Genomic DNA, 72,089 nt, shown 5'->3' on the forward strand with positions numbered 1-72,089 from the left:
CAAAGCAATTTTGAAAAAGAACAGCAAAGTTAGAGAACTCATGCTTCTTGATTTCACAACTTACAAGCTATAGTATAGAGGTTAGTGTGGTACTGGGATAGGACAGATATACGGATCAATGTGATAGAATTCAGAATTCATAAAAAATTCTCACATTTATATTCCATTGATTTTTTTTTTACAAGGATTCTAAGACAATTCAATCCCTATTGAAGAATCTCTTCAAGCTATAGGGCTGGAACAATTGGTTATCCACTTGCAAAAGAATGAATTGGGATCCCCTACCTCATACCATATACAAAAATCAACTCAAAATTAATCAAAGATCTAAATGTTAAGAGCTAAAACTATTGAATGCTTATAAGAAAACATAGAAGTCCTCATGACTTTGGATAGACAATGGTTTCTTGGTTATAACACTAAAAGTAAAACAATAGCAACAAACAGATACTCTGGACATCATCAGAATTAAAAGTATGCTTCAAATAACACCATAAACTAAAACTTGGACTGGAGGTGTAGCTCAGTGGTAGACCATGCACAAGGCCCTGAGTTTAATCTCCAGCACCAGGGAAAAAATATCAGACAGTTATAAATGTTGGGGAGAAGATGGAGAAATTGAAATTCTCCTATTACTGGCGAGAATATAAAATATAACAGCTTCTCAAAAGGTTAAACAGGGAGTTACCATCTGACCCAGCAGTTCCACTCCTAGTTATATCCCTAAAGACATACAAACATACATCCACACAAAAATTTGTCCATGAATATTCAGGGCAGCATCAGTCATACTAGACAAAGAGTGGAAACCACCCAAATGTCTATCAACCAATGAATAAATTCAATGTGCTATATCTATACAGTGAAGTATTGTTTGGCAACAAATGAGATGAAGCATTACTACAAGGATGAAATCTGAAAACATTATGCTAGTCAAAAAATTAATAAAGGGCTGGGCATGGTAGTGCATGCTTGTAATCCCAGTACTTGGGAGGCTGAGACAAGAGGATCACAGGTTCATAGCCAGCCTCAGCTGCATAGTGAGGCACTCCACAACTTAGTGAGATGCTGTTTCAAAATAAAGAGTAAATATAATAGGGCTGTGGGTATAGCTCGGAGGTAGAATGCTCCTGGGTTCAATCCTAGTACTGCAAAAAGAGAGAGAGAGAGAGAGAGAGAGAGAGAGAGAGAGAGAGAGAGAGAAAGATGATTCAGATCATTAGTGGCAAAGCTGACTCTAATCCATCCTTCATGATTGATATTTCAATTCTCTTTTTGCTATATTCCAAATGTGACTATTTGAAAGGCTAGTAAAGGTGATTAGGTTTATTTAGTTGGAAAGAGCAGAGATCTGGATCTTATCAAGAAAGGTATCTTTGACAGTATTTTATTTTGTGTATTTCTAACATTGTCAAACACAAGGGCAAGAACACTACTTTGGGTTACTTAGATGTGTTTGATTATGTGGGTGTGCCCTGGTTTCTATCCCCAGTACCACACCCCCCCAAAAAAAAAAAGTAACAAGGGACCACATTATTGCATGATTATTGGGAGCCATTAAGGCCTTTCCCTAGATTGGTGTCTCTGACTCAGCTGATTGTCCTTCGCCCAGAGTCAACAAGGTTTGGGGTTATGGAAAGTTCAAAGAGGTCTGAGAGAAGATCAGGTGGTGATGACACGAGGGTACTGATAGGCCTATCTGTAATGATGTGTTTTGTATTGGTCTGTATTGTATTCCGGTGGTGGTAGCACGAGAATATTGATTGACCTGTAGCTGTGTATAAATACCTCTGGAAAAACAAAGTTGGCGTCGGCACAATGAAGACAAGATTGACCCAGAAGTTGCGTTGGCCAGGAGTGTCCACGCGTTAGAGAATACTGACCCAGGCATAGTCGTCGGCCCGTAGGAGATATTGACCCACGAACAGGGGTCGACCAGTAGAGATAGTAGGCTGGCGGCTTCCCCACGTTAGGGTTAAAAACTCTTCATCCTCACGCCTCACTTCAGAACCCCTACTCTTGCCGGCTGGCTCCGGCAGGTGGTGGCCTGTACAGGGACAAATTCTGAAACTGAGGATCCCGTGAAGGACACCGCTGAATAAAAAAGGAGTGCACTTTTGAGTAAAAGATTTTTGATAGCGGTGAAACGTGGGAATTTTTAAATACATAATCAGTCACTAAAGTAAAGCTTTGCACGAAAGAAACTAAGCCAGCAAATGAAGAAAGAAACTAAGATAGAAAATGAAGGCGCCTAACGTGTAAATAGTAATAGAGGATAGGTCAGAAGATTAGTTTCTAACATAAGAGTTGTAAAAATCCAATGGGTCAAAAAATATACAATGGGTCAAAAAATAAGTTTTTTGTTTTTTGCATATAGGTTAGAAGATATGCTTTGTGTTAAGCTTCCTAAGGAAACTGCTGCTCAGTACCATAGAGAGGAGTTTTCTTTAATTTCACCACTTCAGCTATAAATTGTGCTGCAAAAAATGGAGAAGATACTAGGGGATTTAGAGTTTTCCCAGATACTGAAGACCCTAATGGTTAAGGAAGTGCTATTAGATTTCTTAGATGTCGACAAAACTGGGTCAAGGAGGTGTTATTACAGAACATAGACCCTTTCTTTTCAAAGAATCCAGTTACTGAAAATCCTGACAGTCAAGGAGGTGTTATTAGAGGATATAGACCCTTTCCTTTCAAACAATTAAAAGAATTAAAAACAGCTTGTGCTCAATATGGGCCAACAGCACCTTTTACTCAAGCCGTGTTAGAATCTCTCTCCATGGAGGCTTTGTGTTCTTCTGATTGGAAACAGCCCGAGCTTGTTTATCAGGGGGTGATTTTTTTATTGTGGAAGTCTGAATTTGCAGAACAATGCCAATCCACAGCAGATTTGAACATAGCTCAGGGAATACCCATAAACTTTGATATGTTAGCAGGAGAAGGACAGTTTAGGGAGACTGCTCAGCAATTGAAATTTAGTCTAGCTTCTTATGCTCAGACCAATGCTGCTGCGCGTCGAGCATGGAACAAGTTGCCTTCTTCAGGAAAACAAACAGAAGATCTTTCAAAAATAAGACAAGGACCAGATAAGCCATATCAGGAGTTTGTAGCCAGGTTATTACAAACTGCTAGTAGATTGATAGGCGATGTAGCCAGGTTATTACAAACTGCTAGTAGATTGATAGGCGACAGTGAAGCAGGGCTGTTGCTCATAAAGCAATTAGCCTTTGAGAATGCTAATACTGTTTGTCAAGCTGCCTTATGCCCTTTTAGAAAGAAAGGAGACCTGTCTGATTATATTCGACTATGTTCCGATATAGGACCTGCATATACACAGGGACTAGCTATGGCTGCGGCATTACAAGGGAAAACTGTACAAGAAATACTTTTCCAACAACATAAATCGGGACCTAAGAATAATATGGTTAAAAGCTATGAGTATAGACAATATGGTCATTTAGTTAACTGTCCACTGAGGCAGAATGCTAGTAATAGATGAGAGCCAGGCTTATGCCCTCGATGTAGAAGAGGGAAGCATTGGGCTAAGGAATGTAAATCAAGGACTGATGAGCAAGGGAATCAGTTCCTGTTGAGAAACGGGAGGGGCCCGCCTCAGGCCCCGCAGCAACAATGTTATGGGGCACTTCAGACAGTTGTACCACAGCAGGACAACTCTCAACAAAATAAACCATTCAGGACTTATTCCGAGCAATCCCAGGCAGCGCAGGATTGAACCTCTGTGCCTCCACCTACACAGTATTAACTCCCGAAATGGGAATGCAAGCCCTTCCTACTGGCATTTATGGTCCGTTACCTAAAGGGACAGTAGGATTGTTGTTAGGACGGAGTAGTGTCACCATGAAGGGAATTATAGTGTACGTTCCAGATCATCCCATACTTCATCCAGCTATTTAGGAGCAGCGGGAGATCGCTGTCTTCAGTAACAACTCGCGATTGCTCGGACTTCTTGCTTTGAATTTTGCACCCATTGCAGAAACTTTTGGTTATGCTGAACAAAGAACTGGTAAAAATGTCAGGAAGATGGGATGTCTACAGTTGACACCTGTGGTATTGCAGAAAAGTACAGAGACTGATATTTTGGACAGAGAATTGATAGTACAAAGACTGATAAAACAAGTACAGAAACTGATACTTTGGACAGAGAATTGATAGTACAAAGACTGATAGTATTATTTTGGAATTGGTACTTTTGATTATTTTGGACAAAGACTGATAAGCAATTGTGCTATTGAAGGTTTGGTCTTGTGGGGCCCTGGTTACCCAGGGAAAAAAGATGAAAATGTTAGCCCACTAATAACCTGTTTACTCTGTAAAACTGATTGAACATGTAAAAAGCATTGTGTTAATTGGAGAAAATGTCTTGCTGAAATGCCTAATACTCCCAATACCTTGTTTATTAGAGACTCAGGACAAAGTGTGGTCTCAGGACAAAGTGAGAACAGTTTTTCAGCAGAAGTGCACAATTTACCTTTGAGGGGAACCCCCATTTAAGAGGCTGGTAGTCAATGATGGGTAAGATTTCCTTGGGACAAGGAAACCTAAGACAGGATATACAGCTTAGCTCTGTATTATCCAAAGATGGGTAATCCTTGATACATGAAGGAAACAACCTAAGACAGGCACAGTCTTCTTAGAATATTGTTGGGAGCCATTAAGGCCTTTCCCTAGATTGGTGTCTCTGACTCAACTGATTGTCCTTCGCCCAGAGTCAACAAGGTTTGGGGTTATGGAAAGTTCAAAGAGGTCTGAGAGAGGATCAGGTGGTGATGACACGAGGGTACTGATAGGCCTATCTGTAATGATGTGTTTTGTATTGGTCTGTATTGTATTCCGGTGGTGGTAGCACGAGAATATTGATTGACCTGTAGCCGTGTATAAATACCTCTGGAAAAACAAAGTCGATGTCGGCACAATGAAGACGAGATTGACCCAGAAGCTGCGTTGGCCAGGAGTGTCCACGCGTTAGAGAATACTGACCCAGGCATAGTCGTCGGCCGGTAGGAAATATTGACCCACGAACAGGGGTCAACCAGTCGAGTAGGCCGGCAGCTCCCCCATGTTAGGGTTAAAAACTCTTCATCCTCACGCCTCACTTCAGAACTCCTACTCTTGCCAGCTAGCTCCGCACATGATTCCATTATTAATAGGAATTACTCAAAATGGTCAAATCTATAGAGACCAAGTAGACTAATGGTTGCCTAGGTATAGAGTGGATTGGTGGATATGGTTAATCGGGTATAATTTTCTTTTGGGTGATGTTATGTTTGGGTCTTAAATGTCCCTCAAAGGCTCATGTGATGGAGCAAGTTTCAGCAGTGGGTTATGGCTAAAAGAGGTGAATCACTAGGGATGTGGCCTTGGGACTATATATATACCTGGCCCCCTTCTCTTGCTCTTTCTGCTTCTAAACACCATGAGCTGAGAGCTACTTTTCTCTGCCACACACCCTGCTGATTTCTGCCCTGGAGCCAACCTATGGACTGAACCGTTAAAACAGTGAGCCCAAATAAACCACTCCTCCTGGGAGTTGTTCTTGTTGGGTATCCTAGTCACAGTGACAAAAAAGCTGACGAAAACTGGGGAAATAAACATGTTCTAAAATTGGCCGGGTGTGATGGTGCATGCTTGTAATCCCAGCATTCAGGTGGCTGAGACAGGAGGATCACAGTTCGTGGATAGCCTCAGCTACTTAGGCTCTTTGTAATTCAGTAAGACTCTGTTTCAAAATAAAGAAAAAAAAAATAGGGCTGGGGGTGTAGCTCGGAGGTACAATGCCTCTGGGTTCCATCCCCAGTACAGCAAAATAAATAAAATAAAATTGAATGTGATGACAGTTGTGCAATTCTGTGAATATACTACAAGTTACTAAATTGTACACATTAAATGTGTGAACTCTTATGTAAATTATCTCAACAAAGCTATATAAAACATTGGGATAACGTGTACATTTTTCCTCTTTGTAAAAAAAATCCATTAGTCTTAGCCCATTTCATGTTGCTATAAAAGAATTCCACAGACTGGGTAATTTATTAAAAAACTAAAATTTATTTTTTCACATTTCTGGAGGCTGGGAATCCAATACAGGCATATCTCAGAGATACCATAGATTCACTTGCAGTTTGCTGCAAGAAAGTAAATATTGCAATAAAATAAGTCCCACAAACCTTTTGGTTTCCATGCATATAAAATTCTGTTTACACTATATAATCTATTAAGTGTGCAAATAGCATTATGTTAAAAAACTGTATATTCTTTAATTAGAAAATATTTCTAAAAACTGCTATCTAAACTGTAGAGAAAATGGTACAAATACGCTTATTCCATGGTAAGTTTCCACAATGCTACATTTTGTAAATGACAAAGTTATCTGAGAAGCACAATAAAGCAAACCACAATAAAACCAGGCATGTCTGTATCAAGGGGCTGGCGTCCATCGAGGGCCCTCTTGCTTTGGCACCTCATGTTAAAATAAAAAGGCAGTAGGACAAGAGAACTACTCATAGCATGAGCAGGCTGAACTTGCTTTTTACCAGGAACTCAGTCCACGATAATTAACCCACTCCTGACCCAGACCCCTCTCATCAGGCCCCAGCTCCCAACACTGTCGCAGTGGAGATTAAGTTCCCAACACATGAAGTTTGGAAGACACATTCAAACCACAGCACCATTTAACAACAAGAAATTTGAAAATCAAATTGCACTCAGGGAAGTTTCCTTGAGATATATCCACAACCATGTGCTCTCAACTCAGAAAGCACTTCCAGGAAAAAGTCCCAGGTGTTCTGGGCCTGAGCAGCATTGATGCAGTAAATAAACATTTTGCAAAAGATGGGCCATCCTTGAATGCGTGTCATAGACATCAAAAGGTGCAATTGCAGTTTATCTCTGCCACATTTCAACCCATTGGCAAAAATAACCCAACAACGATCACAGGAGTTAGTAAGGCATTATACTAAGAAATAAAAAATTAAAAAATATATACGGGATTTTCCCCCCTCATCTATGTCCAGTGCTATCAGTTCTCATGATGACAGTGGTTAAAATCATTAATGCTTTCTTTGACTAAATGAATTTAAAACATCAGCTAAAGTGAATTTAAAACATCAGCTTAAAGCATAGGCAGCCCCTTTTATCTTGAAACTTTGAAAGTAAAATGTTCATTCTGTCTTAAAGAGGAAAAAAAATAATCATTCTGAGCAATCTGAAATAAAATTAAGTTTCTTGGTTGTTTGTGGGTTTGAAAAGTTGCTTGGGGATGAACTTGTTTAGTCTCAAATTCTGAAATCTAGAAGACACATGGGGAGATTCTTCTACCTGTTAGAAAAACAATAAAATAAAAGTTAATTTTACAAACACGTAGCCAGTCTACCCTACATACTTTTATGCCCTCTATGTACTTCAGAAGAAGAATTAATATATTTCTTCCAACTCTTAGAAGACTTGAGGGACAAGAACCGTCAGCTGTGAGCTCCTAAGAGGACCACATTTCACTGTGGTACCCCAGCACCCAGCTCTGAGCCCAGCATGAAAAATGACTATTGACTGAACAAGTACCTGTGCCTAATTGCTAAATGTATGGCCAGCACTCACGGTATAAGCTCAGTTCAAAATTTAAAATGAAGTCTCCTGATTCAAACATTAAGAATTTCAAGTTGACTCTGATAGGACAATAAACATCTGTGGGTCCCTCAGCACCCGGCCCTGTGGGCTGCCCAGGCTGTGTGCCCTTGAAGACAGCTCTGCACGTGGTAATGTGAGACACTGCTATACCACCATCATGATCTTCATAGTATTAGTGATTCCCAGGCACTGGTCAGTGGGCCAGTGGGATCACGGAGCTTCACCACCATTAAAAATGAGGAAAATAAACACAATCCAACCCATACGGCACAATGCTAAAGTTGCTCATTTTTAAAGTATCATGATCTTGGCTAAAGTCACAATACCCAGGTATTTAGTCACATATTATTCTAGATGTTTCTATGACAGTACGTTTTAGGTGAGGTTAATATTTAAACCAGTTAACTTCTGATAAAGCAAATTATCCTCTCTAAATGTTGGTGGGCTGCATCCAATAAGTTTATGGCCTTAATAGAAAAAAGACTGTCTGTCCCCAGGGAAGACAGAATTCTGCCAGCAACTCAAGTTGCAGCATGATCAAAATTTGATCCTGCAAATTTCAAATTTGCCATTCTCTAAAGCCGCAGGAGTCAATTCTTTAAAATAAAATTCACTATAACAGAGACACAAACATATCCATCTAGCTCTTCCTCTGGGTAACCTTCATTAATATAAGGACCGTCCAGGAATTATATAAAAATGTCCGTCATACTTTGGTTTTCTGTTAAAATGCAATTTTACTAAAATGGTTTTTTGTTTGTTTGCGGTACTAGGGATGGAACCCAGGTGCTTTCTACCTCCAGGCTACACTCCCAGACCTATTTTTTAATATTTTATTTTGAAACAGGGTCTCACTAAGCTGCTGAGAGCCTCACAAAGTAGCTGAGGCTGGCTTTGAACCTGTTCGATTGATCCTCCTGTCTCAGCCTCCCAAGTGCTGGGATTACAAGCGTGTGCCACCACGCCCGGCTTTTTTACTAAAATGCTTTTATCTATAGATTAACATTTCAGTTTTTCCTCTCCCCCTCCACTGGGGGGGGGCAGAAAAAATAGGTCAAAACTTCTTTTAGGACTTTTTTTTTTTCAGGACTCAAAGTTATGAATCCATTAAGAAACATGTAAGTTTTTATCTGGGAGGGGCTCAGTCAAAAGCAATCATTTATCCATACTGACAAACTATATATAGGATAGTGGTTCCAAAAAATTATAACAGGGCTGAAAAAATCCTATTGCCTTGTACAATGCATTACTTGTGTACATGTGGGGATGCTGGAATAAACCTCTTACACCATCAGTTCTATAACAATACAGCACATACATACATATGTAGTACAAAATACTTGATAGTGATAATAACCATGCTACTGGTTTATATGTTTTACCATACTTTCTATTATTTAGAGTGTACTTCTCCTTATTTTTTAAAGCTTACTGTGAAATTGTGTGCCCTGGTATGCCAGCACCTCCTCCTCCATCTCATGCTTTACTGAGTCTCCCGATCACATCAAGAAGCCATGTTGCACGGTTGGCCTGTACCATCTAAGCTGGTGTGAGCACACTCTATCAATGTTTGCCCAACAAAATTGCCTAATGATGCATTTCACTAAACTTCTCCCTGTAGTTAAATAAGGCACGAACGCAGGGGTAGAATTTAAACTGCTGTTTTGGCTCTGATGAAGCGGTCTGAATGTGAAGGAAGGGTGTGTGGGCGCCCCATCGCTGGATAGAATCTTTCAAAAATGACAAATCGCAGTCAGGCACGGTAGTACACAACTGTAATCCCAGCTACTCAGGAGGCCGAGGCTAGAGGATCACAGGCTCAAGGCCAGCCTGGGCAACATACAAAACCTGTCTCAAAATATAATTTTAAAAAGTGCTGGGGCTACAGCTCTGTGGTAGAGCACTTGCCATGCGGGTGCAGCAAGGCTCTGCGTTCAACCCCCAGTACAGAAAAAACAAAAAAGGATAAATCTCAATACCCCTGAATGTCTAGAGTTGTGGAAATACAGAAGGCCCTAATTTATCCGTCCTAATTTCCAGGGATTTCTGTAAATTTCACATACTTTTGGAAAACCCCGTGAGAAACACCTCCTCTTCAGTTAGAGAACCCTGCGGCCGTCATCACGCAGTGACATCAGCCAAAGCGGCACGCCTCTCCCCAACCAATGTCACTCCTGTGTTCACGGATCTGCTGTACTGGCCTCTGTCAGAGTTTAAAAGCCCTGCAGGCTCGGCACTGAATGGATGCTGCTGCTGTTTTCTCTTTGTACCACCAGACAGACTCCAATCCTTCTGTCACGTTGGTGCCAACAATAAGACCAGAAACTTTTAGAAGGCTTTCTTTGAAATTGCTTCTCTTCTGCTCATTTCTAAAGCCTTATTCTGGGGCCTTTGCAAGAGATGACACATTTACTGCAAAGGAAACCCCATATCAAAGGGATAATCTCAGTATAGAACGAGGCTTAGCATTAGTGGGGGTTCTAACATTGCCAAGAAAGAAAACTTCTTTTTCTTTTCCCCATGTCCACTTCAGTCACTTTTCCTAAAAACCCTGTCCCTCTGCCTCTTTTTTTTTTTTTTTTTTTTTTTTTTGTCCTAGTCTATGGTACCTGGATCCGTGTGCAGGCCCAGGTCATCCTCATCCAGCTGTATATAACTCATCAGTAGGTCCTACTGACTCTGCTCTTCAGCATCACTTTTCCATTCCCATTGCTAGTACCTGATGCTGAGCTAATCATTTTATCCACGCTACTGAAATAATGTTCTTTATGCTGGGAATTTGTTCCCCAGTCTCTCCCTAACCACCAACCACTAACCCACAATCAAAGTCCACCCTCCTAAACTTCAATTCACAGAGCACTTCAAACGTGCCTTACTCTTCTCCACTGTGATCAGAAGGCTGGGCCATCTCTCTAGAAGATGCTTCTGTCCTTCCTGTGTCCTTGGCTTCACACTTCTCACTTGTACCCTGTGCTTTCTGCCACTATGAAGGCTTCTCATGCTGAGCTCTTTATGAGGCAGACTCTTAGGCAACTTACTAACTGTCCCATATCTCTCTGGGGATAGAGGACAGGAGTATTCCCCCTTCAGAGCTTCCCTGGGACAGGCAGGTTACATGAGCACTTTCTTCTCTGTGCTTCCACTGTGGCCCCTATCTTGATCTCTGCCCCAGAAGCAGAAGCACTCAAGCTACCATGTCTGCTGCTGGCACATTAAGCAATTCTGAAGCCTCCGATGGGAGTGATGTCTAAGCGCACCTGAGTCCCAGCTAGCCTAAGCGCACCTGAGTCCCAGCTAGCCACAGGAGGACCCTTCACCTCCCAACAATTTCTCCTTGGGTCTTTCTCACCTTGAGAAATGGCACTGCCTTTCCCCAACTGCTTCCGCCAGAAAGCCAGGAGCCATTCTTTTGCTCCCTGGCATCTAGGCAGCAAGATATACAGAGTCCATCTTCAAAATGCCAGAGCCAAAAGGAAGAGATGAGACAAGAGCGGATGAAGACAAGAGATGAGACAAGAGCGGATGAAGACAAGAGATGAGACAAGCGTGGATGAAGGCTCTCACCTGACTGAAGCTGAAAAAAGGGGAGTGGGAAGTATAAGCATGCTGGGAAAGTGGAGAGCAAGCCCAGAAGGCCTCCAATGTCAAGCCAAATAATTTAGAGTTCATGGTGCAGGCATGGGAGCCACTGGAGGCTTTTGAGCAGTGGAAGGAGCTGAGCACCCGAGGGGCTGACGCTCTGATAACAAGTGAGGAGTGTTATTAGGAGAATTGCAACAGGCCAAGGAGGGCAGCCAGGCCACCAATCATCCCAGAAGATGAGATAAGGACCTAAATAGGATAGACCAGCTGGATGAAAGACATCCCTAAGAAAGACATTTGCGACAAAGCTCAATACCTGGGTACGGAACATGAAGGTGAGTCTAAAGTGACTCCAAGACTTTCAGCTGTGGAAGTAAGAGAAGGATGATTGAAAGGGGGGAATTGGGAGAGAGAGTAAGCTGTATCTGGACTGTGAATCCAGAAAGATCAGTCTCTAGGAATAAAGATACAGATAAGGGAATGGGTTCATTAACTGCTCCTCCTGTCTGAGCACTTCAGCGAATCACCAAGTCACTCACACAGCTGTCCTCCACTGCAGGCAATCAGGCCAAGACTGAGAACTGTCACTTTTACTTCCTTATCTTTGAGTTCCCAGGCTTAGCCGACAGTCAAAACTTTGATGAACTAATCACCAGTGCATAAGGGAGGGCTCAGACTGTGAGAATGCCATATGATCTCAAGAACAAAAGGTCAGCCCTGGGAGATCCATCCAGGCAGAGGATGAGGAGGAGAAGAGGAGAGAGAAGAAATGAAGGGAAGATATGGAAGTGGGGGAAGTGCTGGGTAAGGTACCGCTGCAACCAAGGGAAAGAGACACTGAAACAGCCGCAGAGTTAAAACCACTGCATGTCAGAGGAAATGTCAAGAAGAGCAAGACCTAAGAAAGATTTTTTTTTTTTTTTTTTTGGTGGTACTGGGGTTCCTGGAAGCCCTTCTACCTCCGGGCTACACTCCCAGACCTATTTTACATTTTTAAAATTTGGAAACAGGGTCTCTTAAGCCAGTAAGGCTGGCTCCGAACCAGAGTGATCCTCCTATCTCCGCCTCCCAAGTGCGGGGATTACAAGCATGCGTCACCACGCCCAGCAGAAAGATCTTTTTTATGTGCTTGTGTGTGTGTGTGTGTGTGTGTGTGTGTGTGTGTGTGCGTGCGCGCGCGTGTGTGTGTGTGTTATTGGAGATTGAGCCCAGGGGCATTCTACCTCCGAGCTACCCCCAGCCTTATTTTATTCTTTATTTTGAGACAGGGTCTTGCAAAGTTACAGATGGCTTCCCCAAGTTGCTGTGGCTGGCTATGAACCTGTGATTCTCCTGCCTCAGCCTTCCAAGTACTGTGATTACAAGCATGGGCTACCATGCCTGGCTTCTAAGAAAAGATCTTGCAGTTGACAAGGAAGACTGGAGCACACTGTTTCTGTGGAGTTATAGGGATGGAATAAGATTATGAGCTGCAAGGCAGGGGTGGGCAAAGAGAGGGAGACTGAAAAGGAAGACATCAGGAAAAAAGGAAAAGAGACAAAAGAGCCTTCACCAGCACATCACCCCCACCGATGGATAGAGGTTGCCTAGAATGGCAGCCTCGGGCACCAGGGAGAGAAAGTGCTAGGATTAACAGGCACAGAAAGAGGGAAATTTAACAGAGATGAGAGTCACACGATACAAAGTAACACTAACAGAAACACGTGGTCTTTGGTAAGCACACTCAGGTTAGCAATATTTAAATAAATACTGAGCACATGTGAACACAACACATACCATGCGAACTTTGCTTGGACTTTCAGAGTCATTCACACCAAAAACTCTCTTGGGCCCTCGTGACTGTGATAGATCCTCCTCTTCATCCGTTTCATCAAATGAAGACAACTGCCATCCTGCAGCCCAGGTGGATGTCCTGTCTTCTGGAGAAGAGGCCTTGCTCCTGGGGCCCTCATCTGTGACCATGTGGGCTGTGACTCTGGGGAGGGGAGATGCTGAAGGCGGTGTGCTGGGTCTTTCGCTGTCTCCGGAGCTCTTCAACTGGGAGGAAAGATCTGCTGGAGAAGCAGAGCTGATGGAGAGCTGGTTTTGCAGGAAATGTTTTAAACGGGTATTCCTAGAGACACTGTTCCTCCTGATTGCACTCTGGAGCTGTGACTCTTCTGCAATGACATACACTCTGCGGCGGCCCCGGGTCACGGCGGTATAGACGTGCTGCCAGTGCTGGCGACCCGCCCTACCCACCACGTAGACCACTGTGTCCTCCTCGGACCCCTGAGAAACAATAACAAGGCATGGGGACTTAGCACTGTGGGATGGTGCAGACAGCTCACACGGCAAAGAGAGGCGAGTCCACGGGGCACCCTCACGCACCTTCTGCCTGGCTTGGGCACTCAAATCCATTGGTCAGACCATGCTATTCACTACCTAAGACTCTCTCACGCTGGCAACATAGATTGCCACATTCAAGTCTCACAGTTCCACAACTGGCTTGTTGAAACTCAGTAGAAAACTTTAAAGACTGCATGCCAGTGCTAAATTTTCCATGGTCAAAGACTTTGAAATGATTGTATGGGCTTTATGTGTAAAACTGTTATCTTAATGTTATCTATAATGGCAAAAAGTAAATACCTAAAATATGTAGTAGTAGAATATATGAATATATGTAAATACACACATGTATACACACATACACATTTGACTCTGCAAATATAAAAAATGCTTTAAAATATAATAAAATTTTTAAAATCAGATACTATGCAAGGTGGCTACCCTATGGTAACATAATAAAATTAGTTACTCTGATCCAAAAGGATCATAAATATGTAATATGTAATGTAAATTAATCATAAAAAGGAAATTTGATCAAAATTTCAATGTCTCCAAGTAGAGGGCCTATTAATAATTTTTTCTACTACTGTATTTTCCTATTATTGAATCATTTTTATTTTTATCAAGAAAACAAGAGAGAACAATGAACTTTGGTTTTTAATTTTAGCACCTCAAGAACTGTATAAACCAGAAAAGTACCCAAAATCTCCATGTAACTGTAAGAAAACAAATTTCATGTTTGGGGCTATTCTTAGTCACTGTACTTGGGGAACAGCATATAAGTGCCAACCTAGAGGAAGAAGTGATTTGAAAAATTATCTCCTCCATGGCTGCCCCATCCTTCCCACCAAAAGAAGAGCTGTCGGAAGGCAAATGACAAGATGAGGAGCATGAAAAATTCAGATCCACCACTAAAAATATAAATAAAACAAAAGAACTGCTTTACAGCAAACTTTTATCTCCCTAGACAGAAAGGCTAGACCTGCTCCTCAGACTGAAAGTTTAATAAATATTTCTTTTCAAAGCTAAATACATTTTATAGATATATGTCACTTCTCCCCCTTAGACTTCATATCATGTATTCTATACATGTAACTGTCTACCTAAGCTTAGCTAACCTAGTTCATTTCATTTTTTGTGGTACTGGGGATAGAACCCAGGGGCATTCTACCTCTGAGCGACACCCCCAGGCCTATTTTTTATTCTTTATTTTGAATCAGGGTCTCACTGAGTTGCAAAGGGCCACACTAAGTAGCTGAGGCTATCCATGACTGAGATCCTCCTGCCTCAGTCTCCCAAATGCTGGGATTACAAGTGTGTGCCACCACACCTGGCTCACTAACCTAGTTCTTAATCGTCAATTAAACAACACTGAAAAAGCAGTAATAACAGAAAAGAAACAGCCTCATAATCAGTCTTCTTTGCACACTAGTCCTGACCTATCATCCTTACGGTGGCCATAGTGGTATTTGTACAATGCAAATCCAGCTATGCCAGACTCTGCTCACAAACCTCCAGTGGCTCCTGAGATCTCAAAGTAAACCACTGTTTCCTGAGAGTGCTCCTGAGGGTTCTCAAGACCAGGCCAGAGCTGGGCGAGGTGGCGTACACCTGCAATCCCAGTACTTGGGATGCTGAGACAGGAGGTTGGCAGGTTCGAGATCAACCTCAGTAACTTAGCAGGACTCATAGCAGGCTAGTAAGACCATTTCAAAACAAAAATTGAGGTAGGGATGTAGCTCAACAGTAGAGCACCCTTGAATTCAAACCCCAGTACAAAAAAAAAAAAAGGGCCAGCCCAGGCTTGGGCCCATTCCCTCTACCCCTTCCTCTTTCTTTCCATGAACCATGTAGCACAAGGAGCATCTTTGTGGTCCTGTCAGTGTCCTGATATCTGCAGCCTCCATCTGGTCCATCTCTTGATCAGCTTCCCCATCTATGAATTTTAGAGCTTCATGTCCCTCTTCCATCACAGACTTTTTAACCAGGACTACTCTGAGAAGTTCATCACAATTGCCTGGTTCCTTGGCCTTTCTGAAGTGCTTCACTAAACGAATGATTATAAAAATTAAGGAGTCATGTTCCAACAGCCAAAGGTTCTATTGACCTGGTATTCCACATCCCCAGATGCTACCTATCTTCTTCAGAAAGCGAAACACAACACCCAACTTAACCTCAATAACCTATGGTAAATTACTTATCCATTTCTTTAAACCTCCCCTGAATAGTAAGAATGGTCAAACTTGTTCAGCTGGAAACTTTTATATATTTAATTTTTTTTTTTTTGGTGGGTTCCTGAAAGCCCTTCTACCTCCAGGCTACACTCCCAGACCTATTTTATACTTTTTTTATTTTTGGAGACAGGATCTCTTAAGCCAGCGCGGCTGGCTTGGAACCTGCGCGATCTTCCTGTCTCCATCTCCTAAGCGCGGGGATTACAAGCGTGTGCCATCACACCCCGCTATATATTTACTTTGAATTGTGTATTTTTCTGTTCTCTATGTTTGTTCTGCAACTCAACAACATATATGACTGGTTCATGAACCAGTTCAGTGCCCCCCCATTTCACTCAGAAAATAAGCCAAAGTTTGTAAAATAGAATAGTCCTGTCCAATAGAAATATAAAGTAAGTCATATAGGCAATTTAGAATTCCCTAAGTAGGGCATGGTAGCACAAACATGTAATTCCAGTATTTGGGAGACTGAAACAGGGGGATCAAAGGTTCAAGACCAACCTTAGCAATTTAGCAAGACTCTTAGCAACCTAGTGAGACTCTAGCTCAAAACAAAAAACCAAAAGAACTGAAGAGCGGGGAGTATAGCTTGGAGGTAGAATGTCCTCTGGGTTTAATCCCCCTTATCACACATGCAAAAGAAAAAAAATTCTAGTAGTCACATTAAAAAAGAAACAAGTGAAATTAACTCAATAATATTTTTATTTAATCAGTATATTAAAAATATTCAGAACATAGCCTGGCTTGGTGGTGCATGCTTGTAATTCCCATGCTTGGGAGGCTGAGACAGGAAAATCGCACAGGTTCGAAGCCAGCCTCATCTACTAAGTGAGGCTCTCAGCAACTTAGTGAGATCCTGTTTCCAAACAAAATATAAAACAGGTCTGGGAATATAGCCTGGAGGTAGAAAGCCCCTGGGTTCCACCTCCAGTACCACCAAAAATAAATAAATAAATATAAATAAATAAATATCCAGAATATAAATCAGTATATCCAAAATATTGTTTCAACAGATAATCAACAGAGAAATGATTAATAATTTATCTGAGCATAATAGCACATCCCTATAATTTCAGTACTTGGGAGGCTGAGACAGGAGGATTACAGGTCCACTTGAGGCAGGACTCAGCAATTTAGTGAGGCCCTCAGCATTTTAATGAGATGGTTTCAAAAATTTTTTAAATAAAATTAATTAGGACAGAGGGTGTAACTCAAAGGCAGAATGCCCCGGGTTTTAATCTCCAGTACCACAACTAAGATATTATGCTCTAGATTATTTTTATTCAAACTAAGCCTTTGAAATCCTCTATTTTACATATCCAGCACAGACGCCAAATTTCCATCAGAAATACTTAACCTATATTTGGAGTTCATAATGCACACATCCAAGTTTCAAACATAGTTAAAAATTTATCCAATGACTAAACCTACCAAAAGTTTTTTAAAATTAATTAAAAATGAGTTTCTCAATCACACTAGCCACATTTCAAGTGCTCAACAGCTGAATGAGGCTAATGAGGCCCTAGAAGACGACCTGACCCTCCATCCCATACTGCTTTCCAGACATTATCTCCTGTTGCTCTCCCAGTGTCCTCCTTACAATTCTCGCTCCTAAAATATGCCAGACTAACTCCTACTTATAACCCTGGCTGTGGTTTTTCCCCTACCTAGAATGCCATTCTCCCACACTCACCTGGTTAACTCCTTTATTTCCTTCAAAACTTGGGCCAAATGCTACCCTCTCAACAAGGCCTATGCTGACCACACTGCACCCCACCTCAACCTCTTTTCCATCTCATTTACCAACTTCTAATAATACAAGCTGAAGATCCCTTATCCATAATACTTGGGACCACGCGTGTGTGAGATTTCAGAGTGTTTTTGTATTTTAGAACATCCACATGGACTTGATTGGATGAACATTCCTAAACTGAAAATGTCTGATATGTGAAGTGTTGCAAAATCCTAAGCTTTTTATTTAACCCATGCTCAAAGAGTTTCAGATTTTTTGGAGGAATTTAAATTTGGGGTTTTCAGATTAAGGATACTCAAACTATCTACAGGGAGGTTCTGTTTGTTTGCTTGTTTTTTTGTTGTTATTATTTTAAGAATGTGTCCGTTTCTATCCCCTTCCTCACCAAATGTAAGCTTCACACTGGCAGAGATCTTGGTTTCATGAACTGGCCTATTCTAAGCACCAAGAACAGAGTCTAATTCAATAAATATTTGTTGAATGAAAATGACTACTTCAACCTTAACCTGGTAATAACGAAGACCCCCTCAGTCTATTTGTCCAGAAATACAAAAGAACTATGAGAGTAGGAATTTGAGGAAATCTTTCAGAAAACAGGGCAAAAGGATAATGAGATGGAAAATAAAACAGTGTGATAAGGCATTTCGGTAACCAGTTCTGGAGGTCTACTATATACATACTAGAAATTACTTTAAAAAATAGGAAAAAAACCTGAGGACAAGAAATCTTTAAAGAAGTAATTCAAGAAAATTTCCCAAAACTGAAGGACAGAAATTCATACAATGAGAGCTCCCATAATAAAGACCCCTGGGAGAAATTTCTCTAGGAACATAGAACTAGGAATAACTAACCTTGAAACAATGAATTTTTTTTTACCCAATACACACAATTTAATAATTATTTCTCTCTTTACTTGGAGAACTTTGGTCCAAAGGAAACATAAAGACAAATCTTGAGTCTGGGGTACCAGAATCTTTAACAGCATGCCTCTCTCCCATCCAAACTCACTCCTAGAACAATGATTTTACCATCTTTTATTTGCCTCTTGATTTCATTTTAAAATGCTAGAATTTCTCTTTTTTAAAAACAAAATCATGCTGCACTCACTATTGACATTTTTTTTTACATGCCATTTCAAATTCTCTTTGGTACTGCAATGGGGTATATTAATAAATAAAACACCATCCACTTAAAAACTATGCTAATAATGTTTGTATCCTTATAGAAGATAAGGGCTAACTAAATTTTTTCTGTTTTTATAACATAGGCTATTGCAGCCTCCCTATTAAAACAACAAACAGACAGCAGAGAGGGAAGCTCAAAATAATGGGTAAATAACCGAGCCGGGACTGGCTTATGAGAATTCAAAAGTATTTTTAGAAAGCTTAAGAGCAAGTTATACTAAATGCAATGTGGTGTCCTGGATTGGATCTCAGAACAGGAAAAGGGCATTAATAGAGAACTGATGGAATCTGAATACAGTGCATACACAGTTATCAGTATTACAGCCATGGTAATATCCTAGTCCTGACAAGCATACTATGCTTATAGAAAATATGAACAGTAGAGAAGGCTGGGTGAAGGGTTCATGGGAACTCTCTGTGCTATCTTTGCCATTTTTCAGGAATCTAACGCTGTTCCCAAATAAGTTTAAAAATTCAAAAAGGGGGTTGCCTCCCAAAATCAGAGGGAAAGAATACATTTGTCAAAACTCATCCAACTTTATAATTAAAATGTGTATGTGAACTATTTTCAACTACGTTGAATAAGCCAAAAAGAGAAGCAAGTTGCAGAAATATAGACACACGATGATAGCATTTGTTTAAACCCTGGAAACAGAAAAGATTTGCATATATATTGATCCTGTATGACGAGGAATGATTCACATCAAATGCAAATGGGGGACAGAAGTCACTTTAGAGGAAGGTAGGAAGCAGGCCTGGAACTCCTCAGCTATTTAAAGAGGATGCAAAGAAAGTTAAGAGCGTGCAAAGAAGTTCAACAGTCAAAAACATTTTAATCTAGCCGGGCGTGGTGGTGCACACTTGTAATCCCAGCATTCGGGAGGCTGAGACAGGAGGATCGTGGTTCACGGACAGCCTCAGCTACTTAGTGAGGTCCTCTGCAACTCAGTGAGACCCTGTTTCAAAATAAAGAATAAAAAATTGGGCAGGGAGTGTAGCTCGGAGGTCAAATGCTCCTGGGTTCCATCCCCAGACCCGCAAAAAAAAAAAAAAAAGAAAAGAAAGAAAACAAAACATTTTAATCTAATATCTTTAAAAATAAAAAATAAGGAAAACATTCATAATGAATGAAAGATCAGCATGCCACCTTCCAAGCCATACTGGAGAGAGTTGCAGGAAGAGGAGACCAGAAGAATGAGGTATTGACTGTAATGTTGCAGTTCCTGAAAATAAAGAGAGCTCTGAAGAAAAGAGAAAAAAGCAGTGTCTGTATTTTCTATACTTTGTGCACTTTTTTCCCTAATTTTTTCCTAATTTAAAAAAAATAAAAGCAAAGGCTAGGGAAGTAGCTCAGTGGTAGAGCCCTTGCCTACCATGTGAGTTTAATTCCCCAAGACTACAAAAAAATTTATATATAATAATAAAAATAAAAATGAAAGCCAACTAAAATTAAAAAAAAAAAACAAAGCAAGGTACTCTGTGGTTTATTAAGTTATTGACTTAAATAGCTTTGTAAAAGCCCAGTCTTACCTGAAAAGTGTGAATAGTTCTTGCCCAGGCATGTCTTATGTGACAGTATTTCATTAGTTTATTAAAATCCACAGTTACTTCTAAGCCAGCCATATTGTTAATGGTCAAATATCTCCTCTTTCCAAAAGTTACATCAGTCACATCCTGTCACAAAAACAAAGAAGTGTTCCAAATGTCCTCAAATATGTGCACAGTAAAGCTATACTGTCTTTGGAGTGAACATAAAATACAGACACTGTAAGAGTAAAGTAGCATATAAATTCATTAAATTGAGAGTTTCTAGAGGTATAGTTCATTGTTCTGAATATGTGTTTAGCATGAACCAGGCATTGGGTTTGATACCCAGCAAAAAAACAAACAAACAAAAAAACAACTTTCTCTTTTCAATTTAATTGAAACAAAAACACTCATATCTACACGCTGATACAATTAATAAGCACAAACAGAAACTTTTAGTCCTTGAAACTTCACAAAGAATATTTCTTCATGGCTTTTTAAAAATACAATTTTAAGCCAGGTATGGTGGTGCATGCCAGTAATCCCAGTACTTGGGAGATAGAGACAGAAGGATCACCGGTTCGAAACCAGCCTCAGCAATGTAGCAAGACTCTCAGCAACTTAAATGAGACCGTTTCAAAATAAAAAATAAAAAAGGGATAGAGGTGTAGCTTGGAGATAGAATGCCCCTGGGTTCAATCTCCAGTGGCACAAAAATAATAATGATGATAATATAATTTGAAGAAGGTGTCTATACAAATATAACCACTTCCACAGTTTCTGTATTTAAGCTAAAATCATGCTTTGTAAAGTGCCTCACCTGTGCCTTGTTTCTGTTTGCTCAAGAACTTCACACTTATTAAAAATGCATTACCTAAGGCCGGGCGTGGTGGCGCACGCTTGTAATCCCTGCGCTTGGGAGGCTGAGACAGGAGGATCTCACAGGTTCAAAGCCAGCCTCAGCTACTTAGTGAGGCTCTCAGCAACTTAGTGAGACCCTGTTTCCAAATAAAATAGAAAATAGGTCTGGGAGTATAGCCCAGAGGTAGGAGGCCTCTGGGTTCCACCCCAGTACCACCAAAATAAATAAATAAATAAAATAAAATAAAAATGCATTACCTCACAAAGTCTTCCAGAAAAAAATATGAGGAAAAGGACCACTTTCCAAGTGCACTATTCTCGATTATTCCACCATTACTCTAGTACCTCAACTAGACATTACTAGAAAATGACAAACTAATATTCATCATGAGCACAGATGTAAAAAAAAAAAAAAAACCCTTATCAAAATCTACTTTGAGCAAGAATGTTAATTCTGATATGATTAGATCCTGAATTTCTAATTGGTAAAAAGGTATTCTTTTTCTAATACTTACTCCTGTTATGAAAAAGATTTCTCCATTACACAGTCGAATGCCACTTTCAAAGTCATGTTTCTTATTCTTAGCAAAATCCTGAGGAGTACCACGGAAGCCTTCCCCACTGGCTTCTGGATCACTGTCTGGCTGACTTTCAGAGGTATTTTCGGGGAGTAACTCTGAGAGGTAGGCATTCCTGGTACAACAAATTTTATCACCAACTCCAAATATGAGTCTCTTCTGATGATCTCTGGGTTAGAAAATGATAATATATCATCAAAATCTGGGACATTTCCATTTCATTTTGCTTCAACATTAGCTCCTACTCGGCGCCAAGTCAATTATCAAAAAGATTTCCACACTTTTACACAGCTTTCATTTTCCATTTTCCAACAATAAATTAGATTCTCACAACCTTCATCCTATTATTTACATAGGCCCTCTACATCATTTGAGACTCAGTAATTTTCTAGCAAAAGTCTTGGAAGTTAAAAATGTTGACATAAATGCTCTTTCTTCCCCTGTATTCTAAGTTACCAAAAATCTTATTGATTTCTTCTTTAAAATTCAACTCTTCAGCCAGACATGGTAATCGCAGTATTTGGGAGGCTAAGAAAGGATCACAGGTTTGACACTAGCTTCAGAAACTTAGCAACTCTTATCAATCTAGCAAGACCCTTCAAAACAAAATAAATAATAAATAAATTAAAAAGAACTTGCCGGGCATGGTGGTACACGCTTGTAATCCCAGCATTCAGAGGCTGAGACAGGAAGATCGCGGTTCGTGAACAGTCTCAGCTACTTAGTGAGGCCCTCTGCAACTTAGTCAGACCCTGTTTCAAAAATAAAGAATAAAAAATAGGGCAGGGAGGTAAGCTCAGAGGTTGAATGCCCCTGCGTTCCATCCCCAGATCTGCAAATAAATAAATAAATAAATAAATAAATAAATAAATAAGGAGTAGCACAGAAGTAGAATGCCCCTGGGGTAAATCCCCACGACAAAAAAAAAAAAAAAATTCATCTTCTCTTCTCTGCAACCTATCTCCTATGACTACTTATTACTCATTCTCTCCTATTATTCTCTCCTATTATTATCCCCATTTCAGGCCTTATACATATTTTTATTAAAACAATTACAACATTCTATCAAAAATACCAGCCTCGAACTAAATAAGTCATGGTGATATGCCAGTCACCGTGATAAATGATTCAGGTTTACAGTTCCATTCATTCTTATTCCAGCTCTGTAATGGAAACTCTGTGGGTTTTCTTTCACATATATGGAAAGGTCAAACCATCTCCAAAGATCACAATTAGTGGGACCCTGCTTATGTGGCCCCCAATTCTGTTCTTTTTAACCCTTTGTCAGGCTTCCTTATACAGTTGTTTGTGTATCTTCCCTCAGCAGACAGGCGCTCCTGTACCTTACACCTAGCAGCTCCATACTGAGTACTGAGAAGGTGCTGGGAAATGCAAGATGAGTGAGTTGATTTCCCCTAAGTACAGACAGAGTTGCTTTTCTACACCACTGTTCCTCCAACAGCCATTCACAAAGGGGCTCTCTGTAGGCATTCCCTGGTCTAGGTTCTTGGAAGCACTACACACTTTATCATTTTAGAAATTTCTTCAACTGCCCCCAACCCTGTTCATCCTGGAGAAGCAGATGGCTGTCAAACTGGAAGCCACAGGAAAATTTCATTCCTTATTTTTCTTCTTATTAGACTCACTACCCAAAAGCCAATTTCTAAGGTTATATATTATTTGTAACTGAAGAGATCATTAATGTTGTATAATGATCATAAATAAGAAAAAAAAAAGAGCTTTCTAAACTCTGTGGCTACAGGTTGACAGATGTCAAAGCAAACAAAAGAACAATGAACCCAGGTAGGCCTGTCCTTAGAAGCTCTGGCTCTTGAGATGCTCACTTGATTAGGCGGCCTGTGTAGTGCTTACAACAGCAGTCGTTGACTAGGTCACAGTCTTGCCTGAAACACACCAAAATGCAACAGTCACCACAATGGTATCATTATATGCTGACCTACACTATCAACACTTATGATATATCGGATTCTACAAGAAGTTACCAGGACTTTCCCCAGGAAAAATAATTTTGTAATTTTTATCTTCATCTAAACTTTTGTTTCATATAAATTTCCTATGAGTTTCTAAATGTATTTGATAGAAAGAGCCCTATTTAAAAAGTGCCCTCTAAAAAAATAAAAATACTCCAAAATAAAAATAAGAATTAGTACCGATGAATTATGAGTCTCCCATCCAAATAAAATCTAAGCTAATAAGTTATGAAGTTTAAAAGCTAGATGAAAAACATTAAGATGCTGTAAAGGCTTTACCTCCTAAATGCAATAAATTGTGATGTTTCTGCACGTGCAAAGTCTTTTTCTTGCAATAAAGTTTTGACTGCAGAATACAAATCTGATAATTCAAGAGAAGAAAGTTAACATAGAAAACAACAAATTGTAACACTTCCTATGAAAAAATTAATTCAGAATTCCTGAGAAGAAACATAGAAAAACATCTCACCAAATAGAACAAAAGCTCACCATGGGAATGCCCACCTCATTCCCAACGTCAACCAGAGCAACAGGAAAGAGGAGAGAAAGGTCCACCCTCAACAAAGAGTAGCCCCTGGCTGGGGAGCTCCTCACTTGAAAGAAGCTCACTGTGTATTCACTGATGATTTGTGAATGCTGAATTTAAAAAACAAACAAGAGTAGCTGAGCATGGTGGTACACACCTATAATCCCATCCTGAGACAGGAGGATCATGGGCTCGAGGTCAAGCTCAGCAACACAGTGAGACCCTGTTTCAAAATAAAATAAATAAGCCGGGCGTGGTGGCGCACGCTTGTAATCCCAGCATTTGGGAGGCTAAGACTGGAGGATCGCAGTTCACGGACAGCCTCAGCTACCTAGTGAGGCCTTCCACAACTTAGTGAGACCCTGTTTCAAAATAAAGAATAAAAAAGAAAAAATAGGGCAGGGAATGTAGCTTGGAGGTCAAATGCCCCTGGGTTCCATCCTCAGACCCGCAAAAAAATAAATAAATAAATAAATAAATAAATAAATAAATTAATTAATTAAATAAAAGAACCAGGTACAGTGGTGCATGCCTGCAATCCCAGTACTTGGGAGGCTGAGTCTCAGGAGGCTCACAGGTTCAGGGCGAGCCTCAGCAACTTAGTGAGGCCCTACTTAGTAAGACCCTGTTTCAAAATAAGGCCTGGGAGTATAGCTCAGAGGTAGAATTGAAAGACCCTAGCTCAGCTTAGCTAAAGCGAAGCCATGATTAACCTAAATCTGAACCCGGAAGATAGAGTGCTGCTGTGGAGGGTTTCAAAAGTCAGTGAGCCTGCCAAACAGGAAGAATGGGAGCATAACTGCTCGCTAGCAGTCTCCTGGCAGAACAGACCGATACCGTATGTCCTATACAATTTTCTATTAAGTAAAGGCCAAAACAACCTCATGATCGAGGTCGTCTTGTTCCCTAGTTACCGGGACCAATAGCAACTCTGTATCTAGGCTAACAATGCTTTTCTGCTTCTGTAACCCCGCTTCCGCTGCCCCTATAAAAGCCCCCTGAAAAAGACCAGGGGCGCGCAAGTCTCTGTGCAGACTCTGCCGCCCACAGGTACCTGTGTTTAATAAAATCCTCATGCTATTGCATCCTGTGGTCTCGGACTGATCTCTGGGTTCCGGGGTCTCCATTCCTAAGGGAAAGACCACTCGGGGGTCTTTCATTTGGGGGCTCGTCCGGGATCGGCGACCCCCTACCCAGGGACCACCGACTCACCACCGGGAGGTAAGTTTTAAGTTGAATGTTTTGTGTTGTCTTTAAGTTGTGTTTTTGAGACTTGATCAGGTCAATCTGTATCTGAGGGGAAGGAGGGGAGTTGACGAACTCAGAACCCTCAACCCCGCGTCCCGGGAGACGTCCCGAGGACATCTGTGTTCCAAATTGTTGGAACAATCTGTAGAGGAGAGGGGGAACTCCTCCCTTATTCCTCATCTGTAGAGGAGAGGGGGAACTTGGAATCCTCCCTTATTCCTCATCTGAAAGTCATATTGCGGCCGCAACGTTTGTTAGTCTTGTGACGAATTGTTCTGTGTGCGTGTGTGTGTGTGTCAAATTTTGTGTTTATTGTCTCTTAGAACCATGGGCCAAACCTTAATTACCCCTTTAAGTCTTTCCTTAGATCATTGGACCGACGTAAGGTGCCGAGCTGAGTCAATCTCAGTAGAAATAAAAAAAGAAAAAATGGAACGCCCTCTGTTCATCTGAATGGCCTGCCTTCGGAAAGGGATGGCCAGCAGAGGGCACATTCAACCTAGAAATCATAACTAATGTTAAAAAAATTATTTTTCAGGTGGGAAGACAGGGACACCCGGATCAAGTCCCTTATATTATCACCTGGGAAAGCCTTGTATTGGATCCCCCGGTGTGGGTCCAGCCTTTTCTTCCCCTCAAAATTTCTTCCCCTTTAGCCCCCACTTCCCTCGAACCTTCCCCCCGTTCCTCCCTTTATCCTTTAGTTCCCCGCTCTCCAAAGCCTAAACCTGTTCCTCCAGTTTATCCCCCAGATCCCAGTGCACCTTTAATAGATCTTTTAACGGAGGAACCTCCTCCCTATGCCGCTCCCCCAGCCCCGGAGCAAAATGAAGCAGCTAGAGAAAATGATCCTGCACCCAGAGACGGCACTCCCGCTACTCCTGCTCCCTCTCCCATGGCAGAGCGCTTAAGGGGAAAGCGCAAACCCCCGGCGGAATCTACATCTCAGGCGTTCCCCCTACGAGAGGGGCCGGACGGCCGATTACAGTATTGGCCTTTTACGGCCTCAGATTTATATAACTGGAAACAGCATAACCCTCCTTACTCTAAGGATCCGTCAGCCTTAACTAATCTTATTGAGTCTGTTTTAGTCACGCACCAGCCAACCTGGGATGATTGCCAACAGCTTTTACAGGTCCTATTAACCACCGAAGAAAAACAAAGGGTATTCTTGGAGGCCCGGAAGCATGTCCCAGGGGAAAACGGGCAACCTACCCAACTGCCTAACGTAATAGATGGTGCTTTTCCTTTAACCCGCCCGAATTGGAATTTCACTACGGAAGAAGGTAGGGGACACCTACGTCTTTATCGCCAGTTGCTCTTAATGGGTCTCCGGGAGGCGGCAAGACGCCCCACTAATTTGGCACAGGTGAAACAGGTAGTACAGGGCAATGAGGAAACTCCCTCAGCCTTCCTAGAACGACTAAAGGAATCATATAGAATGTATACTCCATACAACCCAGAAGACCCAGGACAGGCTACTAGTCTTTCTATGTCCTTTATCTGGCAGTCTAGCCCGGATATTAGAAATAAATTACAGAGATTAGAGGGCCTTCAAGGTTATACTGTGGCAGACTTATTGAAGGAGGCCGAGAAAGTCTACAATAAAAGGGAAACCCCTGAAGAGAAGGAAGAGCGATTGTGGTTACGCATGAAAAAAGATCAGGAGGACAGGGACAGGAGAAGAAATAAAGAACTGAGCAGAGTATTGGCCACTGTAGTGCAGGGGGGTAGGGCAGAAAGTCAAGGGAGAGCTAGAATAGATAGGAACCAATGTGCTTATTGCAAGGAAAAAGGACACTGGATCAAGGACTGCCCCAAAAAGCCGAAGAACCCCAAAAAGCCGAAACAGCCAGTGTCCCTCTTGGCTCTGGGGGACGACTAGGGAGGTCAGGGCCAGGAGCCCCCCCCCTGAGCCCAGGGTAACTCTCGAAGTTGGGGGGCAGCCAGTAACCTTTCTCGTTGATACCGGAGCCCAGCATTCGGTTCTGACCAGGGCTGCAGGGCCCTTAAGCAACCGCACTGCCTGGGTTCAAGGAGCCACAGGAGGAAAAAGATATCACTGGACCACCGATCGAAAAGTACATCTCGCCACCGGCAAGGTAACTCATTCCTTTCTACATGTGCCGGACTGTCCTTATCCCCTGTTGGGAAGAGATTTGCTTACTAAACTGAGGGCTCAAATCCATTTTGAAAAAGCAGGGGCAAAAATAACTGACCCTAAAGGAGCCCCACTTCAGATTCTAACCCTACATTTGGAGGATGAATATAAAATATACGAATATAAACAAAATCCAACTAGTGATGAAATAAAAGTATGGCTTAAAAAGTTCCCACAGGCGTGGGCAGAAACAGGAGGCATGGGAATGGCATGGCAGCAATCTCCAATTTTAGTTGCAATGAAAGCAACGGCCTCCCCCATCTCCATCAAACAATACCCGATGTCCAAGGAAGCATATGAAGGTATAAAGCCTCATATCAAAAGGTTGCTAGACCAAGGAGTTCTGACTCCTTGTCGATCGCCTTGGAATACCCCCTTGCTGCCAGTGAAAAAGCCCGGTACGGGGGATTACAGACCGGTGCAGGACCTCCGGGAGGTTAATAAAAGAATTGAAGATATACACCCTACGGTGCCAAACCCTTATAATCTGCTAAGCACGTTGCCTCCAACCCATACCTGGCATACTGTGCTTGATATTAAGGATGCCTTCTTCTGTTTACGGCTACATCCTAAAAGTCAACCCATGTTTGCCTTTGAGTGGAAGGATCCAGACCTCGGGTTGTCTGGGCAGTTAACTTGGACAAGGCTACCACAAGTTTTTAAAAACAGCCCCACCCTTTTTGATGAAGCCTTACATAGGGACTTAGCTGATTTCAGGGTACAACATCCCCAGCTCATCCTGCTCCAGTATGTCGATGACCTCCTCTTAGCTGCTACAACTGAGGGGGAGTGCACAAAAGGAACAGAAGCCCTACTACAAACCTTGGGAAACTTGGGTTATCGAGTCTCAGCGAAAAAGGCGCAGATATGCCAGCAGCAGGTAACATACTTAGGATACCAGATAAAGGAAGGCCAAAGGTGGTTGACGGAAGCCCGGAAACAGACTGTACTAAATATTCCGGCCCCCCAAAATGCCCGACAAGTAAGGGAATTTTTGGGAACGGCTGGCTTCTGCCGCCTTTGGATGCCTGGATTTGCCGAAATGGCAGCGCCCTTGTATCCCCTGACTAAGCCAGGAGTTACCTTTAAATGGGAGACCGAACATCAGATGGCCTTTGAGAACATTAAGCGGGCATTATTGAGCTCCCCGGCTTTAGGACTGCCTGACGTCACAAAACCTTTTGAACTTTATATAGATGAAAGATCAGGATATGCAAAGGGCGTCTTAACTCAAAAACTCGGCCCGTGGAGGAGGCCAGTGGCATTTTTGTCAAAGAAACTTGACCCCGTAGCTTCCGGATGGCCTCCTTGCTTGCGGATGGTTGCAGCCGTAGCTGTCCTTGTAAAGGATGCAAATAAACTAACTTTAGGGCAACCTGTAACTGTCCTGGCTTCCCATGCCCTGGAAGCCCTCGTCAGACAGCCCCCAGACAGATGGCTGTCAAATGCCCGGATGACTCATTACCAGGCAATGCTTTTGGATACAGATAGGGTGCATTTCGGACCTGTAGTGACACTTAATCCTGCAACATTGTTGCCACTACCGGAGGCAACTCAACAACATGACTGCCTTCAGATCTTGGCCGAGGCACATGGAACTAGATCAGATCTGAAGGACCAGCCTCTTAAAGATGCAGATTACACTTGGTTCACGGATGGAAGCAGTTTTGTGGACAACGGACAGAGGAGAGCAGGAGCCGCCGTAACAACCACCACTAAGGTAGTATGGGCAGAGGCTCTGCCTCCCGGAACATCTGCACAGCGGGCAGAATTAATCGCCCTGACCCAGGCTCTGAAGATGGCAAAAGGTAAGAAACTAAATGTTTATACTGATAGCCGTTATGCTTTTGCCACCGCCCATATACACGGTGAAATTTATAGACGGAGAGGGCTTCTTACCTCCGAAGGGAAAGAAATCAGAAATAAGTCTGAAATACTGGGTCTGTTGGAGGCGCTGTTTCTGCCACAACAACTAAGTATCATGCACTGTCCTGGGCATCAGAAGGGGGACTCCATGGAAGCTAAAGGAAATCGACTGGCAGATATGGCAGCTAGAGAAGCTGCCATGGCAGACACATCCAAAATTCTTTCCATAACTACGAAAGAAAAGTTTCCAGAAAAGCAAGAGCGTCTGAAATATAGTAAGGAGGACTTAAGTCTCCTAAAGAAAATGGGGGCCACTTACGATTCGGTGGAACAGTATTGGGTATACGATTCTAAGATTGTGTGGCCCACTGAGTCAACCACATGGCTGGTACAACAACTACATAAATTAACACATTTAGGGAAAAAGAAAATGAGTACCCTTCTAGAAAGATGCGAAGTGGGACTATATCTTCTTAATAAAAATAAGATACTACAACAGGTAATGGACAATTGTAAAGCTTGCGCACAGATTAATTCAGGAAAAACGCAGCTCCTGCAAGGTGTCAGAGTGCGGGGACATCGCCCCGGAATACATTGGGAAATAGATTTTACTGAAATAAAACCTGGAATGTATGGATACAAATATCTTTTAGTATTCATAGATACTTTTTCCGGATGGGTAGAGGCCTTTCCTACCAAAGGTGAAACTGCAAAAATAGTCACGAAGAAGCTTCTAGAGGAAATCTTCCCCAGGTACGGAATGCCCCAGGTCCTGGGCAGTGATAATGGACCAGCCTTTGTGTCCCAGGTAAGTCAGTTGGTGGCCAAGTTGCTGGGGGTAAATTGGAAATTACATTGTGCATACAGACCCCAGAGTTCAGGGCAGGTAGAAAGAATGAATAGAACTATTAAGGAGACTTTATCTAAATTAACGTTGGCAACTGGCTCTAAAGACTGGGTTCTCCTGATACCGTTAGTTCTATATAGAGCTAGAAATACACCAGGACCTCATGGACTTACTCCTTTTGAAATCCTATATGGGGCTCCGCCCCCGAGCATTACTTTCTTTGATGCTGATATTTCTGAATACGCTAACAGTTCCACTTTACAGGCCCATCTCAAGGCATTACAGATTGTACAGGAAGAAGTTTGGAAACCCCTTGCTGCGGCTTACAGAGATCAGCTAGATCAACCTGTTATACCGCATTCCTTTCAGATTGGAGACATTGTTTGGATCCTCCGCCACCAATCTCGGAGTCTGGAGCCGCGCTGGAAGGGCCCGTACACCGTACTGTTAACAACGCCTACTGCCATCAAAGTCGACGGCATAGCGGCATGGATCCACGTCTCGCACGCCAAGCCGGCCAGAAACGTGACAAAATCATCAACAGGTCCAGAGTGGAAAATACAGCGAGGAAACAATCCCCTAAAGATAAAACTCTTGCGTGGGGACTCTCAATCATAATTTGGGCAGGGATAAAAGGGGGAATGGCGGATAACAATCCCCATCAGATTTATGTTTTGACCTGGCAGGTACTCTCCCAGACAGGGGAAATTGTCTGGGAGAAACAAGACAAGCGGGCACTAGGAACTTGGTGGCCCACCCTTAGGCCAGATTTTTGTCAACTAGCGGCAGGACTGGACACGTGGGATATCCCATTAGCTGATCCGACTAACCCCAACTCATATCTACCCGATATGACCGTCGGTAATGGGTGGAGGTCCCACCGAGACTTTTCTGGCCAGCCCTATGGATGTGTAAGTCCTTTCGCCCGATGTAACCTTCAGATGTCTGATTTTTACATTTGCCCGGGGGACCACAGGGACAGAAGTCAGGCCCACAAATGTGGGGGATATCAAGATTACTTTTGTGGAGCATGGGGGTGCGAGACCACAGGAGATGCATATTGGAAGCCAGTCTCTGACTGGGATCTTATATCTGTCAAGGCAGGCTACGAACGCCCTACTGACTGTTGGCGCTCGCAACGTAACCCCCTCACCTTAAGAATTACCTTTACCCCCAAAGGCAGACGAGCATTAGGATGGCAATCTGGCTATGTATGGGGTCTTCGATGGTACCTATCTGGGAAAGACCATGGAATAATCTTTCGAATCCGTCTGAAGGTCAGCCCCCTGAGCACCTATATAATGGGCCCAAACTCTGTACTGCCGGACCAAAAACTACCTGATGAACCCATGCGGGCACATGTCTTGCCCAAGCCCAGCAACGTTCCCATGGTGTCTGTCCCCCCCACAAGGAATCCTCGGCCAGGTACGGGAAGTCGATTATATAACCTAATCAAAGAAGCATATGCTACCCTAAATGCTACTGAGCCTTCTAAAACTGAACAATGTTGGCTTTGCTTGGTATCAACCCCGCCGTATTATGAGGGAGTCGCGGTGTTAGGTAGCTTTACTAATCACTCTATTGTCCCTGCAGCTTGTGCCGGAACCTTGCAGCATAAATTAACTCTGTCTGAGGTAACAGGAAAGGGGGTCTGTATCGGACAAGTCCCTAAGTCCCATCAAGGGTTATGCAATCAAACACTGGATATATATCCTAGTGATACTTATTTGGCATCTGGAAAAGGCACTCATTGGGCATGCAATTCCGGCCTAACCCCTTGCGTGTCCGCCGTGGCATTACATGCTACTTCTGGTTTCTGTGTATTAATTGAATTATGGCCCAGAATAACTTATCATGAATCCAGCTATATCATTGAATGATTTGAGCATAGGGGCAGATTTGAAAGGGAGCCTGTCTCAATGACACTAGCATTATTGTTGGGAGGGTTAACAGTGGGGGGAGTGGCAGCTGGAATTGGTACAGGCACATCAGCCCTAATAGCAACTCACCAATTTAGTGCTCTGCAAGCAGCCATGCATGCTGACATAAAGGCATTGGAAGAATCTGTGAGTGCACTCGAGAAATCTCTAACCTCACTCTCAGAGGTAGTATTGCAAAATCGGAGAGGACTAGACCTGCTCTTCCTGCAGGAAGTGGGCCTATGTGCGGCATTAAAGGAGGAATGTTGCTTCTATGCTGATCACACAGGATTAGTGAGGGACAGCATGGCCAAACTCAGGGAAAGGCTAGCACAGCGACAGAAAATCTTCGATGCCCAACAAGGCTGGTTTGAGGGATGGTTTAATAAATCCCCTTGGTTCACAACCCTGATATCTTCCTTAGTGGGACCTCTCCTGATCCTCCTTCTCCTGCTCTCTTTTGGACCCTGCATCCTCAATCGGCTAGTACAATTTATCAAAGATCGACTGTCAGTAATTCAAACCCTGGTCATAACCCAGCGATACCAGCAGCTAGTGGAACGAGAAACCGAAATCTAATAAAAGAGTTAATGATTTAACTCACAATAAAGAAAATGGGGGAATGAAAGACCCTAGCTCAGCTTAGCTAAAGCGAAGCCATGATTAACCTAAATCTGAACCCGGAAGATAGAGTGCTGCTGTGGAGGGTTTCAAAAGTCAGTGAGCCTGCCAAACAGGAAGAATGGGAGCATAACTGCTCGCTAGCAGTCTCCTGGCAGAACAGACCGATACCGTATGTCCTATACAATTTTCTATTAAGTAAAGGCCAAAACAACCTCATGATCGAGGTCGTCTTGTTCCCTAGTTACCGGGACCAATAGCAACTCTGTATCTAGGCTAACAATGCTTTTCTGCTTCTGTAACCCCGCTTCCGCTGCCCCTATAAAAGCCCCCTGAAAAAGACCAGGGGCGCGCAAGTCTCTGTGCAGACTCTGCCGCCCACAGGTACCTGTGTTTAATAAAATCCTCATGCTATTGCATCCTGTGGTCTCGGACTGATCTCTGGGTTCCGGGGTCTCCATTCCTAAGGGAAAGACCACTCGGGGGTCTTTCAGAATGCCCCTGGGTTCCATCCCCAATACGACAATAAATAAATTAATTAATTTTAAAAGGCTGGGAGTATAGCTCAAAGGTAAAATGTCCCTGGGTCCCATATGGAAAGAAGGAAAGAAGGAAGAAAAAAGGGAAGGAAGGAAGGAAGGAAGGGAGGGAGGGAGGGAGGGAGGGAGGGAGGGAGGGAGGGAGAGAGAAAAGGAGGATGAAGAAAGGAGGGAGGGAAAGTGGGAAGAAACAAGCAAGAGTATAATAGGGTAACAGAATTAGTAATGTGAAACATTCTATGTCCTTGTGGTTCTAGTGCGTCCAACACGGAGGTCCTCGGCCCTCACAACATTCACACATGGCTAAGTGATGTGACAAGGGTCATATGCATAAGGAGAAGATTCTGGATCCCATGCTCTTTCTCAACCCTGCCCTATGGTCACTAATCCACACCTAGAAGCAAGGCATGTCTATTTTGCAAAACAGAACTATCAGGCACTCAAAGTGGCAACAGTTTGACAACCATAACTTTTGTTTCACAAATATACTCAAAGCATTTGCTTTCCAAATTGCTCTATAAGAAAAACTTAATTGTCCAAAACATATTTTCTCCTGAATGAACCTGTATTACGTAAGCTTTGTTTTACTTTAAACAAAACCATCAACATCTATTTATTTGTGGAACAGGTATTTACTGAATCCTGATACATGTCAAAAGCTTACTTTTCTACATACTTCTAGGGTCAGCTGCTTTTGAAGATTAAGAAACAGGTGTGTTTATTTTCAGTGCCCCATTTTTTGCTGGCAATATTTGTTTCCCATCAAATAAAATTATAACTGGTCATTTGATAACTGTATTACAAAACTGAATTTTTTATACGTAATCATATTATAAAAGTTTATACTTACGAGAGTAGTGATCACTTTTAGATGACTGAGAACTGGCATCATTTTCTGGAAGTCTGACAAAAATAAATGTCTTGTCTTGAATTGAGATAGGGAATGTAAGATTATCAGGGACATTTAGTTTTGCATCAAAATTTGGAAAATCTCGTCCTGAGATTCTTGAATAAAGATAAACACATAAACAAAAAGCATTAGCATAAAAAATGTGTCTTCATATATGGTCAGATCTCGTGCCTTTATGATAATTAAAATCTGCTAACAGATAATAAGTAGGTAGAAAAGGCTACCCAGATATGCATTATAAATAGTAAATGAGCTTTAAAATAGAAATGGAAGACCATAAAGTCATACTGCTATATTTGACAATCCATCTTCTACTTCTTTCAAATCAGAAGACTCAGAAAACACTTTATCAGCCAGGCGTGGTGGCGAACATTTGTGATCCCAGCATTCGGGAGGCTGAGACAAGAGGATTTCAGTTAGCAGACAGCCTCAGCTACTTAGTGAGGTCCTTTGCAACTCAGTGAGACCCTGTTTCAAAATAAAGAATAAAAATAGGGCTGGGGGTGTAGCTCAGAGGTAGAATACCCCCGGGTCCCATCCCCTGTACCATAAAAAAAAAAGAAAAAAATTATCAGAGGACATACTCGGTATCATTCTGAGAATCTAACCTACTTATCCCCAGACCACAGAAGAACCATGAGGTAGGTATCAGCCTCATTTAGCGGATGAGCAGCATGAGGCGACTCAGTCAAGTCTAACGGGTTGCCTAAGGCTAGTAGCAGAGGTAAAAAACAGGGGAGGCAGGAAGCAAATCTTGCCCCTCTGGGTCCATATCCTACCTAAATCAATTTAGACTAGGTGGGGCCTTCTCTTCTTCTGTGCTTTGTATATAAGGTCCTTTTTTGTCCAGTTGAAACATGTATTCATACTTATTTGCTTATATTCCCTCCTCATCCTTCTTTCATTCTTACATTTTCAAGATTAGCAAATCATGTCAGAAAATACGGTAAGGTACAGGTGCCTTGCTATCGCAGAACCTCTCCTTGGTTATTTGGAAGAAGATTGACTAAATTTTGGAACAGTCTTCACAGCATCTTACCTATCACAAGTGCAGGTGCCCCGTTGTGTCATTATTGACCTTTACCCAGTAAGAATTTAAAGAAAAGGAAGAAAAAAGATTAGGGCTCTCTTTACTAGAAATAGCTTAGATTTAATTTTGGAGATAAAGGGGATCATCATGGCCTTCTTTTGGAAGCTTTCCCTTGGAGATTATAATGGAGATGGGGATTAAGATGAAGCAATGACAGAAGCATGGGGTAGGACAAATGAAATAAAAACATTATTTAAAAGAATTCCTGAGTTTCAAATAAAATTGACTTTTAAAGAATCTGATATGTTTCAGATTCTTTCAAGTTTGGGGGACTTGAAAGTGACCCATCATCCAAAAGTGAGGTGGCTTGTAAGTAGAGGCAGAGAAGTTACTAGAATAAATTTGATGCATCGAATCCATAATTTTTCTTAATGTCTTGACACAAATTTACATCACTGACCCCATTTCTGTCAATTCCTACTCTATTCCCACCACCCTATCCAGGGTAGACAGGGGCATAGAGAAAGTGGATTTTGAATGTTCAAGTTTCTTCTGATAGCCATCCAAAGAAATATGCAAACTACAAAAACAATATTTTGTAAAAAACAGTTAAAAGCAAAAGAAATTTAGGGCCCAATGAATGAATGTTTCTTCATTTCAGGGTCCCATTACATCTATATATTTTAACATTAAAATAAATGTTATGAAATGGTAATAATTGTAATTTTCTGATATATGGATGATGGAGAAAGCAAATGCCTGAGCCCACGCCAAAGAGTTACACAAAGACGAAGGGAAGTGAAGGATATTACTCTACTTTAAGAGGAATAATAGGCCATGGGTACCACTAGGATTCATCTAGGAATAAAACATTACATTTAATTTTTCTATGTTGGGCTTTCCTCCACAAAAATTAGAAGAAATTTCTTCTCCAATTCTCTCCTAAATGTCAATAAACTCATTTCCACGTCCCTGCTTCCCTTGGGCTTGTTCTAGTCTCTAAGCTTAATGTAACTATAATTCATATACATTTATCCTTGTTATCTGTGGGGGGATTGGTTCCAGGATCCCCGATGGTTACCAAATTCTGTGGATAATTAAGTTCCTTATATAAAGTGGCATAGTATGTGCATATAATCTACACGTATCCTCCCCATTTACTTTAAATAATTTCTACTTTTACTTATAATACCTATTTTCAATGTAAATGTTATGTAAATACTTGTTATACAGTATTATTTACGGAATAATGATAAAAAGTCTGTGTTCAGTACTGATGCAATTTGTTTTTCAAATATATTTAACCCATAGTTGGTTTAATTTGTGTATATACAATTCACAAATAAAGAGACTATATATGCATTTTAAATTAGGAAAACATATTCCTTCTTAAATTCTAATTGTAATGTATGTTGGACCAGCAATAAAATATTAACTTTCTTTTTCTAACTGTGGGAAAAAGTATTTACTTTAATAAGAGGTTTTCTAATATGTATAGTAAATACAATATACTAAATCATCATCATAATTCATAAGCTAATAAATATAGTATTTTTATACTTTTACGTCTAAAACCTAACAGAGAGAAAATGCAAAATATTCATTTCATTTTACCTTGTAGCATTGTTCACAATTAGCTGGGATTCTGCTCTATGGTTTGTCTTTAGCTCAATAGCACAATTTCTTGACTTAAAAGTCTCAAAAAGATCCTTTAGCAAGTTACCAGGTTCAATACTGGGTAACTGTCTAATATCACCTAAAGGAAGGAAAGAAAAACAAAATCAACAACAAAAAAATGACACAGTAGGTTTTAGGTAATTGTGATCTAAAACTTTAGAAATTACTCTTATTTCCCCCCACTGATGTATGCTACAATTTTAAACTTACTATAACTTTAAAAGCCCCAAACACATTATTCTAAATTATTTAAGAATACAAAGTATTTTTTAAATATTCAACCAAGGCGGGCGTGGTGGCACACGCTTGTAATCCCCACGCCCTGTTTCCAAATAAAATATATATATAATAGGTCTGGGAGTGTAGCCCAGAGGTAGAAGGACTACCAGGAACCCCAGTACCACCAAAAAAATTCAACCGAAAGTGACACAAATTAAATAGTAAGATATCTATAAAATGGAGAAAACACAGTAAGATAACAAATTCTGAACTGAACCTCTTCATATCAATAACCATATAAGGATGTGTATATAACCAATATGCAAAAAAAATTAATCTTAGATACCTAGTATTTAGTCACTTATTCAATGTTGTTCAACATCTTACTAAACCTGAAAAAAATATCTATTGCTTCAACTACAGAAATAAAATATAAAATAAAAGAGCTAAATGCATTTGATAGTAGACTAATTTCAGTAATCTGATACCACTGTTTTGTTCTATTACAGATCCTCTTTGCAGCCAGTTATGGCCACCCATTCCTGTAATCCCAGTACTTGGGAGGCTGAATCCAGGAAAAATCACAGGTTCAAGGCTAGCCTCAGCAGCTTAGTGAGACCCTATTTCAAAATAAAAATAAATAAATAAGAAAAGCTGGTGGTGTAGCTCAGAGGTAGAATACCCCTGAGTTCAATCACCAGTATGTATGTATGTATGTATGAATGGATGGGTGAAAAGACAGAAAGGAGGAAAGAAATGAGACTGATTTTGACGTGAAATTTTGTAATCAGAGTCACAATGTACCATATGTATAAATTCACTGGTGAGTCTCCATAGAGTTACTGGAAGATTTACATAATTTAATACATTTCTAATAAAAAATGCACTTACATTCAAAAATAAAATAAAAAGCAAACCTTAGGGAAAAACTTACTATGTGGGAATAGCTACTTTAATATCCTGAGACCAAAAAAGGTAGTATTTTTATGCAACTTGATCCTGATTGCTATTTAATGTTTTCTCTATTAAATCATTTAGTCCATAGATAACTACAACCCCAACAGAACCTAACTGACCCTCATCAAAATTTGAAGGACAATTTGAATCATTAGCTTAGAATCATAAAATCACATTTAATTCAACTATAATTCAGTCTTTTAAAAAATTTTTAATTCAGTCTTTTTTAATATAACCAAATAATCTACATTCTGATTTACTCTGAGTTTGTAAAACTAATCATTTAAATATTTAGAAATAACCCTTCAAAACCCTATTTTGTCCCTCTTGGCCTGCCTGTATCTGGGCAAAGCAAAGACCTACCCAAGGTGATTAAGAGAGTGGTCAGATTTACCTCTATGGCTTTGCTATGGGCTCTGAGAAATGGCTTTCCAGCTTTAGGAAAGAGTATGCTGAAATGATGTCGACAATCTACTACCCACAATGATTTACCACACTTTACAATTCCATCAGTGTTTTAACTTACCAAGGATAATGAGCTTAGACAGTTTGGAGTGTTCACACAGCAATCTTAAAACAGACTTGAAGATTCCTACAGACACCAAACTCCCTTCATCCACCACCAGCACTTTAACTGAAGAAAATTTCCATGGCTCATCCTTTTTCATCAGGGTTTTGTCCCATAAATAGAAGCTGTAGTTTACCTATAAGCAAAGTAGAGCATAGCTAAAGTCAGTTTTAAAAAATTAACCACACGTTGCCGGGCGTGGTGGCGCACGCTTAGTAATCCCTGTGCTTGGGAGGCGAAGACAGGAGGATCACGCAGGTTCGAAGCTAGCCGCGCTGGCTTAAGAGACCCTGTTTCTAAATAAAAATATAAAATAGGTCTGGGAGTGTAGCCCGGAGATAGAAGGGTTTCCAGGAACCCCAGTACCACACACACACACAAAAAAAATAACCACATATTAAGACAAAACTCATTTATGATGCAAGAGTAAAGACACACAAAGAAAAGGCTAAATAAAGAACACAAAAGTTATATAGATGAGCAGACACAAAAGATAGCTCAAAAAACCTAAAGACAAAACAGGATTAAACAGCTGAAAAGACTGCCCCCTAGAAAATGATGTGGTTTAATTGAATAAGATTCAAACATAATTTCACTGCAAAACTCTTAGCACTCTAGATGAGAGTAAGCTCCCTATTCTTTCCTTCTCCCAGATACAGCTCTTGTCCTTCCAAAATATTCCAATCTCTTATGCCATCCTCTTCCCAACTATATTATCTCACTCTTGGTGGGGGGGGGGGAGAGCTGCCTCTCAACTTAGTTATGAAAATACTACTTTTTCTTTTATTATTATTTTACTTTTCTCCACATCTTAAAATCCACCATCACCACCAACTTCAATTCACCTAAAAATAGTATTTATTACAGAGATGATTCTATTTTTAAATATAGATGAAAAAATCATATGTAGATAAAATTTTATACACACATGCACGCACGCAGGCACTCACTAGGGATTGAACCCAGGGACAGTCTAACTTGTGCTACACCCACAGCCGTATTTTATTTTTTTATTTTGATACAGGGTCTCACTAAGTTGAGGAGGACCTCACAACATTCCTGAGGCAGGATGCAAACATGCAATCCTCCTGTCTCCTAAGCACTGGGATTACAAGTATGAGCCACCATGCCTGGCTAAAAATTAGAGAATTGCAACCAAAGAACATAAAAAAAAAACTTAGTGTATAGCATTCCACCAATATTTTCATTTTCACAGATATGGATATGTATATATACACACACTTTTTTTTTTCTTTTGTGGTGCTGGAGATTAACCGGGGGGCATTCTACCTCTGAGCTACGCCTCCAGCCTATTTTATTTATTTTTTATTTAGAAACAGGATCTCACTAAGTTGCTGAGAGCTTCATTAAGTTGCTGAGGCTGTCCTGAAACCTGCAATCCTCCTGTCTCAGCCTTCCAAGTAATGAGATTACAAGTGTGCTCTGCCATGCTTGGATTATACATATTTTAAATAATATCATATAATATCTTCATTTAAGTTTTCTACTACAACTAAATCCAACATGTTTATTAAAGAAAGCTTTCATATTTCTCATTCAAATGTATCAATCCTCTTGAACAAAAACTGCCTTCTCTCAGTGACCTTGTCTCAATAAAACATTTAGAATTAACTGAGATATATATACATAATTCTATAAAGTTATAGAATTATATTTATAAAATTTAATTTAAAATTATAGTTATAAATTTATAGAATTATAATTACAGAATTATATACATAATTATAAAAAATTAACTGATACATATATTTTGTTTTCCAACTAGCTTTCATAGAAAAGGAGGACTTAGACTTCCCACTGTACTCCAGTGCTACCATCTCAATACAGGCCCTATTCAGGAGTACCCAAAAGGTCCATTCTCACTGCAAACTGGTAAATTTACAAACTGGTTATTTTGAGTAACACTGATCAAAATGATTAGCTACTACAATGAAAAGACCCAGGAGACAGTCAATAAATACAGTTGTCCCTCATAACTATGTGAGATATGTTCCCAAACCTCCCCCGTCGATGCTTGAAGCAGCAGATAATAACAACCCCTACATACAACAACGGTGATGCTGTAACAGGCAGTCTTATCATGGAGACAGGCACTCTGAGGCTAAGAGGCGGATAGTACATTTAGCATAGACACAGGGATGATTCCCATCCTGACTGGTTTGGGGTGGGATGACACAATATTTCAGCATGCTTCTCAGAAGAGTATGCAATTTAAAAATGATGAATTATTTAGCCGGGCGTGATGGCGCGCGCTTGTAATCCCCGCGCTTGGGAGGCTGAGACAGGAGGGTCGCACAGGTTCGAAGCCAGCCTCAGCTACTGAGTGAGGCTCTCGGCAACTTAGTGAGACCCTGTTTCCAAATAAAATATAAAATAGGTCTGGGAGTATAGCCTGGAGGTAGAAAAGCCTCTGGGTTCACTCCCCAGTACGACAAAACACAAAACAAAACCAAAAAGAATAAAATAAAAAATAAAAATGATGAATTGTTTATTTCTGGAATTTTCCATGTAGCATTTTTTGGACTTCAGTTGACAGCAGGTAAGAGAAACTGCAGAAAACACAACTGTAGATAAAAGGGAAATACTGTACCTTTTTTTATGAGTAAGAAATAAGTTTGTCCTTGGAGCAATCTAGACAAAATGTAGATCATACCTGATGTAGTGTATAAGCAGGAAGGCCAGTTTTCTGTCTCAGCAAGCCAGTTGCTTTCCCTGTAGGTGCTGTGAGCAAAACTTCTATAGCTTTGTCCGCCCCCAGGCGCCTTTGCTCAGTGAAGGTCAACCATTCTTCTGGTACATCCTGGTCTTGTTCGAAATCTTCACAAGCTTTTTTAACTTCTCTTTCTTCCAGCTGCTCCATATGTTTAAAAAGATGACTAACAATCGTGGTCTTCCCACAGCCACCTTTCCCACTTATGACAGTCACGGCATTGGAGCAGATCATTTTCAAAGCAGTCACCTGATCCGGATCCAGCTGTGCTTCATTAATTTCTGCATTAATTTCACTTTCACTATTATAGCAAATATGGTCATCACTGTTCCATGGGTCCAAAAGGTCCCCAAAATATTCTAATCTTGCTGCATCTGCGTCAGGGTTCCCTTCCTCCAAGGCATCCTCAATTCCTGAACTCTCAGGTCTTGCGGTGTGAATGGAGGCCAGTACCTTCTTGACATCGACCCGTAAATGCCATGGCGGTCTCTCCAGCAGGTCACAGATGGAAGAAGCGATGCTTTTTTCTGCCTGGTAAAGGTCATGAAGAAAGACCCAGTCCTTCTGAAAGTCACCACACCAATGTCCTTGAGAAACTTCAGAGACTGCCAGGCATCGTGAAAAGACATGTCCGCTGACAATTCCCAAGTCAAGTCAGCTTCTCTGACACACGTGTGTCCATGCTCTCTGCAGATCTGCTTCAGTTTGGAATAGATGACCAGGGCATTCTTCTCCAAGTCACTCATCAACTGCAGAAGGGATGGGCAATGACAGAACGCCATCCAGCTTGCCTCGCAGCGCAGGAGCTGCAAGTCCCTGTAGTTGAACTGTAGGAAAATAAGAGCCAAGTGGAGTGAAGGGGGACTAAACTGAGGGAGATGGGAAGAAGGAAGATTTGGAGAGAAACAACTCAATGGACACAATGTACATACACAATTATCAAAGCCAGTCACTGTGCTGAGCATGGGAAGGAGGGTAGGAGAGGGCTCAGTGAGTACTCTGTGCATGGAAGCCTCTATCACCCTGAACTTCAACAAGATGTATGATTACGATGCACCAGTTAAGGAAAAATGAATTCTGTCAAATAAATTATACACAGTTTTTATTTGTTCACTGTTACTAGAAATTGAACCTAAAAGCACTCTACCTCCAAGCTATACCCCCAGCCCTTTTAACTTTTTTTTTTTTTTTCGGTGGTACTGGGGTTCTTGGAAACCCTTCTACCTCCGGGCTACACTCCCAGACACCTATTTTTTATATTTTACTTGGAAACGGTCTCTTAAGCCAGCGAGGCCGGCCTCGAACCTGCGCGATCCTCTTGTCTCCGCCTCCCAAGTGCAGGGATTGATGTGCCACCACGCCTGGCGCCCCTTTGAACTTTTTAATTTTGAAACGAGGCCATGCTAAGGGTCTCACTGAGGTTGCCAAGGCTAGTCTCAAAACTATGATTTTTCTGTGTCAGCCTCCAAGAACTGGAATTAACAGGCAAGTGCCTCTGTACCTGGCTACACATATAGTTTCAAGTCAAATAAGGCTTATCACAAAAATCCCTTTCTTAGGTTACCCTTTCTCAGGCCGCCGCCTCCTCCTCCTCCTCCTCCTCCTCCTCCTCCTCCTCCTCCTCCTCCTCCTCCTCCTCCTCTTCTTCTTCTTCTTCTTCTTCTTCTTCTTCTTCTTCTTCTTCTTCTTTTTATTTTGCAATACTGGGGATAGAACCCAGGGGCATTCTACCTCTGAGCTACATCCCCCCACTCTATTTTTCATTCTTTATTTTTTTAAACATGGTCTCACTGAGTTACAAAGGGCCTCACTAAGTAGTAGCTGAGGCTGTCCACAAACTGTGATCTCCCTGTCTCAGCCTCCCAGATTCTCGGGTTTTCTAAAGGCAACATCACCAACACTTTTGTTTTATTCTCTTTCTTCCAGAATTTATCTCCACATTTTTAAGTGTTTTTATTCTATTTCTTGATTTTTTAAAGAATTTTTAGATGGTTATTTAATTCCCTACTATGGAGAGTCTTTCTCTGTGAAAGCGCTCTCAGCTTTATATCGTTACCTCCACAAGAGCTTCTTCTCCTCCTGTCTTTGAAAAACATTATAGTATTCACTTTGTTAATCAATTTTTTTAAATCAGTGTTATTTTGTTTATGTAAATAGGATTCAAGGCTAAGCAACATGACACACTATAACTACATTAACTTGCATGAGCCTTGGTTTGTGTTATGAATTGTCACCTCATTCTCTTAGTGTATTTAGTTTCCCGTGTGCTCACCAACAATTCTCCCAAATACTATGGAAGAGGCATAGAATTCTCACCATGATCCACTCAGAAGCCCCAGTGTTTTTCATGGAGACATCCCCTCGCGCCCTCCATCCATTTTAGGAACTGAATTTTGTCCCCTGAAAGGTGACTGGTTGAAATCTAATGCCTAATAGCTCAGAAAATGACTATATTTGGAGAGAGGGCCTTCAAAGATGTAAATCAGGTTAAATGAGATCATAGCCTCATGAATGAGATCATTAGAGTGGGCCCTGATCATTTATATAACTGATGTCTAGCTTAAAAGAGAAAGAAATTAGGACACAGGCAGGGACAGATGTTAAGATTATGTGAAGACACAGAGATGAGACCATAAACAAGCCAAAGGGAGAGGTCTCAGAAAAAAAAAAAAAACTCTGTCCACGCCTTATTAGACTCACTGCTCTCAGCACTGTGAGAATACATCTATTGTTGAAGCCACCCCAGCAAATTAACACAGTAGCTAAATTACGGCTTGCATGCAGCATGGTACAAGTAAGCCATCTCCCCTTTTCACACTGAAGTCCTAGACTGCTGCTACCAGACCTCAACTCTCCAAGACTTCAATGTGAAAATGAGGCTGAAAGTTCCACCACCAGACAACCTGTGCCTCCTCCTCAATTGGTGTTCCCAATTCCAGAATCTCTCTGTTGAGTGCCATCAAGGTGTGCCTCTCCTCTCCTGCTAAGATGGGAAGCAGCAACATTTAACTGCCCACACGAGAGCAAGAATCTAGGAATTCAATGTTCTCTAGCACATTTCCACTTAGTGCAGGAGGTGGAAAGTGAAATAGCTGATAACTAACACTCTTTTAAAGCATTTCTTTTTTAACAAAGAGGTAGAGAAGAAAGAAGAGGGGAGGGAAGAAGGCCGGGCCGAGGTTCCTTATTGACACAGTCTTAAACTCAATTGGCTACAAAAGAAAATTCTAGCCAGACATGGTGGCATATGCTTGTAATCCCAGTACTCGGGAAGCTGAGACAGGAGGATCACAGGTTTGAAGCCAGCCTCAGCAACTCAATGAGGTTCTCAGCAACCCATCGAGACCTTGTTTTTAAATTAAAAATTTAAGGCCGGGCGTGGTGGCTCACGCTTGTAATCCCAGCATTCGGGAGGCAAAGACTGGAGGATCGTGGTTCACGGCCAGCCTCAGCTTAGTGAGGCCTTCCGCCAACTTAGTGAGACCCTGTTTCAAAAAAAAGAATAAAAAACAGGGCAGGGAGTGTAGCTCGGAGGTCAGATGCCCCTGAGTTCCATCCCCAAACCCGCAAAAAATTAATTAATTAATTTAAAAATTTAAACAAAATAGGTCTGGGGACGCCAGAGGAAGGAATAGGTCTGTGGTACCCTGGAAGGCCTCTAAGTTCCATCCAATGGACCACAAAAAGAAAGGAAGGAAGGAAGGGAGGAAGGAAGGAAGGAAGGAAGGGGAGGGGGGAGGGAGGAAGGGAGAAAGGAGGGAAGGAAGGGAGGGAGGAAGGGAAGGAGGGAGGGAAAGAGAGAGAAAGAGGGAGGGAGGGAGGGAGGAGAGGAAGAAGGAAGGAAGGAAGGAAGGAAGGAAGGAAGGAAGGAAGGAAGGAGAAAAAAGAAAACTGGAGTCCTACTCCTTATTAGGAAGATGGTGCCCCCAACAAGTTTATGATCTGACCACATCTCTGTTTTACACTGAGAGGGTCTCAATAACTGTTTTCAGAATTGTCAGAATCGTATTGACCCAACAAAAGGTACATTTTTAGCAGTAACATTTTATTTAATTCCTGAAATGTAGACAGGCATAATTTAAATCTCTAAATTTCTCTTCATATCATTACAAAAACAGACTTTAAAAAAAGGTAAACCATTATCCATCTCTTAACATATCAGATCTCTGCATCTCTTCTCCATTAAAAAATATATATAATGATAATTTGATGTTTTAGAATCTTATCTTTCAAAGCATACTAAATTTATAGTCCTATGATATAAGGAACAAATTCATTATCCTAGTATTTCTCAAACTGGAGGTCTGCAATTCTTTGAAAGTCCAAGATTTATCACAGAATTCCTTAATTGTGTTTTTATTTGGAAAGCCACTTTATAATCAATTGCTACCAAGGTTCAAGTACCACACGTGGCTCTACCACCAGTGAAGCTGCAGATTGCTAGTTCTCAACTCTTGGTCTCTAGTAATCAGAACAGAAATGAATTCATTTGTAAATGATATGATTTTACTAATTAAAAATTAAATGATACCATGAAAGTTTTCTATAGTTCATATTGGAAAGTGGGAAACTGCATTGTACTGCAGACTGGAACTGCCAAACTCAGAAACTTTTGTCTTCAATGACATCTACATTCAAAGTGTGAATGAGAATTTTGTTACAGAAAAACATCTGTCACATCAAATGAAATTAACACCGAGAGGCTGGATATAATCCGCTTTGTTACTGGGGTGAGGGCGGTGTCCATTTATAAGTTTTTTGACTTTATAGCTCCATAAGAACATAAGGAATTTGTGTTTACCTATAACATTCTAAAAACAATCAACCATGGGATGCATGCAAATTTTTTTCCATTTTGAAAGAGGCAAAAATTGTCCAATTTGAGAAAACCAGATTTATGTTAAGATTACCAAATACTGAACAAATGTCTTACTTACTTTACTAAATCCCAGCTTCCATGGATGCGTGCTTAAAATCTCTTCTACCTGCAGCAACACTCCTTTAGAACCTGAGTTTATGAGCCGTGTAAAGTGCCGAGGCAGAAGGACAGGAATGAATTCCAGTACTTTTGGAAACTGCAAAGCAGTCATTACATTTTTAAATGGAACTATAGAATATGAGAAAAGAACAAATTAAAACACACAAGTGAGCCTGTTGAACAACTAACTTGAAAGACTTTCTCATTTAGCACAGTTTCAGAAATGTAAATCAGAGAGATTAAGAAAATTAGTATTATGCCAGGTTTGGTGGCGCACACTCGTAATCCCAGCATTGGAGAGGCTGAGACAGGAAGATCGCATTTCACGGACAGCCTCGGCTACTTAGGTCCTTTGCAACTCAGTGAGACCCTGTTTCAAAATAAAGAATAAAACATAGGGCGGGGGGTATAGCTCAGAGGTGGAATGTCCCCGGGTTCCATCCCCAGTACCACACAAAAAAAGAAAATTAATATTATGACAATTTTTTATACTGAGACATTTTTCAAAAGTGTTTAACACTAAAATGTATGTTCTTGAAATGCTTAGACAACTATTTCTCAAGTCTTGTTTCCTGTGCTTGCAACATAAACAGAAAAAATTCAGACTCAATTATACAAAGATAAATTTGGAGCTAAATACACAAAATAAATCATTTATACATTAATTTCATACTCATTTTTCCAACTGAAACTATGATTTATTTGTCCCTGAAGTCATTTTTTGATATCCTGTCAAATTTATTTGAAATCATTAAGAAATTTAATATTATATATAATATATGTGATATATAGGAATGTCTAAATAACAAACCATATTTTAAATCATCCTGGATTTAAATCTTTCCAAAATGGATTTATAGCCTGCCTTCCTCTTTTGCGTGTATGAGTGTGTGTTGCTAAAGACTGAACCCAAGGGCACTCTACCACGGAGCTATACTATACCCCCAGCCTTATTTATTTATTTATTTATTTTTTGAAACAGGGATTCTCTAAGTTGCTGAGGCTGGTCTTAAACCTGATTCTCCATCTCAGCCTCCCAAGTACTGGGGTTGCAGGCATGCACCACCATGCCCAGCTCTGTTCTGTTTCTTGAAAAGAACAAACAACTTCCTCTTAAGGACTCAAGGTACTCTCTATAAACACAAAAGTCAGAGACAAAATTACAATTTGAAGGCCAGAAAGGCATTAAAAGGATCTTAAAGATCATCTCATACGATCCCTTCATTTTATAGATGAGGAACTTCAGATGACCATGACATACTCCAAAGGTGACATAAACACATTTTCATCCAACTAATTATAAAAACGTACACAGATCTAGTATAACTTATCTAAAATTCTTGAGAGAGATAGTTCAGATTTTACATAATTTGGAATATTCACATTTACATAATGAGATGTCTTGGGGATGAAATCCAAGACCAAACGTGAAATTCATCAATTTTTCATACACACCTTATACAAAGCCTGAGGATCATTTTCTACAATATTCTAAGTAATTTTGTGCATGAAAAAAAGTTTGTGTGCACTGAGCCATTGGAAAGCATCATTTGTGCGCTAGGTGAGCATTCAGAAAGTTTCAGACTTTAGAGCACTCCAGGTTTTCAGAAGAGAGATGCCCAATCTGTGCTACACTAAGAGTCACAAGAGTGGTAATATTTCAAACACTCTAGCCATCAAATATCTCAATTACACTAAAACTGCATGATAGAATCACACTTACTTGTGTTCTCCAGAGGAAGACTTATCTCGTGTAAGAACTCTGCCTCTTCATTCAGTGCAGGTCGTTTTTTATGATTCCTTTCAATTTCCTTGTAGAAAGTTCTTAATGTTTCCCTAAGATTTTCAAAGTTTAGGTCCTTATAGCTTGACACTTTATTTACCCATGCTAAAAATTTATTTCTCTCTTCAGGGCAGACCCCACACTCTTTAAGAAAGAGGGAACAGATATTTTTTTGACGTGGTGGTGACATATCAGTCTGTAGAAAGTACGATGGGAATCCTTGAACTTGATAGCCCTTTGATCCCATAGGCTTTACCCGGACCTTTACTCGCCACCAAGCACCAGTTATCGGAAAACGTCCAAACACTTTATACTGCTCTTGAGTGTTTTCATCAGGAATTACAACTAGAGGGAAAAATCAGTTAATTTAGGAGATTTAAAGCCCTCCTCCCCAAAGTTTTACCACACCCACCACTCTCTTTTTTTCCCCCTCGACAGCACCCGAGACAGGCATATAGGTGCTAGTAAGAGTACCCATATGTGACATAGTGCTACTAGGGTGCCCATAACACTTCAGTCTTCCTACCTGTTTACCCAGCAACCTCTACTATACTGTAAGCCCTCTGTAATGTGACCATGCCTCTTTTGTTTTGTATTCCAAAGTTAAGCAAGGTGCATGGCGAGTGTCTGCTGCCCCCCCTTCTGAAAGCAGTCCTCCACTGGCTACTCTGACCTCGGCCAATACTAGTCTTTAGGCAGCTTATTTTTAAAAATGCCTTGGTGCATGCCACCACGGGGCTTTGGCATGAGTTGTTTCATCTGCCTTAAACATTCTCTTCCTTACTGTTCACTCCATTTACTAAAGACGCCAGTGTGTGTCCTCCTCAGGAAAGTCTTGCTACTTCTCAAAGCACCAGTTAGTATTTATTCTAAGTCCTAAGTAATATCATAGTTACTTCTGTGACTAAAGAATATCTGTTTAATACACTAGAAGGAATTAGGAATGTAACTCCATTAGGAATGTAACTTTCTCATTTTGATTCTCTGGGGCATTCCAGCACCAAACATCTTGCTAGGAACATGACAGCCAGTTGATAAACTTTAGAACAATGACTAAACCCTCCTCTGCCTAAGTTTGCACTACCAACATGTAACTACTGAGCTATTTGCCCTTTGCAATTCAGTGAGACCTTGTTTCAAAAAACATAAAGACTAAAAAATAGGACCGCGGTGTAGCTTGGAGGTAGAATTCCCCTGGGTTCCATCCCCAGTATCACACACACACACAAAAAGAGTTAAGTAAATCTCAATTTACCCATACCTTCAGTTGCACTAGCTGCATTTCAAGTTCTAAATAGCCACGTGTGGCTCGTGGCTATTGTACTGGCCAATGCAAGTGTAAAACAGTACCATCATCATAGAATTTTCTACTGGGCAACACTGATCTGCTCACTAAAAAAAAAAAAAGTCTTCAATACCAATCACTACATAAATACAAGAGGCATAATTTACAGCACAGAAATCTACACATGGCCAATAAGAATCACAAGTAACATATCAAGACTACGCTGAGGTGTTGCATATATATATATATATATATATATATATATATATATATATATATATATATATGTTCCCTATGTAGCTAAAGAGTAACCACGGATTTGATTCCAGGCAGGATGGGGTAATAATTAAAAGTTCTGATTCTGGGTGGGAATATAAGTTCTACATCCACTACTGCACAACAACTTCGGATAACTCCTCATATTAAATAAACTAACATGTAAAGTGAAAGCGTAACATATAGTGGGTGCTGAAAGGCACTGCCAATTATTGTTATCAATATCATTTTATCCTAAGTAGGAACGAAACAGCGAGGCAACGTCAAAGGCAAGACTTAGCAACAACGCGGGAGGTGGGGAGAGTGTCTAGTTCTGGACAAAGTCTAAATGGAAACCGCGTCTTTGAATCCTCTAAACCGTCCCGGGGGCAGGCTCCTTCTCACCATGCAGGCGCCCGGGGAGGCTGCCCGCCTGGACGCCCCCGCTGCACAGCTCCTCCGCGTCCACGAACCCGGGGTCGTCCTCCTCCTCTGCATCCTCCACTAGAAGGTCTTCGTCCTCCTCTGCCTCGTCCTTGACCGGAAGCAGAGGTCCCTGCAGCTCGCGCAGATGTTGATTCAAACTGGCCATACTCGCTGCTTTCCAACTCAACCCAAACAAGTCCGGAAAGGCCGGGAGAGGTGCATGACCGAGACTAGCCAATGAGCTCCGCGACCTAACATCCTCCGCTTCCGGGATGCCCGGGAAGCCGCAGACAGCGCAGGGGGCGTGGCATGAGCAGAGGGGCGTGGATAAACCTAAGCCCCGCCCAGGTGCCCTGCAGGCTGCTGGGCACAGCTCACCGCCCACTAGAGAACATCAGCCAGGAATCAAGAATGTGGCATTACCGAAGCGCAGCCAAAAACTCTTCTGCAAAGAGAAAAGGCCAGGTAAGTAGACTGAGCCCAGAGAATGGGAAAAAAACCAATCCCTGCTCAAAACCAAAACAACAGATGTCTTTGGGACCTTGGACTGCCACCATAACACAGAACAACGAACCCACAATAATCAGGAGGCTTTAGTAGAGACTATTTGGGTCTTCTGTTTTCTTAACCATGAAAGGCCCACAGAGCAATTGGATATATAGCATCAGCTTATTCAAGGTAGATTCCTCGGCCCCATTCCAGCCTCACTGAATTAGGAGCTAAGAATGAGACACAAAATTCTGCCTATTTAACACAAATCCCAGGTCCTTCGTTTTGATGCTCTGCCAGGTTTAGAAACCACTGGCTTAGATTGCATTCAAAATCCCCGCTCTTGGGAGGCGGAGACAAGAGGATCATGCAGGTTCGAAGCCAGCCTCGCGGCTTAAGAGACCCTGTTTCCAAATAAAATAGAATATAAAATAGGTCTGGGAATGTAGCCTGGAGGTAGAAGGGTTCCGTCCTCAGTACCACCAAAAAAATTAAAAAATCCTTTTCATTCTTACTTGATGAGGATAGTATTTCAAAGTCATGGTACTCTTTAAGGAACACTATAAAATACATTGCTACATTACTGCACTGATACTGCTTATTATGTAATTACTCTATTAATAACAAATCTAAAGTAACTAAACTGTACCCTTTGATAAATGCAAAAGCACTTAATGTTGCATTCCAAAATAGTTAGTTGGCCTATTGTATCTGGGAGTTCCACATATACAAATTCAACCATCCACAGGTCAAAAAATTTTTCAAGAAAAAATTTCATCTATGTTGGACTTTCACACCCCCCCCCTTTTTTTTGGCAAACCTCTTGTATATTATTCTTGAAACAATACAGCATAACTACTTACATAGCATTTTCATTAAGTATAAATCATTTAGAGATGTTTTAAAGTATGTGGGAGGATGCGTGCCAGCTATCTGCAAATACTGTGCCATTTTATGTAAGGGTTTTGAGTATACAGAGGTACTACTGTATAGATAAACAGCAGCCAGTACCAAGGATTTAATGAAAAAATTATGGGAGAATAGTCCAAGATTTCCCCCCACCCTTGGGTGCAAATTAGATGTATACTTTGTTGCTTTTAGGAAAAAAAAGAAAAAAACACTGCAGCTGACAGTGTTTCCAAGAATCATCTATAAGACACTGAATTTCTTCCCTTTTTTTTTTTTTTGAGGTATTAGGGTAGGTATGGAACCCAGAGGCATTCTACCTCTGAGTGACACCCCTAATTTTTATTCTTTAGTTTGAAACAGAGCCCCTACTGAATTGCAAAGGGTCTCACTAAGTAGCTGAGGCTGCCCTGGAAGGGAGATTCTCCCATCTCAGCCTCCCAATGCTGGGATTAAGCATGGGCCTCCTCCAGCAAATTTCTTCTTTACAATGTGAATGGCTACTGTTTCTATCACAACATTGACTCTGCTCTAATAGAGGGCTAACCCAGTCACTTAGTATTAGACAGTATTAGTATTAGACAGTGATATCTGGTCCCTGAGCTTTTGTGACTTGACTTCTCAGGTTTTCCTCCCACCTCTCTGGACATCTAGTCATTTGGGGCTCCTCCAGTAGCCTCTATTTTCACTCTATAATTCTTCCTTGAATAATCTTTCACCTACTTTATTGCCTACTTGCTAATGAGCCCTAATCTGATCTCTAGAACTATGTAAACAACTGCCTGTTACACTAACACTCCTGGATGCTCCTCGGCTACTTCAGACTCAGCCAAACTAAAGCATCTCCACTGTCCAAATCTGTATCCTTTCTATGTATTCTGTATACTTAAGATATCCTTGTTACCATTCCGGGCGTGGTGACACACGCTTGTAATCCCCACGCTTGGGAGGCAGAGACAGGAGGATCGTGCAGGTTCGAAGCCAGCCGCGAGCGCTGGCTTAGGAGACCCTGTTTCCAAATAAAAATGTAAAAATAGGTCTGGGATTGTAGCCCGGAGGTAGAAGGGTTTCCAGGAACCCCAGTACCACACACACACACACACACACACACACACACACACACACACAAAATAAACACATATTAAGACAAAACTCATTTATGATGCAAGACATATAGTCTCCATTACATAATTTAATTGTCCTTCTCATCATCCATTCCTTCCTTCATTTTCTTCTTCCTCCCCTCTTTTTTGTTACAGCCCCTTAGAAATATCAAAACTATTTTTAGTTTTGGGATCCTACAAAAACAGGTCATATTTTGCCTATACCTGATCTAGAAGATGAAACATTCTATGAAACAACTGACTTGGATTTTCCAAATAGTCGGTGTCGTGGTGAAACAAGTAGAGAAAAAATAAGAGGGCTTCCAGAATTCAACTGGCCGCTGAAGTTAAGAGTGTAAGGAATGGATACACAATGAGACTGGAGAGAAGTGGGCTAGAGCCAGGAGTGGCGGTGTCTCAGGAGGCTCCAGAAAGGCAGGTGAGAAGTCGCCAGAGAGGTGGTGGTGTTCTTGGTGGTTGGTTGGTTGGTACTAGAAATTGAATGCAAGAGCATCCTACCTATGAACTATACCCTTACCCCTATTTTTTTTGGGGGGGGTACTGGGGTTCCTGGAAGCCCTTCTACCTCTGGGCTACACTCCCAGATCTACTTTTATATATTTTTTAAATTTGGAAACAGGGTCTCTTAAGCCAGCGCGATCCTCCTGTCTCCGCCTCCCAAGTGCGGGGATTACAAGCGTGCGCCACCATGCCCGGCCCCTTACCCCTATTTTATTTTTATTTTTAAACAGTCTGGCTAACTTGCTGAAGCTGGCCTTGAACATTCAATCTTGTCTCAGCCTCCCAACTACTGGGTTTACAGGTGTGCACCACCATGCCCAGTCACGAACAGTTTTATTTTATTTTATTTTGGTACCGAGGATTAAACTGAGGGACGTTGTACCCCCCAAGTTACACGCCAGCCCTATTTTATTTTTATTTTGCAATAAGGTCTTGCTAGGTTAACGAGAATTTTACTAGTTGCTGAGACTGTCCTCGCACCTGCCATCCTCCTTTCTCAACCTCGCAGGTGCTGGGTTTACAAGCATGTACTACCACAACTGGCTCACTAAAGGTTTTAAATAGAAACTTAACTACTTCTTTCTGAAAACATAATTACTTATCTCCTATAAACCAAATGCTCATTTCAACATCCCCTAGAAATCTACACTAGCAAATGCTCATTAAGTAAATCAATTAATCTGAATCGTGAAACACAATTAGTATCTCATCCGTAATGTTTATTTGGGAGATTTTTCCCCCTCCTGTTATGTATCTCTTGGTTATGTTCGAAATATACTTTAGTGTACCTGGATGATATCAACACAGGTAATACACTCTGAAGTTCTTGTTAGTGAAACATAAACATCTTCCTGAGTGAGTGTGGAGGAAATAGGTTCAGTGACTTGTTTAATTAATGTGCTGAGGTGAAAGATGCAATTAAAATGTAGTCGTAAGGGTGGCTTCATGGCTATGTTGAAAGCACTTCAAATCAATTTATCAATTTATGAATGCTTAAATTAGCAGTTTTCTGTTTTGCTTGTTAAAGGGCAATGCAAAAGGGAATGGTAGAGTTTAGGCAAGAAATGAGTCAATATTAGCATTACCATAGAGATTGGCAATTATATACAGAGAGAACTTATCATAAAGATGTATCAGATTCCCTCTAGTCAGCACATGTATACACGCATGGCCTGTAGTGGTACTGTCCATGATGCCTGGTAGGCCTCTCTTCCTAGGCACAGAGTAGGATTGTGCTCCCTGTTTATTTGTGGCTACCTGACTTGCTTTGGCCAGTGGAAGGAGAACAGCATGTCACTTCAGGGTGGAAGCACTTAACTGTGGGGGCTCAACTCTCTACTCATGGTTGTCCCTGGACTTGGAAATGTGACGCTATTGGGTGCAACTGTGAGACATCGTGCAATGGACAACTGCCCTGGAGAGTCACGTGGACTTGCTAGAGATTTCAAATAAATGATAACAAATCTTTGTAATGGAAATCCACTAAGATTCCGGAGTTATATTTTCATTTAATTTCACTGGAACACAGTGCTTCATGTGTGCCAGGCAAGCACTCTACCACTGAGCTCTACCTCCAGCTCTGCAGAATCTTTACTTATTTCATTAGAGGTTATCCTGTACATACTAGTACAATGCTGGATCATGTACTAGATGGTTATATTTGATGGGTATAGTAAGAGACAAAAATAGTAAGAAGCCTTGCCAAAAGACTTCTATAATTTAACTAAGGTTGTGTGCATATTGGAGCAAATGGAACAATGAACTGAAAAACCACTAAGGGCCTGATCAGAGGGGCATTAATGGCTGGAACACCATGATAGCAATGTGTAGGACCAAAAAAGATATAAGAAGGCATAAAGACTTACAGAAAGCTGACACCTGCTTCCATAATTCACCTAATAGGAATCCAGACTCCTTTAGGTAAGTGGTGATGATCCAGAGAGATGAAAAGACTAAGACAAAAGGCTTCTGGAGTCCAGTTGACTCATATTATATTACTCAATTCATTATAAAACAAATGCATATTAAGTGTACATAAACACAAATGCATATTGAAAGTAAGGAAATATTTATACAATGAAAAACTGACCTGATTCTTTTATTTATTTATTTATTTTTTGTGGTACTAGTGGTAAAACCCAGAGGCTTTCTACCTCTGGGCTATACTCCATACTCCCAGATCTATTTTCTAGTTTATTTTGAAACAGGGTCTCACTAAGTTGCTGAGAGCCTCACTAAGTAGCTGAGGCTGGCTTCGAACCTGTGAGATCCTCCTATCTTATCCTCCCAAGCACAGGGATTACAAACATGTGCCGCCACACCCGACACCTGATTCTTTAAGGTAAGATGAAAGTCTTTGAATAGACAGGCTCCGCAATAGCTCCTTAGTCCCATGGGAGATTCCTGCCCTCTTCCTGGCCATGTGGGTGCTTCAGTGGAAAGTTTATCTCATTAATTGATATGAATGTTCAGCCTTTGTCTCTAAATGTTACAAGCAAAATAGTAGCCTCAGTGACTTCAATTTTAATTCATTTTAGTTTGCCTTATTGTCTTCCTATTAGCTCAAAGTACAGTATGTCTTGGACCAAGTCCATACTTTTATGTTTCTGTTTCAACATGTAAGTTTGTAAGTTATAGGGCAGTAGGCTGATTAAACATTACTGTCTCCTTACCTGGATGTGGTGGCACACACCTGTAATCCCAGGACTTGGGAAGCTGAGACAGGAGGATCATAGGTTTCAAACCAGTCTCAAAAATTTAATAAAATTCTTGACAATCTAGCGAGATCCTGTTTCAAAATAAAAAGGACTGGAGTGTAGTTCAAAGACAAAATGTCACTAAATTCAATCTCTAGTACCACACACCTGCGTGCACACGTGCACACACACACACACACACTACTGTCTCCTTAAATACATTTTACAGGTACCCTCAACCCTTTTTAATTTTTAATTTTTGTTTTGAAATAGGGTCTTGCTAGGTTTCTGAGAGTCTTGATAAGTTTCTAAGGCTAGTCTAGGACCTGCAATCCTCCTGTCTCAGCCTCACAAGTACTGGGATTATAGGCATGAGGCACCATATCTGGACAGATACTTCTTAGCAAACAGGCTATTCTCAAGATAGTCACTCAAGCAAAAACACATCAACTCTATCACAAAAAGAAAATGCCTAGAATCAATTGCTAGGTGGCCATGTTGGACTTTGTTAGGCATTTTGTGCAAATGTTTATTTCCTTTTAAATTATTAGTAAAAAATAAAAAAGAGGCCGGGCATTGTGGCACACACTTGTAATCCCAGTACTTGGGAGGCTGGGATAGGAGGATTACGCAGGTTCGCAACCAGCCTCAGCTACTTAGTGAGGCTCTCAGCAATTTAGTGAGAGCCTGTTTCCAAATAAAATATAAAATAGGTCAGGGAGTATAGCCCAGAGGTAGAAGGCCCCTGGGTTCCATCCCTAGTACCACAAAAAATAAAAAAGAAAAAGAAAAGGAAGCAAAAGTTTGGAAAGTATTAGTAAGAAGCAGATGATTACAATTTGTTTACTCAGCCAGTAAATGTTCCAAGATAGTTACTGTTCTGGATACTGGAAAGGAACAATAAACAAAACAGACCAAGTCCCTGAATATCCCAGTAGGAAGACATAATCAAAGAGCAAATGAAAATAAATATCAAGTGGTAATGGATAATAAGGGCAAAGATAAAAATGTAAAGGAATAGAGAGTGACTGGAGGGGAGGTTTTCCATGGATGGAGTGGTCAATAGAAACAGAGGCAGCTACATTAAAAATTGACCCTTGTCTAGGTCAACAGTCTCACTGATAAAAATACAAAGCAACTGACCGCATAACCAAGGAAGAAAGAATTATTTGATCACAGATTTTTGGTGATGCAGGGTCCAGTCCATGTGACGTCAGGGACTTTGAATCTCAGGGCACAGTGGTGGGAAGCAGAGAGGGAGAGAGCACGGTCTCTGCTCACACATCATGGAGGCCAGAAGCAAAGGAGCAGGAGGAGGAGGAAGGACATATAATCCCCGAGGCCACAACCCATGACCCCTCCTCAGCAGCTAATATCTCATTAGTGCTGTAATGGTAGCCGTTTTGGAATCAGGGGTGGGGTGAGGGCTACCTTGTTTTCATCAAAGGTAGGGCACATTCTAAATTCAAACCATTACAGCACTAATGAAATATTGTGTTATATTGACCATGGGAGAAATTACTGAATTGAAGAATGCAAATCCAAGCACATATGAGATGTGCTGTGCAATTTATAATCAGGAACACATGAAGAGAACTGCTTTGGTGAAATAGAATTATATTCGGGCATTCCATAGGCTCAGTCCTGTCACAGAAGATAGACTTCAGGTGGATTAACAGGTGTGTGCCCCTGGGTTTATGTTAAATGGCTGGAAGAGTCCATCCATTTGCAGGAAGATTCCATATACATCATCTTCTTCTGACTAAGGAGGGAAAAGGATTATCCAGTTTATGAAGCAGTGAAGCAAAGTAAGATATGAAGAACAAATTTGGAATGATGAGGGAGAGGATGAAGAAAAGAAGGAAGAACTGAATGAAAGAGGAGAGTGCAGAGAAAGAGAATACTGGAAGTACATGCAAGGCAATTTAAAAAGATTATGAGCTAGGTGTGGGGGGCATGCTTGTAATCCCAGTACTTCGGAGACTGAGATAGGATCACAAGCTCACTCTCAGCCTCAGCAACTTAGTGAGGCCGTCTATAACTTAGTGTCATCCTGTTTCAAAATAAAAACATGGCTGTAGATACAGTAGAATGTTCCTAGGTCTCCCAGTACAGATAGATATAAAATGAAAATTCTTCTTTAAAAAAAAAAAACCATCATTCAGCCGGGCATGGTGGCGCACGCTTGTAATCCCCAGGCTTGGGAGGCGGAGACAGGAGGATCGCGCTGGTTCAAAGCCAGCATATGGCTGGCTTAAGAGACCCTGTTTCCAAAAATAAAAAAAAGTATAAAATAGGTCTGGGAGTGTAGCCCGGAGGTAAAAGGGCTTCCAGGAACCCCAGTACCACCAAAAGAAAAAGAAAGAAAGAAAGAAAGAAAGAAAGAAAGAAAGAAAGAAAAAGAAAGAAACCCTGTTTCCAAATAAAATATAAAAAATAGGTGTCTGGGAGTGTAGCCCAGAGGTAGAAGGGTTTTCAGGAACCCCAGTACCACCAAAAAACAAAAACAAAACAAAAAAAAAACCATCATTCAGCTAGGAGCAGTAGCCCATACCTTTAATTCCAGTACTTGATTAGGTTGAGTTAAGAGAATCTCAGAACAGCCTTAGAGTATAGCAAGACTTTCAGAAGCCTAGAGAGACACTGTTTTAAAACCAAAACCAAACCAAACAAAAATATAGTAGGGCTAAGGGTGTGACTTGGAGGTAGAATATCTCTGGGTTCAATCCCAAGTAACACACACACACGCACACGTACACACACACACACACACACACACACACACACACACCATACATAATTCTATAGTAACACATTTTAGCTGTGGCAGATTTCATTAAGGAATACAATACCTTGAAAGTCCATTGTGAAGAAAGAAAACAGAACTTGGAGAGCTACATATTCATACATGACCTGTGTTCTGCCCATGCATGCATGCACCCAGGGCACACACAGGGCTGTGAGGAGTTATATATTGCAGCACAATTCAAATTACTCTTCTTCACTCACTTTTCTTTGCTTGTTTGAGATTTTCCAAACATATACACACTTCTCTGGAACCATCTGGTAGGTTTAAGACAATTATAAAGACATTGCAATATCCTGTTTTCAATATGTGATAAATAACTTAGTATCGCAAGGAAGCGCTTGTTTCTCATGCAGCTGTTGGATCCACTTGTAAGAACTCTACACATGGAGTTTAAAATGAATAGTGAATGGGGGAGAAATGAATGTTCTTCACTTCTCTCCTGGCTAGCTCCGTGTTGGACAGATTATCACTGACTAACACCTTTCCCATAACCCTTGACCATGACCTCAGATTTCAAGAAGTGCTTCCCAAGCTCATCATGTTCTCAAAAGCCCCCACCTGAGTTGGATGTGGTGATGCATCTGTAATCCCAGTTCTTGAGAGGCTTAGACAGTGGGATTGCAGGTTTAAGATAGCTTCAGCAACCTCGGCAACCTAGTTGACCCAGTCTAAACACAAAGAAATAAAAATTAAAACAAAGAGGGCTGGAGAGATAGCTTGGAAGTAGAATGCTTCTGAGTTAACAAACAAACAAACAAACAAACCACCTGTCACCTCTTTGCCAAATTATATCATTGTCCAGGGGTAGGAAGATGCACAAAGTTTGGGGCATTTCTACAGTGGGAAACTCACCAAAAAATGTCATTCTCCACTACGAGTGTATCAAATTAGATCCTAAATTATGTCTATTCTACCTATTCCTATAAAAAAAATCTTTTGAATTACCCATTCATCACTAAATCATACTCACAGCCTACCCTAGGGAGTGTGAGGCCTGCACATTTTCTTACAGGGTTTCTGTAGTATTTATCAGGGGTCAAGGCTCCACACACACACAAAAAAGATGCTGGATTAGGATTACGACATGGGTGGTGCCTCAGTCAGCATTCTCACTGCTTTAATTTAAAGACCTTACCATGAAAATTAGAGGAAGAAAGATTTATTTGCTCACAGATTTTTCGTAGGTTCCGGGTTCAGTCCCTGTGAGGTCAGGGTCTGGAGCTCAGGGCATGCTGGCAGGAAGCAGCCAGAGGGAGCTCACATGGGCTCTGCTCCTCACACCATGGAGGCCGAAAGTAGAGAGAAAGCAAGGGGATAAGGGGCTATCTATAAACCCCAAGGCCTGTGACCTTGGGAGCCCCACTCTCTCCTCCAGCCATATTCTACCAGTCCAGGCCACCACCCAGAATATATTCATCTGTTGGAAGCCTTGTTAGTCATCAGCTTTGAGTTCACCTCAGTCCAACTTGGGAGCATCACAAACGACCCACCCATGTGGAGATTTCTACACACAGACAATTCTCTAAGGACCAAATGAGACTGGTCCTTAGACCAGAAGCAAAGATTCTGACAACTTCCTTGTTAATCCCTTTCTTCTCTGATTCATCTATGACTACATTGATGTTTTTCCCTGACTTAGCCCATGACTACTTTGCTGTCTCCTGTGATTAATGATTTCTTACAATTTTTTTGTTAAAATCCTCACTATAAGACAAACACTGGTGGAAGGAGAACCAGGAGAGGTATATCTCTCCTTTCTAGCCCTCTGCTGCCCTTTTTCTCAAATAATAACAATTTTCTCTAAAAATCATTATGACTCCATTGTTCATGTTAGAGACTTCTAATCAATCAACATCAACACTATCTGCAACATTTTTCTATTGGTGAGATTATAATTCTCATGGCTTAACTGCATCTACTTTGAACACCAATTTGTTAGCTCCTCAGAGGTCATTCTATATCTATAACAGGAGGCTATGGGGAAAGAACATGAGAGAAGTCACCAAAACCCTAGGATCTAAGGTTAGAATTTCAGAGGTATTTAATTTAGTTTTCCAATCTGGAAAATGGCAAAAAAAACCCTAGGATCTAAGGTTAGAATTTCAGAGGTATTTAATTTAGTTTTCCAATCTGGAAAATGGCAAAAATGATAGTACGCTGCAGGAGCTATTAAAGAATCAAATGAGACATATACATTATGATAACTGGCACATGGTGAATTATCAAAACCACAATTATAATGATCAACATCATCACATGATTTATATACATGATCACTCTGGCAGTGGAGTGTGTGAGGAAAACCTCTTTGGAAACATTTGCAATCATCTATGCAAGAGAAGACCAGAATCTACACGGAAATTTCAAGCTGGTAGACAAAGGGCATATTCTAACCCACAGGCATTAGGTATGTGCAGGAGTGAGGGGGTGGTAAAATGAGCTTGCTTTTATCCAGTATTGGTTTTTTAAAAAACTTAAATTACTCACCACATTTAAAATCTGAAGATTTCATGTTACAATGTAGTTTTTTATTTTTATATTTAAAATATCTGGCAAAACTGAGCACACACTCTCTTACGGCAAGAGTTTGCTTAAACTAAATTCTTTGTGCCCCCTTTAACTGGGACCTGCTGCCTTTAGCTGACCCCATTCCTCCTTGATTCTCCTCCTCCTCCTCTTCCTCCTCCTCCTCCTCCTTCTTCTTTTTCTTTTGTGGGTCTGGAGATGGAACCCAGGGACATTCTACCTTCAAGCTCCATCCCCAGCCCTATTTTTTATTCTTTATTTTGAAAAAGGGTCTCACTGAGTTGCAAAGGGCCTCACTAAGTAGCTGAGGCTGTCCACGAACCGCGATCCTCCGGTCTCAGCCTCCCGAATGATGGGATTGCAAGCTTGCGCCACCATCCCTGGCCCCTGATCCTTCTTGATGACATGTGTCCTCTCACTTATTTACTTGCTATAGGCATTTAAACCTCTGACTTCTGGCCTTAACAAAGATGAAGGTTATAAAAAGGATGTGATGGGTTCAGAGACTCTTAAAAAGACAGACTGGAGGCAGCTGAGGAATTAGAAGATTAAGCTGAGGAATTAGAAGAGAAAGGTGGAGGACAAGGCCAAAAAGAGTTTCAAAGGAGAAACTCCATTGGTCACTAGCCAAAGGATACAGAGGAACAAGTCTAGGCCTTCAAATCTTAACCTCAGACACATAAGAGCCCTTGCCAAAAAGTGTCAGTAATTTAGTGAAGAAAGTATGAATATTGGAAATTAACTGAATGTAGAGGATGGGAAACTGCACTGGGGGTCTGACCCAGAGGACTTTTGCCTGCTAAAACAATGTGATGGCATTGCACAGCACCAAAACAGATTCAAGGAGGCATATATGAGGGGTCACACCCAAGTCCTATCACAAGATCAGTGAGCAACATTGTACAGGTATTTAAAGTCTAGGCCTCAGGTACTCCCTCCTTAAATGAGGAGGTTGGGTCAGGTGATTGATTTCTAAGTGCTAACTTCTTAGGATTCTTAGACATCTTCCCTCCTCCAGGCACTTATCATTCCCCTTTCTTCTTGCAATTTTGTAGCTGCAAGTGATGGCTAAGGGAGGCATTGGCAGCTCTGCCTTCTCCTACACAGGAAAAAAGTGATTGTTCTCTGAGAAAGGAAAGAATTGAAAAGAAATCCCTAATGACAACTTTTCCAATCTTATAAATCACTTGTAATACTCTCATGGCATTATTCACCCTCAAGTTACTTCCAAAAGAAAATTTCTTGGAACATGAAAACAATGATTTAGGAAGGGACCTATTGTTCTTTGACAACCTGGATTCATGTACTTTTTTTTTTTTTTTGCGGGTCTGGGGATGGAACCCAAGGGCATTCGACCTCCGAGCTACACTCCCTGCCCTATTTTTTATTCTTTATTTTGAAACTATATCTCACTGAGTTGCAGAGGGCCTCACCAATTAGCTGAGGCTGTCTGCGAACTGGGACCCTCCGGGCTCAGCCTCCCAAATGCTGGGATTACAAGCATGTGCCACCACGCCCGGATCATATACTTCTTAATGAGGATCTCTATTCTTGTTTGTAATGTTTATTTTATTAACTACATTATAAGCTTCTTAATGGTGAAGCCTTTCTTCAGCACAAGAGACACTCAGTAAACATGCACCTAAATAAATGTGTGTCTCAAGTTATTCAAAGTTTGTATTTATCAACTGAATTACATATGAAAACTTCCATTTAATTAGAGAAAGTGCATTTAGGAAGTAGAATTATAGGAGTTCTATGAAAATAAACCCCAGGGAAGAGCACATGTTATAAAAAATTATGTAGAAAAGTTAAGACTCTGGAAAAAGGAAAATGGATTGTTAGGTAAGTTAAAAAAAAAACAAACACCAAGATCTAGGAAAGAGGGCTAATACAAGTTACAGCTGTCAATGTGTGGGATTAAATATTATTTGATCTATGATCACCTACTGGGATTTTGCACATCTTTCAAATGTCTCCTCCTGTCGTGCTGCAAGCAGTTAGGGCCACATTTCATACCAGAGATGATAGAAGAAGGGTGTGTCCTCCTGATGGTTCCAAGTCCCACTGCACAGTCTTCCCCCCCCCCGAGCAGCTTGTGATACTGGCTGACCATGAGTTAGCTGTGTGATGCTCAGTCACTGTTGATTTCTGCGAGCTCACCATACACTTGCCGGCAACACATTCCTTCCAGTATATTCCCGACAGCCACTTCTTGAATATGACACTTGATAGGATTTCAAATCAAATGTAGGACACCCAGGTGATTTGAATTTTAGATAACAGCAAATTATTTTAGTCTAAGTTTGTTCCAGAGTATCCTGTACTTTTATTTACTAAACCTACCAAGCACACACACTGTATTCTCTCATGTTTTGGCTTTCACTTGGCTGCAAAATTTGAGCCAGCCCTCTGGGGCCATTGCTTCCGTGCCTCTGCTGTCCTCTACTGGCCACAGATGGTCACAGGCGATGGAGAGAAAGGCCCAGGAATTTGGGCTTGAGAGATACTGAAGAAATATTAATTAAGCGTGGCTATTAAGACAACAACAGGCATATTCTTACTACGGTGCTACAGGCACTATAATGAGCTACCTAATGCCTCCACGTCCTCAAAGAGCTCCCAGACTAGAAGAATAGAGAGATTGGGACAGAAGGTATACTGGACTGGAGGTCAGACATCTCAGAAAAGAAAGTATTCTGGTTTAAAATCTATCACTGGCAAAATACGCAACTTTGAAGTCATTTATATTTTGGAGATTTTTTTGTTTTCTTATTAAAACAAAGCATAGGGTTCAGGAAGAAAAGATAGTGTTTGGAAAGTGCAGCTGAATTCATTTTGGAGAGAGAGCAGATTTCGGGAACCTCTTGGTATATTCTAAGACCCAGAGCCTAGCAGGGATGAGAAAAATTACACATAAATAACTAAAACCATTGTGGATAAAAAGGAAATGTGTATTTTCCTGGGAGGGCTTCTTTGAATAATAACTGGTTTGGGAAGGAATCAGAGCACAGAGTTGGGGTCTCAAGAGCAGGGAGAAAAGAAGCCAGGTAAAGAGAGCTGCTGTAAAGGAGAAGGCTTCTTGACACACTGTGGAGGTCTGGGACGTGGATGCTGGGCAAATTGGCCAGTGAGAATGAGGGAAAATATTCTACCTCATTCTAAGTAATTAATTTTTTAAGTATTAATTTCACTTTATTTTCACTCTGGTTTTTAATCAAGCAAGCTACTGGTAAAGTGTTAGGCTCATTGGATTTTACAAGTGGAAGGTCAAGGCTGTGTGGGCAAATTAGAGGGAAGGAGTCCAGAGAAAGATTCAGCATCCTGGGAAGTAAAGAGGTGATGAACAAAGAAGACGGGACTCTGGTGAGTATAAGTGAAAAGAGTCTCGGGAAACATCCTCCTTAGAACACACAGATAGTTAGGATGTGACTGTGTTTCCTGAAACTGCATTAGTACATGGACCTGAAGTGTTTTGTTTATTTAGGGACACTAATGAAGGCTGGATAATTCTGTGACTCTTGAAGCTCATAAGAAGTGAGGTTGGTGTTACTCTGTGAGATCCAATACAGTTCCAGCCATCTATGATCTTAATGTATGTCTTAACAGAAAGAGAAATGGTATACTACATGAACACAGAGAACAGGGTGATCTGTGTCAACTGTTGAAATAGTGGAGTGACTTTATATGTAAAACACTTGCCCCTCCAACAGAGTTCACTAGCTCATTGAACGTTACTATCCTCAAACTTATTGCTCGAGTTAGAATCTTAGAGGAAATCCTCAGCTCCTACCTCTCTCCTTCCCACCGGCCCCTCATAAAGCTCTATCAATTCTACCTCCGGAAAATATGCTGGCTCCACCTACTTCTGCCCATCTCCTATGGACTATTCCAGCCCTGGCCACCATAAAGTCATGCAAACTTTCTTCTCCTGTTTCTTTGATTTGTTCTCTGCACTGCAGCCAGAATCATTGTAGAGTTAATCCCATCAACACCTCTCACAGTGCACAGCATAAAACATGATTAATAGTTTCTTCCTCCACGAGCTTGAGCCTCACTCCTAAGGATATCTTCTCCCCTGTTGCTGCCCTCGTTAAGCTCCAGCCATACTGAGTTTGGTGCAGTTTCCGCATATGATAAGCTCTCTCTTGCCTCCAGATCATTGTACAAGTGCAAAGCCCTCTAGGGGGCCTTCCTTGGCTCCCCATAGGCAAAGGTTCTCTTTCTTTTGGATACATTCTCCGATGGTAACATTTATGATGGTAAAAATCATAGTGCCCACTGCAATCTCTGCATTATTCTGAACTCTTCATCTATAATAACATGTATATCCCCTATGACATCATTTTTTTTCTGTTGAAGGACTCATATCTTTTTAAATGATCAGATCCCTTATTTTAATGTATATTCCAAGAACATGAAGACTCTCTGTCTTGTTCATCCTTGTGGGCACGGCACCTCACATAGATGAGTATCATTCAGGATAAGCCTTAAAAAATGGCTGAGACTTTAATACATAAAAGCAGGGCTCTATCTTTGTAGATAGAGTCAGAGTGAGAAATGGGCAGGTGTTTAGGGAGAGGAGAATAACTTATTATGGCTGAAACAGAGGGTACACAGGAGATAAAACTGAGAAATTACATAGGAGACAGTTTATGAAGGACCACTCCGAGGGGGTTTTGACCAACATAAAGTTTTAATTTTAATGCACTTAAATTTATCACCTTAGTTTTTCAAAAGGCACCACCAAAAGACAGAGAGGCAAGCCACAGAGTAGAAAGATATTTGCAATAAACAAAAACAACATTGACCTAAAACCAGAATATATCAAGCACTTCTACAACTTTATATTTGCATGTGAAAGAATGAAGTTGGTGAGGTGGGGTGGCACATGCCTATAATCCCAGTAGTTGGGAGGTAAAACAGGAAGGTCACAGGTTTGAGGCCAGCCTCAGCAATTTAGCAACACTCTCATCAATTTAGTGATACTTTTTTCAAAATAAATAAAAAGGGCTGGAGATGGGGTTTAGTTTGAAGGCAGAATCCCTCTGTGTTCAATCTCCAGTACCACAGGGGAAGAGGGGAAAAAGTGGGACTCCTATTTCCAAACATAATACAAGCTGGGTGTGGTGGTGCATACTTGTAATCTCAGTACTTGTGAGTTTGAGATAGAAGAATTGCAGGTTTGTAGTCAGCCTCAACTATTTGGTGAGGCCCTCCACAACTTAGTGAGACTCTGTTTCAAATAAGGATGAACTATAGCTGGGGTTGTAGCTTGGATATAGAATGCCCCTGGGTTCATTCCCCAGTATCTTCCCCCTTAAAATAATGTAAAAATTAACTCAAAAGAGATTATAGACCTGCAAGTGAGAAATTAAACAATAAAACTATTGGAATAAACAGACTTTTAAAAATATTTTATACCAAAAATATAAGTAACAAAAGAAAAATAGAGAAATTGGACTTTTTCAAAAATTTTTAAATTGAGCTTTCAATGGGTATCATCAAGAGAGTCAAAAGACAAGTTAACTCAGGCTCAGGTCTCCCTTTTCCCTAGAGCTCTAGTACATAATCTTGCTCTGACTGGTAATGTCAATGCCTTTACCAAAAATTTGGAGGATCTGGGTTAAAAGCATAATAAAAAAGAGACCACTTAAACTGAAATCACAATATTTGGGAGGCTGAAACAGAGAGATCACAGGTTTGTGACCAGTCTCAGCAATTTAGTGAGGTCCTTCACAACTTAGTGAGGACTTATTTCAAAATATAAAAATATAAAATGATGCAATTTATATATATATATATATATATATTTTATTGGTGCATTGTAGACATAACATCACAATGGGATACAAGACTTGTGAGGATATATAAGCACACATCATCCAATTAGCCTTTATCCAATCCCCATCCCATTCCCTCCCCTCCCTCGATCCCATGCTTCATTGGTGATTAACTTTGTTACATTTGTTTACATACATCATGAGTTTTAAAGAGATTCCATCCTCCCCCATCCCATCCTCTCTGCTTAGTAACCTTAATTGCTCCTCTATAGGGCCCTTTCTTAAACTAGATCTCCTCCTATTACCTGTTTCTTCCTAGTTTTTGCATATTAGGGAAAATATCTTTTTTTAAAATTTTCTGTGATATTTCTCTGTGTTTGCCACATTGTAAGTTCCAATCCCACTCTTGATGGCCCTGGCACTGACCTAGCCACCCGGCAGAATCTGATCCCAGCCTCGCTGGCTCTAGCAATGGCCTTGCCTCATGGCAGGCCCCGATCCCGGCCTGGCTGGCCCCAGCACTGGCCTCACCCCTCGGCAGGCTCCAATCCCGACCTCAGAGGCCCCAGCACCGGCCTTGCCTCATAGCAGGCTCTGATCCTAGCCTCACTGGTTCCAGCACTGGTCTAACCCCTCGGCAGGCTCGGATCCTGGCCTCGGAGGCCCCAGCACCGACCTAGCCCCATGGCAGGCTCCGATCCTGGCCTCGCTGGTCCCAGCACAGGCCTAACCCCTTGGTAGGCTCCGATCCCGGCCTCAGAGGCCCCAGCACCGGCCTTGCCTCATGACAGACTCTGATTCCGGCCTCACTGGTCCCTGCACTGGCCTAACTCCTTGGCTGGCTCCGATCCTGACCTCGGAGGCCCCAGCACCAGCCTACCCTCATGGCAGGCTCCGATCCTGGCCTTGCTGGTCCCAGCATAGGCCTAACCCCTTGGCAGGCTCCATTCCTGGCCTCAGATGCTCCAGCCCTGGCCTTGCCTCATGGTGGGCTCCAATCCCAGCCTCACTGGCCCCGGCACCAGCCTCACCCCTCGGCAGGCTCCAATCCCAGCCTCAGAAGCCCCAGCACCGGCCTTGCCTCACGGCTGACTCCGATCCCAGCCTTGCTGGTTCTGGCACTGGCATAACCCCTTGGCAGGCTCCAATCCCGGCCTTGGAGGCCCAGCACTGGCCTAGCCTCATGGCAGACTTTAATCCCAGCCTTGCTGGTCCCAGCACAAGCCTAACCCCTTGGCAGGCTCTGATCCTGGCCTCGGAGGCCCCAGCACAGGCCTTGCCACACAGCAGGCTCCAATCCCAGCTTTGGTGGCCCCAGCACCAGCCTTGCCTCACGGCAGGCCCCAATCCCGGCCAGGGTGGCCCTGGCACCGGTCTCACACCTCAGCAGGCTCCGATCCTGGCCTCAGAGGCCCCAGCACCAGCCTTGCCTCATGGCAGGCTCCAATCCCAGCCTCGGTGGCCCCGGCACCAGCCTCACACCTCGGTAGCCTCCAGTCCGGGCCTCGGAGGCCCCAGCACCAGCCTTGCCTCATGGCAGGCCCCAATCCTGACCAGGGTGGCTCCAGCACTGGCCTCACCCCTCAATAGGCTCCGATCCCGGCCTCAGAGGCCCCAGCACTGGCCTTGCCTCCTGGCAGGCTCCAATCCCAGTCTCGCTGGTTCCAGCACCAGCCTAACCCCTCGGCAGGCTCCGAAAAATGATGCAGTTTTAATGATGATACACAGTGTTCTTCCTTAATATATATAGGATAGTATAATAGTAACCACTTCCTGGCTGTGCCTCCTTGGGAAAGTTACTTAATTGATCAGTCTTGGTTTTCTCATCTGTAATTAAGTCAAAGTGAACTTGCTTCCTAGAGTTTTTGGGAGGATCAAATTAGCAATATATTTGAGCGCTTAGAATATCTCTGGGAGGAGTAAGAGGGAAACTCTCTAAAGCACATAATGTACTTAAACAAACATATCAAAGTCAATCACTAAGCCAAGCATGGGAAGAAGGGATGGGAAGGGAATGGGGTGGGGTGGGAATGAGATAGGGGCTAACTGAATGATGTGTGCATGTATGTCTCCACAAGTCTTTTATTGCATTAAGATGTATGACTACAATGCACCAATAAAAAAATTAAAAAATAAAAAGAATATCTCTGGGAGTAGTAAATTTTAAGAGTGGCAGAAAGAGAAGTAATAACACTGTGCTTCTCACTTGGTATCATATTTTAGAGACCCATTTCTTCTTTACTGAACACCCTTTCCTGTCTGTTCTCTCCGGTGCACCCAGGATTCCAAATTGCAAATTGCTTGGGCTGCAAAGGAAAATATTTAACATTTCTGTTTCTTTACCCTAGAGAGCATAGTAAGCAAGTTCCTCACTCCCATCCATTCAATGTAATTCAGGACCTTCTCTTCCATTTCCAACAGTTTCCTTAAAACTCTACACTTGAGAGCTAGGAGCTCAGCTTTGAAAGACTGGACAGAAACATTGAAGAGGGTGTTTTTCTGTAAGCAGGTTTCAAAGTCAACAGACCTCTGCTCACATCTCTTATCACAAGTTTTACTGAGAGCCTATAGGGATCTCACACCTTTAATTCCAGTACTAGAGAAGCTGAGAGGGTACAGTTGCAGGTTCAAGACCAGTCTCAGCAACTTTATGAGACTCTGTTTTAAGAATAAAAATAAAATAGGACTAGGGGTCTATCTCAAAGGTAGAATGCCTCTGGGTTCACTCACTAGTATTCCCCCCAAAAAAGTCTTACTGAGGAGAAAGGTAAGTATACATTTATTCTACCCTTTTCCACAACAGCTCATCAGTGTTATAGCTTAAACAAATTGATTATTCATCCTTTGAAACTTTGTGCAGGCATTGATTTCTTCATACATGCATTTCTGTACTGAATGCTTGTGTCATGCCAGACACTCTGCCAGGTGTTGGCGAGCAAACATGCCTTAAGCTATCCTGGAGTTCTCAGCTGAGTTTGAGGGATGGTTATTAAGCAAATAATTAACAAAAGCTCAAGGCAAAATGTCATTGTGCTGAGTACAAAGGAAAAGGGCTCAAAGCTAAACGAGGGTCTAACGCAAGGTCAGAGAAGGGTTTCTGGGAAGAAAGGATGGAGCCCAAACCTGTAGTCAGTGAGAAAATACATGTTCTCAGGATTCAAAGTCAAGCTCATGCAGGCCAAGATTGCTCCAGCAGTCCTTTCCTGAATTTATGCAGAGATGGGAAAACAACGAAGCAAGAACTTCCTCCCTCCCGTTCAGTGAATGTTGAGATTTTTCCAAAGTGTTGAGAACATCCCCAATACAAAAATCCTATGCACTATGCTCTCATACACAGGCTCAGTTGACTTCACGTAGACATAGTCTCCCTGACACACCATGGAGGAATGCTGCTCACCTACAGTCAGTAGTGGAGGGCGTGGTGTTCTGTGATGGGAGGGAGGCACGCCCAGGGCTTTCCTAAGCTTACGGGAAATAGTTCTCACAGGCCAATTGTATCATGCAACCATCCTGTTAGTAATTCCTCCATGTGTTCTTACATTGTGGTGTTTAATCATTGGTAGATGTCTCTGTGTTTTCTAAAGTTTAATAGTGAATGTAAGCTCAGTGATTAGCTTTTAGCTATGCCATTACAAGTTCAGTGTTACTAAGAACAATTTTTCTTTCTTCCTTTCTTAAGAACAGAATCTATGTCTCATGTCTGCTTTGGAGACCAGTCAGGCATGTTGCATTTGAGAAAGCAACCTAAATATTTAAGCATCATGTCTGTGCTGTGTGTGTACTGTATGCAAGTGGGTATTATTTGCTAGTAAAATTAGCTTCTCACTGTTCAGTTACCCTTATTAAAATCTCTGTGATATTAAGCAAGTCAAGATGATCAGAAGGAATACATGATTAATTTTTTCAACTAAAGTTAAGTGAAAGTAAGCATGGAAAATAAAGATTTAGAAGAACCAGTCTTTTAGATAATTTGTAAACATACCTTAAATGAACTAATTAAATATTAACCTTAGATATAAAGGTAGTTGCCTCGAAATAGGCAGTATCCTTTCATATGAATTCAGTCATCTGAATTTTTTAAATTAAATGCCATATTCAATTTCATTTTTTATATAAACATGAATATTGACATTATCCATAAAAGCAGATAGAACTGACATTCCTACAGTGTTTTGAGGCTTGCGGCTTGTACAACATGGTAGATTTCAGTTTCCATTAAATAAACAACAACTGACTTTAAAAATTAAACACAAAACTGAATCTTTCATAGAGTGTTGATATAACTAAATTGCTCCTGTCTGAAACACAGAGCAAACGCCCCCTCGTGGAACTCGGGAGAAGCACTTCTTTGGGCTTTTCACTTTTGGAGTCTGTCCCTGTGCTGATGCTGAATGTGGCCTGTGCACCTGGCATTGCTCTGGGCTCTGAGGACAGACATGTTGAGAAGTAAGCATTAATAGAAAAATTTGCTGAGAGCTGCAGGACAGGTAGGGTGGAAGTAGCTGGTTTGACAGTGAGCTGAGGGAGTGCAGCCTGGGTGGCTGGACAGAGGAAGGCGGCAGGGCCATCCACACAGAGGTCCTGGGGTTGCCAGTGGGTTTATTCCCTAAGGCATGAGCACTTACAGGAGAGTAGGTATGGCTGGAGAAACAGGTAAGACTCTGTTTGGCTGTGCTGTGGAATTTGGCCTCAGTCCTATTCGGCACTGTCCCCCCAAACTGTGTTTTATAGATATTAGTAGGATTAACAAACACTGCACAAACCACATTTACATTGCAAGAGTTAACTAGGCCTCAAATACACATGGGAGGCTGTTTCAAGTGGACTGTTGTTAACCATTTGAAGGCTTCTGAAAGCCCATGTCAAATAGAGTAGAAGAGTTTTCAAGTCAGGGAGCAAAGACAGAGCTGGGAAGTAGGTGAGAAACATAAGCCCATCAGATGTCTGTTGTTATTCTCACGTTGAGGATATGGGCTTGTCATGGCTAGCTGAGCTTCTCAAGTTCATTCAGCTGGTAAGCTTTGTGGTTG

The 72,089-nt window shown here is 41.4% G+C and overlaps 1 protein-coding gene across 1 annotated transcript; it reads right to left on the bottom strand.

Annotated features, from left to right (window-relative positions):
• Positions 1-7,233: 7,233 nt before the first annotated feature.
• Positions 7,234-50,391, bottom strand: HELB (DNA helicase B; the record flags this gene model as incomplete). Its single annotated transcript, XM_080706421.1, is given in 14 exon segments — positions 7,234-7,329; positions 12,997-13,494; positions 20,253-20,396; positions 21,626-21,857; positions 23,533-23,592; positions 23,959-24,040; positions 34,257-34,411; positions 36,961-37,102; positions 38,726-38,903; positions 41,442-42,062; positions 42,068-42,325; positions 46,436-46,605; positions 48,200-48,604; positions 50,205-50,391. Coding segments are annotated over 14 exon segments (3,228 nt in total).
• Between the last annotated feature and the right edge of the window lie 21,698 nt (positions 50,392-72,089).

Source organism: Muscardinus avellanarius, assembly GCF_963383645.1.
Source record: "Muscardinus avellanarius genome assembly, chromosome: 11".
NCBI lineage: Eukaryota > Metazoa > Chordata > Mammalia > Rodentia > Gliridae > Muscardinus > Muscardinus avellanarius.